Source organism: Rutidosis leptorrhynchoides, chromosome 6, assembly GCF_046630445.1.
Source record: "Rutidosis leptorrhynchoides isolate AG116_Rl617_1_P2 chromosome 6, CSIRO_AGI_Rlap_v1, whole genome shotgun sequence".
NCBI lineage: Eukaryota > Viridiplantae > Streptophyta > Magnoliopsida > Asterales > Asteraceae > Rutidosis > Rutidosis leptorrhynchoides.
The window spans coordinates 167682360-167754448 of NC_092338.1; positions in this window are offsets into that span (position 1 = coordinate 167682360).

Genomic DNA, 72089 nt, shown 5'->3' on the forward strand with positions numbered 1-72089 from the left:
AAAGCATGTCATCTTCCAGTAGAAATTGAACACAAAGCATTTTGGGCTTTGAAGACATGTAATCTTGATTTACATGAAGCTGGACGTCTACGGTTAAGTCAACTAAACGAATTAGAAGAATTGAGACATGAAGCATACGAAAATTCGTTAATCTATAAGGAAAGAACGAAGAAATGACACGATAAAAGAATCAGAAGTTCAAAAGAATTTAAAGAAGGAGATAGAGTTCTTCTTTTTAATTCACGATTCAAGCTATTTCCTGGAAAATTGAAATCAAGATGGTCTGAACCATTTATAGTCAAAAGAGTTTTCCCGTACGGAACAGTAGAATTAATAAATTCAAATAGGATTGAATTTAAAGTTAATGGTCACAGAGTTAAACATTACGTACATGATCCGATGGAAGTTGACAACGAAGTTAATCACAATTTCAACACCACAACTAACTAAGTGTGGGGAAAATCAAGTCTTTAAAGGATAACATGTATTTCTGTTAGAGTTAGATATTCTGTTTTTGTGTAGTTCTCGAGAATGGAATCTGAATGGTCTTTCCCTAGCAGACCCTAAAGAACTAGTCTTCTCCCCCCATTCTGAATTTTTATTTTTAGGTTTTACAAGACGAAGACTTCCTGTGAACTAAACCATGGTCTAATGCTACACGCTTTGATCACTAAACGTAATAATGACACCCTTCCAAGTGAATTGGTATCATTAATCAGAGGTAAATTGGACGGAGTAAGAAAAGAATCCAGGAACGAAAATAATAAGTTACAGTTTGGTAAAGGAAAATCAAAATCCGCAGCGAAAAGAAGAGCACGACACCTTGAAAGATGTCACAAATGCGGAAAATGGTCACACGAAGGTAAATGTTCAAATAATCAAACATAATCAAATACTGAGTTCGTTACTTTATGTAGAGAAGGACCGTTCATTTGTTTCGAAGAAAAAACATTGAATGCTCGAGGTTACGCCTATGTAGCTATGGAAAACCAATTAGTCCGACTATCTTATGAGTGGGCTAAAGCAGGTCACTGAGAATTCTATCTCACAGGTAAGTATGTACAGTTTTTATTTTTATTGCTTTTAACCTTTTGATATTAAACGCTAAATTGTTTGCTATAAAGTATTAAATTGATACTCAATAAAATTAGGTTTTGCGACCGAAATTATTGATATCATACAAAAATTTATTACATCACTGCGAAATTTACCGTTTATTCTTAAGGTATAAATATCTTTAATCGATCAAACCAAAATATTTCAAAAATTCGTCATGAGTTAAACTAGGTTATGGAACCGAAATTACTTTACCGAAAAGAGGGGCGTATATTTTTGATAATATTTGATTGATTAAAGTGGGATAAAAGACCAAAAAGATTTTTAATTTTTACTTTGTTTTTAAAATTAATATATTAATATTAAATTATTATTGTAAACTTTTTAAAATCAATATATTTAAGTTTATAAATATTTAAAAAATTAATATTTTTAATATAAGTTTGTATGTATAAAAATAAAAATATAATAAAAGTTTGGTGTGAATTTTCAATTTTCGTATTATAAATTTTTAATTTTATGCATTTTAAATTTAAGTTTGGTGTGAATTTAAAAACAAAAATTTACTTTATTTCGTTAAGTTAAAAATATGATTTTTAAAATTCGTCGTAAGTTGAAGACTAGGTCATTGAACCGAAATTGCTTTACCCAAGGGAGGGACGAGAACTTTTATTATCGTTATTTTTAGCCTTATTGAATTAAAGTATGCCAAAAATATTTAAAAAACCCAAAATCCTTTGTTTTTAAAACTGCGCTTAAAATTGACAAATTTTAAAATTTTGTCGAGGGACGGACTAGGACATCGTTCCGAAACGCCCTCATCCTAAAAAGAAACAAATTTTTAAAATTTAATTTAATTATATGTTTTAAAAAGTGTAAGGTTTTATATATAAAAAAAAAAGCCAAAATACACTGTACCCGAACCCCATGCGATCGCATGGGATTTGGCCTTCCAGTCCATGCGATCGCATGGAGCTGGAAAACAGGCCAGGATCAAATATCAGTCGAGTTCTTCTGTCTCCTCACAAACACACACACATATACACACGAACTCTCTCAAATCCTCACCAAATTTCACCATTTTTTCACCGTAATTCGTCAAATTTCTTGCTCTAATCATGCCTAGGTTCGGATTCTTCAACAAAAAGGTAAAAATTACACCCCTAAACTCATAAATTTTCTAGTTTTTGTGATAATTACCAGTATTTTACCTAATTTGATTTTGTTAATTTCTAGTGTAATTAGTGTTAAATTGTTAGTATTTTATGCATGTATAACCTAGATTGATGCTATTTAACATGATTTGAAGCCAAAAACTTCAAAATTTTTAGAAATCTCGGGTTTGTGTTCTTGAGTAATTTGGGGCTTTTTGATATAAACAGGTTATGGCCGATTTTTGTCATGAATTATTGCTAAATTAAGTAGTGTAACATGTTTAGGTAGTTAAATGATCCAAACTTCGATCCTAAACATGATTTTTGAGAATTAAAGTGAACTTTTTAGGTATAAAATTCATGAACTTGATTAATTGGATATAATTGCCATTTGAGACTTGTTTAATTGTTAGTAATGGATATTTTAACATGTTATTTGAGTTGAATGCTTATGAACTTTATATATATTTTCATATATGCTTATTTGAAAAAGTGTAGAATTGTTAAAATTGTGAAAATGTGTATAAGTTTAATTTTGATTGAACATGTTAATTTAATTGTTTCAAGTTGTCATTTTGCTAACACTAATGCATATTTGGATGCACAAATTTTGTATTTAATGTGTTTTGCAGAAAACCGATACTGCTGGTGCTTCATCATCATCTAGACAACCACAACAAGAACCTGAACCAGAATATGAGCAGCAATACGAGCCAGAACCCGAACAAGAACCACAACAGGAACAACAACATCAACCTGATCAACATGTACCTTATTATGATCCGCTACAATTTGTTGATGCCTTCACAGTATTTTCGATACATCCGCCAGTAGAATACCCAACGATTCCTGAACATACATTGCATCCTAATATGAGATTCGATAGAAGCTGGAGAGATTACCGGCATATCAAAGTAATAAATTCAAATTAGTAACGAAAGATGTAGAGGTGCCTAGGGTAATTGATTAGAATCCATTGGAAACGGTACATCTAGCTGACCGTGTTAGACTGCTACTGATTCAAAGGTATGGTAGTTCTTCTTTTACCAATTGGGAACGTCTATTCACCATTCGTAGGCCTGTATATAAGGAATGGTGTGTCAAACTTATGAGTACTATAGCATTAAATGCAGATGTAGATAGGTTAGATGATAGAAGTTTTCTTAGATTTATAATTGGCCGTAGGATGTACAGGTTGTCCATGCTGGACATGGCCAGGGCTTTGCAGATATATACGCCTACTGAATTACTACTACCCGATTGTATTAATTTGATATATCGTGGTGAAAGGGTAGATAGGAATTTTGATGCGAACGCCGTCTGTAGGCGTATGTCAGATTATAATATTTTTGGGCGGGCAGGAACACATACCTACTTACATATTAACAGAGCCGAGCTTCGTATAATTCATAGATTTTTAGCTAACTCGATTACACAGAGAGGTCACAACAAGGAAAAATTGACCTTACATGATTTATTTTACCTAAAGTGTATTCGAGACCCAAGAGGCTTTGTTAATATCCCTTACTGTGTTGGTTTTTATTTATCTAAAATGGTGGAAAGAATACAGGAAGGGGGGATAATTGGAGGAGGTATTTTTGTTACTCTCATTGGAGAGTATTTAGGTGTAGATAGGGACCAAGGGGGTCCACTTTTGGTATGTAGTGAACAGGTTGAGCCTTTAGAATTGAGGGTTTATGCGGATGCCAAGGTATTAAAGAGTAGACACAATCAGGCAGTACCCTATGAAGGTAATCATCCTCAGGTAGAGAGAGGTTCAGACGAGGAAATGAAGGAAGCGGATGACATTAGGGATGCCATTCGGGAGGCTATGACTGATGTCTATCAGCGTGTAGATGAGGTAGATATGACAAACGCGGAGAGATTTTGTTGGATGGAGCAGTGGCAAGCCCGAAATGATTACGAGCATTTCAGGCAACGACAGCATGATAGATGGGACTATCATCAGCGTCAGATTATGAGCCGGCTGTCACCTCAGGATCACTACGTTCCGACCCGACCCGCTTACTATCCTCCACACCAGCCCGAGATGAGACCACCATATACTCTCTATGACCCTAACCAGGCCTACCAGTACACCTATCACCAACCATGGAACCCGGACGGTGACATGAACTGGAACCCCTATCCAGATTGATATAGTTCCGTTGGTGATTTCTATGATTTTTATCTTTTTATGATTTTTATTTATGTTTAAACATATGATATTGTGATACATTAATGTATTGTTTAATATTTTTATTATTTTGTACTAATATTTCATATTTGATTTGAAAGTGGGATTTTAAGTCCCATTTCAAATTACCATGCATGTTTATATTTGTATGTATGTATATTGTCAATTGTACACAACAGGGTAAAACAACGCATTTTCAAAGACTGGCATTAAGTTCAGCAAAAGCTACTAATTTTGACGACAAAACGAAAAACAAATGTGATGTAACAACAAGACGGAATGAACAAATAATGTGCACCATTTATCATTCAACAAACAAACGCTAATATGTTTGGAAACTTTGGTAAAATTTAATCATTTTTCTACGCTAATCACCCTCAATAATTTAAATTGTTACTGATTTCTTGCAAATGAGGGCATTGCAAGATCTTAAGTGTGGGAAGGGGTTAAATTCTTTCGGATTTTTAAAATTTTTGACTTATACACTTGGTTACCATTAAAAATACCATTAGAAATACTAGTAACACAATAGTTGTATTAGAATCTAGTGCTCTCTGATAATAAAGAACAGCCCTAGTCTTATATACTGACTACCCAATTCTAGTAAAATTTTTCAAAATTTTCAATTAAATGAATTTAAAATCATGTTTATACATATTTATGAACGATAAAACTAGGTGTTAACACCGAAATTATTGTTACCTCGGAAAGAACATAAATTGAGAAACAACCAAAAATGTTAGAATTCATTTAAAATGGAATAGAGGACAATAAAAAGGAAAATAAAAGCCAAGTGTAGGAAAAATTTACCAAGTTATTTTGAACATATATCACATATTTTTGTACAAATAACTGAAGATACTTTTGTTTTGGACAATTTTATCAGTTTTACCCTATTTACTATAATATATTTGGAAGAAAGATGGATCTACACGATGAATCAATTCCATCATTAAAAGGAAGTAAAGTCTTCCGAAAAAGAAACGCGCTTCTTGATTTAGCTCATGAAGTTGTCGTCCAGACCAGCTGTAGGTTGACGAAAAATCTAGAAAAGTCATATCTAAAATCAGCAGGAAATCCACGGACCTCAGCATCAAAAAGGAACGCCAAGTGGTCAGACTTATCCTAACCATGAGAGGATCTGTCTCGTAAAATGGGGAGGGCGCCTTGCAAATTAGCTTGATAAGACTAATGAATCAGACCCGCAGAAAAGGATAATCTCCTTAAAGATTAAAAATCAGCTTTTAAGACTGATATTACTCAATCCTTGAGATTGACCTTAAAGATTGAGAATTACAAACTCATGGAATTCAATGATATCTAAACTCGAGCTTGAACGAGAAAATATTTTGATCAAAATTAAAACCGATTTGTTTTCTGAAAACCTATTTTCAATGCGTTCATTACCATTGAACGTAAAATCCTAGGAATTCACCTGAAATTCATTAGGTCACCTGAACCAAATCGGGTGTCAACCGTAAGAACGGTGGTTGCATAGCATGGTCAAAGATAGGACCTTGTGCCAGACCAAAAAATTATAAGGGTGAGCTTTACTATTGCTCCTACAAAGGATAGTAATTGCATCCGACATATTATAGACCATAATTAAAAGCATGTCAGGGGACATTGCCTTAACAGTTGCTTGTTCAACGCTTTCCTTTACAACCGGACGGTAGTTTACCGAAAGGTAATATATGGAGCAAGTATACTGGACGTGTGGCTTTCCCAATACAAGGTTAGCAAGTGGGTGACACAAAACCGCAAGTTTTGAGCTAAAATTTTCAAATATGAAACCCACCAAACCCACAAAAATATTTTGCAAACACCGGTGAAGGGTTATTCCGGAAAACTTATCTAGGGTAAAAGCTAGATCGTATTTTCAAAAGATCAAATGTTTCCATAAAGATCCAATTTCCTTAAGGATCTAAATTTTTATAGTCATGTGGGACTGTAAACCACATCGTTACTACCATTGTTCATACCGCCGTATAGAAATCACTGATGTACAAAGTGTGAAGAATAAAGAAGTGATTCTAGTATTTTTATTTCGAGACTATATTGCTTGAGGACAAGCAACGCTCAAGTGTGGGAATATTTGATAATGCTAAAAACGAACATATATTTCATAGCATTATCCCTCAATAAAGACAAGCTTTTAGTTGCAACTGTTCTATTTACAAGTGATATTCGTTTAAATAATATAAGGTGAAGACAAAAGACAGATTCGACGAATTGAAGACGCAAACTACCAAAAAGCTCAAAAGTACAAAGTACAATCAAAGTGATTCCAATTATTGATGAGAAACGTCTCAAAATTACAAGAGTACAAGACGCGAAACGCAAAATACAAGATATTAAAATTGTACGCAAGGACGTTCGAAAATCCGGAACCGGAACCAGAGTCATCTCTCAACGCTCGACGCAACGGACTAAAAATTACAAATCAGCTATGCACATAAATATAATATAATATTTAAATAATTCTTATAATTATTTATATATTATATTTATTTATTAAAACGTCGACAAGCTTGTGAACAAAAACATTTGAGTTGGTACCTATCTCCATGCGATCGCATGGCCTGGAGGCACAAAAGCCATGCAATCGCATGGCACACTTTTTCAGCTCAGGTCCTATAAATTTCGCAATTTGGTGATGATTTTACACATCTTTTTCCTTTCATCTATCAACGTATATATATTTATATTTATATTATAATTTTAATTTTAATTTTAATTCTAATAATAAGGGTATGTTAGCGAATGTTGTAAGGGTATAAGTCGAAATTATGTCCGTGTAACGCTACACTATTTTAAATCACTGTAAGTTATGGTTAATGTTATTTTTAAATTAATGTCTCGTAGCTAAGTTATTATTATGCTTATTTAATGCTGAAGTAATTGTGATGTTGGGCTAAATATTAAAATTGGATAATTCGGCTTTGTACCATAATTGGGGTTTGGACAAAAGAACGAAACTTGTGGAAATTAAACTATGGGCTATTAATGAGCTTTATATTAACTAAATGATACCTCGTTAATTTAATATATAGACTTATAATTTGACGTATTTATATATAACCACATACGCTTGACTGGGCACGGTGGGCGGGATATCTATAAATACAAATAATTGTTCATTTTACCGGACACGAAACTGGATTAATAGTTAATAGACTTGTTGAAACAGGGGTGGATTACATTCAAGGATAATTGGTGTAATTGTTAAAAAGTAGTAAAACCTTGGTTTACATGCAGTCGATAACCTGGTGTATTCATTAAACAAAGTATTAAGACCTTGTTACAATTCGAATCCCCAATTAGTTGGAATATTTGACTTCGGGAATAAGAATAATTTGACGAAGACTTTCGTACTTTATGATTATGACTGATGGACTATTATGGACAAATCCGTATGGACATATCGAATAATCCAGGACAAAGGACAATTAACCCATGAGAATAAACTAAAATCAACACGTCAAACATCATGATTACGGAAGTTTAAATAAGCATAATTTATATATTTCATATTTAATTGCACTTTTAATTATCGCACTTTTATTTATTGTCATTATATTTAATTGCACTTTTAATTATCGTACTCTTTAATTATCGTACTTTTTATTTATCGTATTTTTATCGCAATTTCATTATCGTTATTTACTTTACGCTTTAAATTAAGTTATATTTATTTTTAATATTTTACATTAGGTTTTAACTGCGACTAAAGTTTTAAAATCGACAAACCGGTCATTAAACGGTAAAAACCCCCCTTTTATAATAATAATATTACATATTTATATTTTTGTAATTTTGCAATTATAAGTTAAAACTAATATAGCGTTGAACTAGTTTAAGTCTCCCTGTGGAATGAACCGGACTTACTAAAAACTTCACTACTGTACGATTAGGTACAGTGCCTATAAGTATTGTAGCAAGGTTTAGGTATATCCACTCTATAAATAAATAAATCACTTGTGTAAAATTGTATCGTATTTAATAGTATTTTGTTGTAAAAATACTACTATTTCATATACACCTCGCATAACATCAACGGCCCATTTTGTATAACTCCACCCATTAAATTAAAAGCCCAACAGAAAAATAAAAGCTTCGGCCCATCTTTGCAATTAACGGCCCAACAAGATTTGAATTCGTGGCTCGATTCAAATTAAATAGAATACGGAGTCGTTCAAAAAAAATGTTGGATTTGGAATCCAATACATGTCCCCATCCTTACCCCACGTCACATTCAATTATTTATATCATAACTGAAATATACCAGCTGGAAAGAAAGAAAATGCAACTTTATCATCTATCATCATCAATAATTCATGCTCACCATCATCTTTGTATCTTCGCATGACCCAAAACAGAAAAGAAAATATGTAGCAGTAGAAGTTGCTGACTTTGATAGAAACCTGATATAATTGCAGCTGTAGCAGCGGGGATTATGGCGGTTGGGAGTAGTGGTTTATGGTGGTAGTTAAAATAGAAGATAAACATAGCAGGAAGTGAGGGCGTGTGGTGGTTCGTTGGTTAGAACAGAAATAAAAGTGATAACGGCTGTAATGGTAAGGAGAACATCACCAATAGCAGTAAAAATAATCAATGATGGTGGCGGTTTGGGTGGCGTTCGATAGGAACAGTCAACAAAAAAAATTCATACGTGTAGGTGTGGTCTCCGATGGTTGTAGGGCGGTGGTTATGGTGTTTGTAGCTGTGGTTTTCAACAAAAAAGAAACAAATAGCAGCAGCATTAAATTTCGATGACTATTGTTATGGTTGCACCCGGTGATGCAATGAAGATGGTGGTTGAAAGTGATCACGGTGGTTGTGTTGATTGTTAAAACTAGACAGGTTCATGTTTATTGCGGTTTTGAGATGCCGAACTAACCAGAAAAATAGTAGTAAGTGTAGTAGTTACCATCGATGGTATTGATGGTGGATTACGGTGGTTTGGATGGTAGAGGAGTGGTATTCGGCTGCCTAACAGCAGCAAATAATGGCGGTGGTTATTTAGGGTCGATGGTGATGTTAGATTATGATGATTTAATAGTTATGTTGATCGGAATAGTGAAACAGCAATGTAACAGCTATTAGTAGTAGATTATGGTGTTGGTTCTCTGTTGATATCAACCTAGTAATAGCAGAGAGTAGAGACGAGTTACCGGTTGATAGTAATAAAATTTATGGTGAGGTTATCGGTCATGGTGGTGTTGACTTGGTTTGAGATTCTAACAAGTTGCAGGTAGTAGCACTTAAATTTAGACCGATGATGATAATGTTGTGAGAAGGTTAGTGGATATAGCAAAGAAAGATATATTTAGTTGAAAAGTGGTTAGTAATATTCCACTAGTATTAATTAAAATAGACATAATAAAAACGTGTTAAACTAAAAAGCCGCCATCATTTATCTGTCAAAATGTTTTCCTCTCTGGATTTCGTGCCATGTCGTTAATTAGTGGCGAATAAAAATATTCAGAAAAATCCCAAAATTTTACATTAATTATCTTTATTTATTTCAGTTATTATGATAATAAAATCGGTCTATAATTTATAAAACTCTTTTTCGGATCACCGTTTATTTTAAAATCACATAAGTTCCATTTTCACTTGTTTACTATTAATCGAATGACAATTGAGCGTTACCGTCGTTTACTAAATAACTTGGAAACCCTATTTATATATTCTGTATACTTTATTTATATATATAGATAATATTTATTATATATAATTATTATTTTATATAACTAATTCTAACAATTACAATATATAATATTTCATGTTATTATATACAAATTTATATATGCATATTTATTTACAAGTAATCGTATCGTGATTCGTCGGGAATAGTCAAATGTTAAAATGAATTCATGAAAACAGTTCAAAAATTTTGAGACTCAACATTACAGACTTTGCTTATCGTGTCGAATTCATATAAAGATTAAGTTTATATTTGATCAGAAATTTCCGGGTCGTCACAGGTTTGACTAACGCACCAGCTGTGTTCATGGACCTCATGAACCGAGTGTGTGTGCCATATCTTGACAAGTTTGTCATTGTCTTCATCGATGACATACTTATTTAGTCAAAGAATGATCAAGAGCACGAAGAACATTTGAGAAAAGTGCTAGAGTTGTTGAGGAAAGAAAAACTGTACGCTAAGTTTTCAAAAGTGCATTTTGGTTGGAAGAAGTTCAATTCCTCGGTCACTTAGTAAACAAAGAAGGTATTCAGGTTGATCCGACAAAGATTGAAATCGTTGAAAACTGGGAAACCCCGAAAACTCCGAAGCATATACGCCAATTTTTAGGATTGGCTGGTTACTACAGAAGATTCATTCAAGATTTTTCCAAAATAGCAAAACCCTTGACTGCATTAATGCATAAAGGGAAGAAATTTGAATGGAAGGATGAACAAGAGAAAGCGTTTCAATTGTTAAAGAAAAAGCTAACTACGGCACCTATATTGTCATTGCCTGAAGGGAATGATGATTTTGTGATATATTGTGACGCCTCAAAGCAAGGTCTCGGTTGTGTATTAATGCAACGAATGAAGGTAATTGCTTATGCGTCCAGACAATTGAAGATTCACAAGCAAAATTATACGACTCACGATTTGGAATTAGGCGCTGTTGTTTTTGCATTAAATACTTGGAGGCACTACTTATATGGGGTCAAAAGTATCATGTATACCGACCACAAAAGTCTCCAACATATATTTGATCAGAAACAACTGAACATGAGGCAGCGTAGGTGTATTGAGTTGTTAAATGATTACGACTTTGAGATTCGTTACCACCCGGGGAAGGCAAATGTGGTAGCTGACGCCTTAAGCAGAAAGGACAGGGAACCTATTCGAGTAAAAGCTATGAATATAATTATTCATACTAACCTTACTACTCAAATAAAGGAGGCGCAACAGGTAGTTTTAAAAGAGGGAAATTTGAAGAATGAAATACCCAAAGGATCGGAGAAACATCTTAATATTCGGGAAGACGGAACCCGATATAGGGCTGAAAGAATTTTGGTACCAAAGTTTGGAGATGTAAGAGAAATGGTACTTAGGGAGGCACATAAAACCAGATATTCAATACATCTCGGAGCGGGGAAGATGTACAAAGATCTCAAGAAACACTTTTGGTGGCCAGGTATGAAAGCCGATATTGCTAAATACATAGGAGAATGTTTGACGTGTTCTAAGGTCAAAGCTAAAAATCAGAAACCATCAGGTCTACTTCAACAACCTGAAATCCCGGAATGAAAATGGGAAAACATTACCATGGATTTCATTACTAAATTGCCAAGGACTGCAAGTGGTTATGATACTATTTGGGTAATAATCGATCGTCTCACAAAGTCAGCACACTTTCTGCCAATGAGAGAAGATGACAAGATAGAGAAGTTAGCATGACTATACTTGAAGGAAGTCGTCTCCAGACATGGAATACCAGTCTCTATTATCTCTGATAGGGATGGCAAATTCGTTTCAAGATTTTGGCAGACGTTACAACAAGCATTGGGAACTCGTCTAGACATGAGTACTGCCTATCATCCACAAACTAATGGGCATAGTGAAAGGACAATACAGACCCTTAAAGACATGCTACGAGCATGTGTTATTAATTTTGGAAACAATTGGGATCGACAACTACCGTTAGCAGAATTTTTCTACAACAACAGTTACCACTCGAGTATCGAGATGGCACCGTTTGAGGCACTTTATGGTAGAAAGTGCAGGTCACCAATTTGTTGGAACGAGGTGGGGGATAGATAGATTACGGGTCCAGAAATTATCCAAGAGACTACCGAGAAAATCATCCAAATTCAACAACGGTTGAAAACCGCTCAGAATCGGCAAAAGAACTACGCATATAGTAAAAGAAAAGATATAGAATTTGAAATTGGCGACATGGTCATGCTTAAGGTCTCACCTTGGAAAGGTGTATATCGTTTTGGGAAACGGGGAAAACTAAACCCGAGATACATTGGGCCATTCAAGATTATTGATCGTGTCGGACCGGTAGCTTATCGACTTGAATTACCTCAGCAATTAGCCGGCGTACATAATACCTTTCACGTCTCGAATATGAAGAAATGCTTAGCCAAAGAAGATCTCACTATTCTTGTAGACGAAATCCAAATCAATGAAAAACTTCAATTCATTGAAGAACCCGTCAAAATAATGGATCGTGAAGTTAAACGTCTTAAGCAAAATAAAATACCAATCGTTAAGGTTCGATGGAATGCTCGTAGAGGACTCGAGTTCACCTGGGAGTGTGAAGATCAGATGAAGCTAAAATACCCGTACCTATTTTCAGAAGATGCGTCAACACCTCCAACCGCTTAAAATTCCGGGACGAAATTTATTTAACGGGTAGGTACTGTAGTGACCCGAACTTTTCCATGTTTATATTAATTGAAAACTATATGATTAAATGTTTCCAACATGTTAAGTAATCAAACTTGTTAAGACTTGATTAATTGAAATGAGTTTCATGTAGACAATTAACCAGCCAAGTTTACCGGTGATTCACGAACGTTAAAAACTTGTAAAAACTACATGATGATATATATATGGATATATATATATAGTTAACATGAGATTATGATAATTAAGTATCTCACTAAGTATATTAACAATGAGTTATATACATAAAAATGAGACTATTGAATTAAGAAACTCGAAACGATATATAACGATTATCGTTATAACAACGTCTTACTAAATACATATGAATCATACTAAGATATTGATACACTATGTTTAACATGATAAAATGATAATTAAATATATCATTAAGTGTATTAACAATGAACTACATATGTAAAACAAGTCTACTAACTTAAGAGAGTTTCGAAACGAGTTATATATGTAACGATTATCGTTGTAACAATGTTTTAATATATATATATATATATATATATATATATATATATATATATATATCATATTAAGATATATTCATACATCATGTTATCATGATAAATAACAATTTAACATCTCATTTGATATAATAACAATGGATTAATTACATTTAACAAGATCGTTAACTTAAAGGTTTCAAAACAACAATTACATGTAACAACTAACGATGACTTAACGACTCAGTTAAAATGTATATACATGTAGTGTTTTAAGATGTATTAATACAATTTTGGAAGACTTCAAGACACATATCAAAACACTCATACTTATCAAAGTTGGTCACAATTACATTCTCATTCGTTTTCATCAACAATTCTACTCGCATTCATCCGTATTCGTACTCGTACAATACCCAGCTTCTAGATGTATTTACTATTGGTATATACACTTCAATGATCAGCTCTTAGCATCCTTAATGAGTCACCTAAATATGTGAGAACCATCATTTAACATCTAGTATGAAATATCTAACAAAACAACAAACTAATGGAGCCTATATTGACTCTCCATTTCACGTGAAAGAACACACACAAACACACTTTCATTTTCAACTTTCATGCATCAAATTGATCTCTCTCTTGTTCTCTCATTATGTTCTAAGTGTTCTTCATCATTTTCTTCATAATCTAACTCAATCTAGCTCAGTCTAGTTAACCTAGATCAACTTACAAAACAACTACTCAAGAACACATCAAGAACACTTTCAAGTTTACTAGTTTACTTCCAAGCTTTCTAATCCATTCCAAGTAATCATCCAAGATCAAGAAACCTTTGTTATTTACAGTAGGTTATCTCTCTAATTCAAGGTAATACTCATATTCAAACTTTGATTCAATTTCTACAACTATAACTATCTTAATTCGAGTAGAAATCTTACTTGAACTTGTTTTCGTGTCATGATTCTACTTCAAGAACTTTCAAGCCATCAAAGATCCTTTGAAGCTAGATCATTTTTTGTCATTTACAGTAGGTTTACCTACTATACTTGAGGTAGTAATGATGTTCATAACATCGTTCAATTCATACATATATAATTATCTTATTCGAAGATTTAAACTTGTAATCACTAGAACGTAGTTTAGTTAATTCTAAACTTATTCGCAAACAAAGTTAATCCTTCTAACTTAACTTTTAAAATCAACTAAACACATGTTCTACATCTATATGATATGCTAACTTAATGATTTAAAACCTGGAAACACAAAGAACACCGTAAAACCGGACATACGCCGTCATAGTAAAACTGGGGGCTGTTTTGGGTTGGATAATTAAAAACTATGATAAACTTTGATTTAAAAGTTGTTCTTCTGGGAAAATGATATTTCATATGAACATGAAACTATATCCAAAAAATCATGGTTAAACTCAAAGTGGAAGTATGTTTTTTCAAAATGGTCATCTAGACGTCGTTCTTTCGACTGAAATGACTACCTCTTACAAAATCAACTTGTAACCTATAAATCCGACTATAAACCATCACTTTTTCTGTTTAGATTATTAATCTTTCGTTCGATATGAAACCATAGCAATTGGATTCACTCAAAACGGATTTAAAACGAAGAAATTATGGGTAAAACAAGATCGGATAATTTTGCTTATTTTAGCTACGTGAAACTTTGTAACAAATCTATACTAACCATAACTTAACTAACTTATATTGTATTATAGATGTATTCTAAAATATATTATGTAATCTTGATAGACCATAGACACGTATACAATGTTTTGACATATCATATCGACGTCATCTATATATATTATTTAGAATAACCATAGACACTCTATATGCGGTAATGCTCGAGTTAGCTATACAGGGTTGAGGTTGATTCCAAAATAATATATATACTTTGAGTTGTGATCGAGTCTGAGACTTGTATACACTGGGTCGTGGATTGATTAAAGAAAATATATTCATTTATATACTACGAACTGTGGACTACTAATTGTGGACTACTAACGTTGGACTGTTAACTTAACAAATTTAAATCGTTAAAACGTAGTAAAATATGTTGTGAATATATTTCAATCATACTTTGATATATATATATATATATATATATATATATATATATATATATATATATATATATATATATATATATATATATATATATATATATATATATATATATATGTTTTAGGTTAGTGAATCGACCCGTGGCCAAGTCTTATTTTCCGATGTGATAACCCGTCCTAATCCATCTAGACGAAGTCATCAACATCTGGTCCCATAACGAGGTACTCACCTAAATATGCCATGTACGACTCCATATAATATCTTTAAAATGAGCAAATGCACAGCGGAAGACTTTTTTCATACCTGAGAATAAACATGCTTAAAAGTGTCAACCAAAAGGTTGGTGAGTTCATAGGTTTATCATCACAATCATTTCAATTTATTAATAGACCACAAGATTTCCGTTTATAAATATATGTACACTCGCAAGTGTATAAAAGTATTCTATAAGTTGTAGGCACCCGGTAACAAGCCTTAACGTTCATGTTTTACCCTCTGAAGTATACCAAATCAGGTGTGTTTAATATAACCTCGAAGTACTAAAGCATCCCATAGTCAGGATGGGGTTTTCAGGCCCAATAGATCTATCTTTAGGATTCGCGCCTACCGTACATAGACAAGTAGTTTAATGTTACCAAGCTAAGGGTATATTTCTGGTTTAAACCCACATAGAATTAGTTTTAGTACTTGTGCCTATTTCGTAAAACATTTATAAAACATCGCATGTATTCTCAGTCCAAAAATATATATAAAAAGGGAGTAATGAAACTCACTATACGATATTTTGTAGTAAAAATATTCATACGACGGAACTGAACAATGCAGAGTTGGCCTCGGATTCACGAACCTATAACATTTATATATATATATATATATTAATACATAATATTGTAATCGAACAACCTTATATATTATTAGTGAATTAATTGTTATTTTAAATTTTGTTTTTCATTAATAATCTAATTAATTACATTTATTAATATTTATTATAAAAATATAGTTATGTTATATGTAGTAAATATAGTTTTGCGTAACTAATAGCTTATTTGATAAAATAAAATTGATAATAATAAATAAAAAGTTTGTTTCATCCTATAATCATAATAATAATAGTTATGAAAATGATATTTTTTATAAAAGTGATGAATACTAATAATAATTATAACTATAAAAATAATGATTTTACTAATACTTATAATACTAATACTTATGATAATAATAATAAAAATAATAATAAAAATAAAAATAATAATAATAATAATGTAATAAGGATAATTCTATTAATAATGATTAATGATAACACTTCATTTATGTCACATCTTAATTATAGTTTGCATTATAATCTTTAATAAATTCTAAACCAAATAATAATAATAATCGTAGTAATAATAATAATGCAATTAATAAAAATAACATAAGTACTACCTTAACGAAAGGAGCTTTAAAAAGAATAAACACCCCAGCCCGGACTCGAACCCGCAACCTCCCGCTAACCCTTCACACCCTTTACCAGTTAGGCTATCATGTTTTTCGGATATAATTCGCATCAAAAATACATTTAAACCCATTTTCCTTTCATAACTTGGCCCAACATGCACACGGCCCAACAGAAGGCCTAGCTGGATCTTGGCCCAACGAAAAAAATGGCAGTCACTATATGTTTTAATGGATTCTAGAGTATCGGCCCAACTAAACACAATTTAAATCCCCACTTTAAAAATCCGATTCTGGTGGAGGTTTATCTAATGGAACGCTAAAAAAAATACAAATATGTGTGGTAAACTGAATACACACGTTTTTCTTGGATGCTTTTCCATAACCACTAGTATCCTTTTATTTCTTTAATCATTTACTCACTTTATTACCTCAACAAAGACTTCGGATCTCATACTTTATATATATCGATCAAAGTGCAGTTTTGATACAGCAACAATAGTTGACTAAAACACCAATAAAAAGTATCATTCATCATAATCATTCCTTCATTATCTCCTTTGGTTACGTTTGATTTATCGAAACAGAAAAAGGTTTATAGCAGCAGTACACTTACGGTTGTGTATAGCAACACAACAACTGCAATTTACAGCTGCTTTGATCAATATAATATGGAGGTTCTAACTGTAAACGGTTGTAGAAAATAGGAGAGAGATAATTAGATAGATGGTGTTAATGCGAGGGAATGGGTGGTTTCGTGTCGAGTTGTGGGAAGGAAAGAAAATATCAATGGTGGTGTCAAGTTAGATAGTGGTTCGTGGGGTAATGATCAGTGGTTTTAAATGAATGGTGGTGGTTTGTAGTAATGGGAGGAACGACATTGGAATGAGAGTGGTGGGTGTTCATGATGGTGATAAAGTGGTGGTAAAGGTGGTAATTAAATGGAGATTGTTCTTGGTGGTTGTGGTGGTTGAGTGTTGTTACACAATGGTGTTGAGGTGGCGGTTTGGGTGGTTCGAAGTGGTGGACATGGTGGCGGTTGACTGTGGTGATGAAGAAACGAGTGATATTGAAAAGGTGGTGAGTTCGCGTGCATCCTTCCATAACAACAGGAAATTAATTGTTTTAAAGTGATATTGGATTCGACAGGTTCCATCAGAAAAGAAGAAACAAAGGAATAAGATAAAAATAAAAAGCAGATAGTGATTTTTATCTAATTCGTACGAAAATTGAGATTTGTAGAATCAATTATAAACAGTTCGATTAAGATGGATACTGGATTTGTTCTATGTTTGTAATATTTGATAGTGGTCGACAGCGGATTCACAAGTAAGAAAAGGAATGACAAATACAAGAGAAAGATACAAAAACTTGATTATGATGTTTAACAAAACTTATAGTTCAGTGAACTTAGCTACCAATGATGTATACAAATTGAACAGTTTAAACCTGATTTGGATTCTGTAAAAAATAATAATAATACGTATTTGTATAACTATATATTGAACATATGTATATATATATCTGTATATAGAGAAACATAATAATAAACATTAATATTTATTTTTAATCATAATGAAATTAATAATAATAATAATACTATTAATAACTTTATCTTTACTTGTAATTACTTTTAATATATTAATGTTTCAATTTATATGTATATTTTATTTTTATTTTTTTATTTAAAAAAAAAATATTTAATGATACAAATATTGATATATACATCTATAATGAAGATAATGTTAGTTATATTCAAACTTGTAATTTATTTAATATAAATAAATTATAAATTTTATCATATTTACTAATTATAATAAATTGAATCTTTAATATCTATTACCTATAACATAACATTATTTATGTATAGAATATATATATATATATATATATATATATATATATATATATATATATATATATATATATATATATATATATATATATATATATATATATATATATATACATATTTATTTACAATTAATTGTTCGTGAATCGTCGAGAGCAGTCGAAGGTCAAATGAATATATTAAACATAGTTCAAAGTTTTTAAGATTCCTACATTACAGACTTTGCTTATCGTGTCGAGATCATATGAAGATTAAGTTTAAATTTGGTTGGAAATTTCCGGGTCGTAACAGTACCTTCCCATTAAAGAAATTTCGTCTCGAAATTTGAGTGAGGTCGTCATGGTTAACCATAAAAATGTTTTTATAACGAATATAAGTTGGTAAATAGAGTTTTATCATTCTTGATTAATATAGATAAAAAAAATTTCGATTATGTGAAACGTACGAGTGAAGCTGTCACAAAAGAGTGAAATGAGGAATTTAATATTCGTCTTACTTTTGACGTAGTCTCGTTTGAATTTAGAAAAATAAGGTGTGTCTTAGATTTTGACGTTGTCTTGGTTGAATTCCGGAATTCAAGGGATTTAAAAGAAAATCTTGGATATTTATAAGATCTGATTCTTCGGAATTTATGGGAATTAGGATCTTTCTAATTAAATGCGGAGATCTGTTTTGATTTCTTTATCAGATATTTCACTATAAATTAACTTCTTCCATTCCATTACTTTTACCATTGTTATACTCAATTTCCAAATTCAAAAGATGGTGAAAATGCTTAATCCAGTTCTGATCCTTGTCCTTATCCTTACTATCACAACAATCATTCTCCTTTTCCAACTTCCACCGGAGGAATCTGTTTTCTTCTACTTCGCCCTTGAGGTTATAGTGTTTTTAATTCTTCCGTGTCTTTATGTTGCGATAAACATTGACATACACGGTTTGTAATTTCAGTGTTGTTATCGGGCTTTATATTCTCCCTTATATTTTAGAGTTTCATACTTTTGTTTTCTCTTCCCGACTTTAAGTCAAGCGAATAATGGTCCAGAATTTATAGATATAGAGTTTTGAATGATTATAATGTTCTAAGCAGGATTCAACGTGATAGCACGAATTGAATTTTCAAATTTATCAACATCACAGAAAATAGAACCACCAAGAATACATTTTCTTGATATGTTCATAAGTTAAATAGAATGAAAGAGTTATGTAACATGGCACATTATGACGTTATGTTCTGTGAATCATCACGTTCCATTAGAAACTCAGCATGACTTACTGTAATATAATCACGTTGGCCGGGCGTCATTATATTATACTAACCCATGCTTCAATTCCCAACATTTCTCCACAATTCATTCATAACTTATACTTAGATTTTATAGAAGTTTCCAATATAATGGAATACAGAAAACACGAAGAGGTGGATAATTTCGGACAAGAATGTTTATGAAAATATCCTCAGAAATATCGAAGATATTTATGATGATATTTTGGAATTTCTAAGTTCGAAGGTTGATGAAGAAAAATTTTCGCAAGATTTTACCATGACTTAGGAGCAAGATATTCTCTAAAGATTTCATCGGATCCAGAATTATCTAGATTCTTTGTATATAGGGTTTGATCCTTGTATTTGTCCTTGGTCTTCTTCATGGTTAGCTCAAACCGTTTTTGAGTACCAAACTTTCTATCGAGCGTTCCCAACACTCCTTTCTTTATCATCAAACTTTTGGCCGTTTAGACCATCTACCATTTTTCTGTTTCCTCTGCATTTAATGCGGTCATATCTGAGTCGTCGGTTATTAATCCGAGGTGGTTTCAAGAGAATTGTGTTTTTAGATGATTAAACGCTTATGGTAATCGTCAAGATACGAAAAATTGTTTAGGATGAAATCAAGTGGCAAACTTATATATCAAAGTTATAATAAGGCTAATCCGAATGAAAGTCGAAGTTGATTTGCTAGAGCTGTGATAAAATTGGCTAATTTTGGAAAGGTATTGTAAAGTTATTTTCGATAATAACACGCCAATGGATTTGGCACAGTTTTGATTTCAAAGTATGGCTTTGAAAGATGTAGGAATCTAAAAGTGATGTCTTCTGTTAAATCTTGACTTGGATTTTGATCGGTCAAAATCCGAATATGAAATTAAATTTGAATGAAAATGGTTATTCTTTGGTGAACAGATATGTATATCTGTGGTTGTAAGTAGGATAGTAAATGACCGTTAAATCATATTGAAAGAATGTACAGTATAACTTATTAATGTGAAATCTAAATATTCCTCGGGTATTACCTACCCATTAAAATATTTTCACCATTATCAATTTGTACAAGAGAATTTTATAATTACAATCTTTATGAAAACATATATACATATATATTTTCTTTAGATGTAATCATAGATTTAATGGGTTAATATGATATTAAACTCATATGATTTTTGGGTTGAGCTAGAATAAGTAATCTCTAAAACTACTAGGAACCACATATTCTTCGCAGAATATTAATGAAGTTATGGATCAATACTCCATTGTTTGTTGTTGTTGGTAGTGGTGATGGTACTGTTGGTGTCGCTGATGGTGGTACAGTTTATGCTGCTGGTGCTGCTGCTAGTGTTTGTAACCTTCGCACCATATTCTCCAAAGCCACCACTCGAGCGCGAAGCTCGTTGACTTCTTCTATTACTCCGGGGTGACTGTCGGTTTGGACGAGTGGATAGATAAGATCTAGAATTTGGTATAGTATATGATCGTGACGAGATACTTGGGAAATGAGAGAGAAAATGGTGTTTCGGACAGGTTCTCCGGTAAGTGCTTCAAGTTCTTCACATAGAGGTGAATTCGGTGGGTGGAAGGGATCACTTTCTTCTTGCCTCCAATGATTAAGTAGGCTACGAACCCACCCCCAATTCATCCAGAATTGGTGATGACTAATTGGTTGATCCATTCCGGTTACACTGTCTTCGGAGCTTGAGTCGAAATCCATATCGGAATAGCTGTCGGAATCTAAGGAATTTGAACTAGTTGCGAGTTCCGTCTTGTACGGTTAGATAAAGGATTTTGGATATGAAATGATTTTCAGATATCAGATGATATTCTAATCATATAGAATACCTAAATATAGTACGGAAAATCCCATAGATTACGGAGAAAATCAAGGAAACGTGTCAGATAAGGTTTAATGTGATGGGATATGAATTTGTCTGTACGCCGTCTATTCAATAATTTCAATAAGACGTGTCGAGACTGACAATGATAGATAGATATTTTTCGACAGGAAATGATAAGCAAAACTTTTTAACATGCAGACCAGGTTCAAGTCTAGACTTATTAATGTATCTTATCAACTACTAGGTTTAAGTCCAGACTTGTTAATGCATCCTAACAACTATATGTTAGACACACTAATGCAAGACCTGGTTCGCTACGACCACCGCTCTGATACCAACTGTGATAACCCGTCCTAATCCATCTGGACGAAGTCATCAACATCTAGTCCCATAATGAGGTACTGACCTAAATATGCCATGTACGACTCCATATAATATCTTTAAAATGAGCAAATGCACAGCGGAAGACTTCTTTCATACCTGAGAATAAACATGCTTAAAAGTGTCAACCAAAAGGTTAGTGAGTTCATAGATTTATCATCACAATCATTTCAATTTATTAATAGACCACAAGATTTCCGTTTATAAATATATGTACACTCGCAAGTATATAAAAGTATTCTATAAGTTGTAGGCACCCGGTAACAAGCCTTAACGTTCATGTTTTACCCTCTGAAGTACACCAAATCAGGTGTGTTTAATATAACCTCGAAGTACTAAAGTATCCCATAGTCAGGATGGGGTTTGTCAGGCCCAATAGATCTATCTTTAGGATTCGCGTCTACCCTATATAGACAAGTAGTTTAATGTTACCAAGCTAAGGGTATATTTCTGGTTTAAACCCACATAGAATTAGTTTTAGTACTTGTGCCTATTTCGTAAAACATTTATAAAACAGCGCATGTATTCTCAGCCCAAAAATATATATAAAAAGGGAGTAATGAAACTCACTATACGATATTTTGTAGTAAAAATATTCATACGACGGAACTGAACAATGCAGAGTTGTCCTCGGATTCACGAACCTATAACATTTATATGTATATATATATATATATATATATATATATATATATATATTAATACATAATATTGTAATCGAACAACCTTATATATTATTAGTGAATTAATTGTTATTTTAAATTTTGTTTTTCATTAATAATCTAATTAATTACATTTATTAATATTTATTATAAAAATATAGTTATGTTATATGTAGTAAATATAGTTTTGTGTAACTAATAGCTTATTTGATAAAATAAAATTGATAATAATAAATAAAAAGTTTGTTTCATCCTATAATCATAATAATAATAGTTTTGAAAAGGATATTTTTTTATAAAAGTGATGAATACTAATAATAATTATAACTATAAAAATAATGATTTTACTAATACTAATAATACTAATACTTATGATAATAATAATAAAAATAATAATAATAATAATGTAATAATGATAATTTTATTAATAATGATTAATGATAACACTTCATTTATGTCACATCTTAATTATAGTTTGCATTATAATCTTTAATAAATTCTAAACCAAATAATAATAATAATCGTAGTAATAATAATAATGCAATTAATAAAAATAACATAAGTACTACCTTAACGAAAGGAGCTTTAAAAAGAATAAACACCCCAGCCCGGACTCGAACCCGCAACCTCCCGCTAACCCTTCACACCCTTTACCAGTTAGGCTATCATGTTTTTCGGATATAATTCGCATCAAAAATACATTTAAACCCGTTTTCCTTTCATAACTTGGCCCAACATGCACACGGCCCAACAGAAGGCCTAGCTGGATCTTGGCCCAATGAAAAAAATGGCAGTCACTATATGTTTTAATGGATTCTAGAGTATCGGCCCAACTAAACACAATTTAAATCCCCACTTTAAAAATCCAATTCTGGTGGAGGTTTATCTAATGGAACGCCAAAAAAAATACAAATATGTGTGGTAAACTGAATACACACGTTTTTCTTGGATGCGTTTCCATAACCACTAGTATCCTTTTATTTCTTTAATCATTTACTCACTTTATTACCTCAACAAAGACTTCGGCTCTCATACTTTATATATATCGATCGAAGTGCAGTTTTGATACAGCAACAATAGTTGAATAAAACACCAACAAAAAGTATCGTTCATCATAATCATTCCTTCATTATCTCCTTTGGTTACGTTTGGTTTATCAAAACAGAAAAAGGTTTATAGCAGCAGTACACTTACGGTTGTGTATAGCAACACAACAACTGCAATTTACAGCTGCTTTGATCAATACAATATGGAGGTTCTAACTGTAAACGGTTGTAGAAAATAGGAGAGAGATAATTAGATAGATGGTGTTAATGCAAGGGAATGGGTGGTTTCGTGTCGAGTTGTGGGAAGGAAAGAAAATATCAATGGTAGTGTCAAGTTAGATAGTGGTTCGTGGGGTAATGATCGGTGGTTTTAAATGAATGGTGGCGGTTTGTAGTCATGGGAGGAACGACAATGGAATGAGAGTGGTGGGTGTTCATGATGGTGATAAAGTGGTGGTGAAGGTGGTAATTAAATGGAGATTGTTCTTAGTGGTTGTGGTGGTTGAGTGTTGTTACACAATGGTGTTGAGGTGGCGGTTTGGGTGGTTCGAAGTGGTGGACATGGTGGCGGTTGACTGTGGTGATGAAGAAACGAGTGATATTGAAAAGGTGGTGAGTTCGCTTGCATCCTTCCATAACAACAAGAAATTAATTGTTTTAAAGTGATATTGGATTCGACAGGTTCCATCAGAAAAGAAGAAACAAAGGAATAAGATAAAAATAAAAAGCAGATAGTGATTTTTATCTAATTCGTATGAAAATTGAGATTTGTAGAATCAATTATAAACAGTTCGATTGAGATGGATACTGGATTTGTTCTATGTTTGTAATATTTGATAGTGGTCGACAGCGGATTCACAAGTAAGAAAAGGATTGACAAATACAAGAGAAAGATACAAAAACTTGATTATGATGTTTAAAAAAACTTATAATTCAGTGAACTTAGCTACCAATGATGTATACAAATTGAACAGTTTAAACCTGATTTGAATTCTGTAAAAAATAATAATAATACGTATTTGTATAACTATATATTGAACATGTGTATATATATATCTGTATATAGAGAAACATAATAATAAACATTAATATTTATTTTTAATCATAATGAAATTAATAATAATAATACTATTAATAACTATATCTTTACTTGTAATTACTTTTAATATATTAATATTTCAATTTATATGTATATTTTTTTATTTAAAAAAAATAATTTTAATGATACAAATATTGATATATACATCTATAATGAAGATAATATTAATTATATTCAAACTTGTAATTTATTTAATATAATATAAATTATAAATTTTATCATATTTACAAATTATAATAAATTGAATCTTTAATATCTATTACCTATAACATAACATTATTTATGTATTGAATTTATATATATATATATATATATATATATATATATATATATATATATATATATATATATATATATATATATATATATATATACAATTAATTGTTCGTGAATCGTCGATAGCAGTCGAAGGTCAAATGAATATATTAAACATAGTTCAAAGTTTTTAAGATTCCTACATTACAGATTTTGCTTATCGTGTCGAGTTCATATGAAGATTAAGTTTAAATTTGGTCGGAAATTTCCGGGTCGTCACATCCGACGAAGTGAAAATATGTGTGATGACCCGGGAATTTCTGACTAAATTTAAACTTAATCTTTATATGATTTCGACACGATAAACAAAGTCTGTAATATTGAGTCTCAAAAATTTTGAACTATTTCATATGTTCAGTTGACCCTCGACCATTCCCGACGATTCACGAACCAATAAATATTAAATTGAAATATAATTATATATAAATAATTATACATGTAAATAATTATATATTATAAATTAAATATAATAATAAACCATCATATGATTTAGTTTATTATGAAAGAAAATTTAATTTTATTTAAGACTGTTTATTTAAAATTAGAGTGTAGATTGAAATTACATAATTTGTTGATGTTAACAAAGTATTTAATGTTATACTCAGAGATTATTTATACAATATATATATAATTAATACATATATTTACTTGATATTTAAAACATAATCGTATATATAATAATTGAATTGTATATATATAAATATATGTATGATTTCTATACATAATTATTGATCGTGTGTATATTATAATATATTAAAATGTATAAATACTAAATACTCAAAATATGTTATTATATAATATATTATATAGTTAATTAATAAAATGTAATATTAATAAATTAAATTTAATTACAAGTTAAAATATAGTTGTTATAGTAATATTATTATTACTTTCATTATTATTATTAGAGTATATTTAATATTAATATCAGTGATATTATTATGATACGAAATTTGATACAATTGATTTGTTATATAATTATTAATATTATAATTATAATTAGTAGAAAAATAATGAATTTAGTTACTATTATGATTAAAAAGTAATTTAATGGTAATTTAAATAATATTAGTTATTGTTGTTATCATTTTCACCACTTTTATTGTTTTTATCATTAATTTTATTATTACTAGTGTTATTTTGATATTTTTATTATTGTTAATATTATTTGTATTTAAATTATTATCAATATAATTATAATTATTAATTAATAACAATAATTATAAAAAAAGATCATACGTACAAGTTGGATTCAATTTGGTTTCCCATAGCTATCAAAACTATTCTGATTTTTGTTCTTTGTCCCAACAATCGAATCCAATTTCAACATACCACCAAATTCTGTTGAAAGTCATAATCTATTAAATTCTTTTATTATTATTTTTCTTCTTTCCTCTGTACCTTGATTGAATCTGGTCGACTGCTGCCTTCCATAAATTAAATAATCAATCACTTGTTAATAACATTTTCCATCAACTTTCCACCATCTCTAAGAATTACACAGGTATTCTGTATTTAATTGGCGAATTAAACTGAGTTTTTTTATATAACACGATACCTCTGTTGCATAATTTTTTTTTACTCAAAACCCAATTTAAAACCAATTTTCAAAATCTATAAATGTGAAGTTATTAGGAATTATCCACCTAAACTTCCTGCAAAGTTTCACGATTCAATTCTTGTTATTCACTTTGAATTCGTAAGTCAAAGTTTCGTTTTCTAAAAAGTCAACTAATGTTCTTCAAAAAAATTCGTGTTATATGTTATGTTTCCAGTTAAATTGATAATTTAGAAAGTTTTAAAGAGTGATTTGGAACACATTTTGTGTTGAAAGTTTTATCTGAAACATCCTCTATTGTTCAATCATTTTTTTTTCTCCTTGATGATACAGCGTCGACTGCTGGTATCAGGTTTATTTATTTTTTATTTTTTTATTAATCAAGAAACCAAATAAATATTTTACTGATTATTTATAAGTCTTATACAATATTAAATTCATTATATTCGATAATTATATTTTTTTATTTGATTTGTTGAAGGAAGAAGATGATGAAGATCATTAAATATATTTGGCTTATATATATTTGGAGGGGTTTAATTTCAGAAAAATGGAAGTGGAACATTGGTTAAGGAGTGTTATCTGTGAACAAGGGGTTGCGGGTTCAAACCCGGGATAGTGCAGTTTATATTCTTTTTGAAACTTATCCTTGTATTGAGGTAGTTTTCTAATTTTATTATTATTATTATTATTATTATTATTATTATTATTATTATTATTATTATTATTATTATTATTATTATTATTATTATTATTATTATTATTATTATTATTATTATTATTATTATTATTATTATTATTATTATTATTATTATTATTATTATTATTATTATTACTAATTAGTATTAGTATTGTTACCATGATTATTGTTATGGTTATTGCTATTATTATTTGTATCATTATTAAGTATTAGCGTTATTATTGGTATTATTATTATTATTATTATTGTATCACCATTGTTATTGTTAATTATTATGATTATGATTAAGTTTATGAGTATGTTAATTATTGCTAATGTTAACATTAATATTATGAATTTTATTATCATTATTATTAAGACTGGTATTAACGTTAAGCATTAGTTGTATTCTTACATTTTCTTTATGAATATAGGAATTAGTATTAAAGCCATTATTATTATATAATTAATAATAACATAACTATCATTATTACTATCATTATTATTATCAATAATATTATCAGTATCATTATTGTTAAAAGTTATCATTATCAATGGTGTTATTAGTAAGATTACTGTTATTATTAGTATTACCATTAGTATAAGTATTATCATTTAAAAATTATTAGTATTATCATTAAGTTAACAAACAAAATGATATTATAAAATAAATATAGATATATAAATATACATATATACATTTAATACAAATCTTAACTATATAAATATGGTTTTTACTTAAAATATATATACAATGACATATATAAATTATTAATATAAAAATGATATCACTAATAAATTATATATATTTGTTTGGTTACAAATATGTGTGTTAACAAATATACAAGTGATGAACTTTATTATTTTATGATAAACTTATAAATTGTTAAATATAACAATTACATCACTAATAATAATATATAGATTTATTCAATTACGGTTATATATTTTAATATATATACGAATGATATAGGTTCGTGAATCCGAGGTCAACCCTACTCTTGTTAAATGACGTCATATGTATTTTTACTACAAAATACATTAGGTGAGTTTCATTTGCCTTTTTACCCTTTATATTTTTGGGCTGAGAATACATGCGCTGCTTTTATAAATGTTTTACGAAATAGACACAAGTAATTGAAACTACATTATATGGTTGAATGATCGAAATCGAATATGCCCCTTTTTATTAAGTCTGGTAATCTAAGAATTAGGGAACAGACACCCTAATTGACGCGAACTCTAAAGATAGATCTATCAGGCCCAACAAGCCCCATCCAAAGTACCGGATGCTTTAGTACTTCGAAATTTATATCATGTCCGAAGGAGGATCCCGGAATGATGGGGATATTCTTATATGCATATTGTGAATGTCGGTTACTAGGTGTTCAATCCATATGAATGATATTTTTGTCTCTATGCATGGGATGTATGTTTATGAGAAATGGAAATATGAAATCTTGTGGTCTATTAAAATTATGAAATAATTATTTATGTTAAACTAATGAACTCACCAACCTTTTGGTTGACACTTTAAAGCATGTTTATTCTCAGGTACGAAAGAAATCTTCCGCTGTGCACTTGCTCATCTTAGAGATATTACTTGGAGTCATTCATGACATATTTCAAAAGACGTTGCATTCGAGTTGTTGAGTTCATCAAGATTATTATTAAGTCAATTATAGTTAGATATATTATGAAATGGTGTGCATGCCGTCAACTTTCGATGTAATGAAAGATTGTCTTTTCAAAAACGAATGCAATGTTTGTAAAATGTATCATATAGAGGTCAAGTACGTCGCGATGTAATCAACTGTTGTGAATCGTTATTAATCAATATGGACTTCGTCCGGATGGATTAGGACGGGTCTTCACAGTTGGTATCAGAGCGGTGGTCGTAGCGAACCAGGTCTGCATTAGTGTGTCTAACTGATAAGTAGTTAGGATGCTTTAGTGAGTCTGGACTTCGACCGTGTCTGCATGTCAAAAGTTTTACTTATCATTTCTAGTCGAAAATCATCTACTTATTATCCTTAGGAAATTACCTGCTTATCATTCCTAGTCTAGACACATCTTACTGCATTGATTGCATAAATAGTGTATAGACAAAACTTATATCTTAGCGTATCCGCTAATTCATATCTTAACATATCTATTACTGTAAACTCTGCCTGACATACTCCGTATATTCCTCCATAACTTATGGGATTTTTAGTATTATATATGCATATGTAAATTATGTATTGCAGGGTACTAATCTACATCCTATAATCTATCTCTTATCGAAAATCCTTCATCTGATCGTACGAGATGAATCCCTCAACCAGTTCGAGTCTCTCAGATTCCGATAGCTATTCCGATAGTTATTCGAACAGCTATTCTGATATAGATGTCCACTCGAAATCCGAAAGCAGTATAACTGGAATGGATCAACAAAATTAGTCATCACCAATTCGGGATGAATTGGCAATGGGTTCGTAGCCGACTAAACCAACAGAGACAAGAAGAAAGTGATCTTTTCCATTCCACCAACCGAATTTACCTCTTGGCGATGAACCTGAAATACTTACCGGCGAACCTGTTTGTAATACTATTTTCTCTCTCGTTTCCTGAATATCTCGCCAAGATTATATTCTATCCACAATTCTATATCTTATTCATCCACTCGTTCCGACCGACAATCATTCTGGAATAATGGAAGAAGTCAACAAATTTCGCGCTCTAAAAATAAATTTGGAGAATATGGCGCAAAACGTACCAGCTTCAGTAACATCACCAGCACCAACATCAATACCAGTACCACCAACAACTCAAGTTCACATCATACACCTCAACACCTAATTATGTACCTCGAGCATAATCATCAATCTGCGAATCGTTCTACATCATTTATCTTCGTTCGACATGACGATTATGTAATCTTCAATGTTTTAGAGATTATATATTCTAGTTCTAACGGTAAATCAAATGAGATTAATATTATATTAACTCATTAAATCTATGATTATATCTGAAGAAAATATATATGTATATATATTTTCATAAAGATTGTAATTAAAAATTCTTTTGTACAAACTGTTAGTGATGAAAATATTTTAACGGGTAGGTAATACCCGAGGGATATTTAGATTTCACATTAATAAGTTACACTGTATATTCTTCGAATCTGATTCAACAGTCATTTACTATCCCACTTGCAACACAGCTATACGAATCCGTCCATCACAGAATAACCATTTTCATTCAATTTCATATTTGGATTTTGACCTATCAGAATCTGACAAGTGGCATAATGAAGAAAACATTGGACAAAATAAAATTTGTTAGAAAAAAACAAATTAATTATAAAGAATTTTGTTAAGAATCCACACTTACTGTTCCTAGCTAACTGTTTCTAACTAACTGATTACATTTATTTATCGCAAATTATCTATCGCATTTTAATTCTCGCAATTTTATTTATTGTCATTTAATTTCTGTTATTTACTTTACGCACTTTAAATATCGGGTCACGATACGTATTAATTAATTAGAATATTATATATTAAACTATTTATGAATTATTTAATTACTAACTATGGACTATCAATATTGGATAATTAAAATGAATTAAAACATTGATTATAACATATGAAACTAAACAACTCTTCAAGTTTGCCACTTGATTTCATCTTAAACCTCATTCGTATCTTGACGATTACAATCTGCGTTCAAACCTTTCATAATTCTTGAAAACATCTCAATCGAGAGGATGAACCAACCGCACTTCATCTACGGAAGAAAAGATTGATATATATAGTTATGCTCCTAAAAAACTCTCTGAAACTCAGTAAACGTTTAACACATAGTTGTGCTAATTCCTTAATGTTATTATTACCCAAAATAACATTTCCACTCTTTTTCAAATTAGCCAATTTTGTCACAGCTCCAGCAAGACAACTTCGACTTTTCATTCAAAACAACCTTATTATAACCTTGATATATATGCATGCTCATTTATTGTTACCAGAGAACCTTTTATATTCCACCATATTACCAGTAGACGTACCAGCAACCTCGTTGCTTTTTGGCTTAAATCTCCCTAATAAATCATTATATTTATTCATTGAAACCCTATCATATACTCATCTGCATCTTGTAACGAGAACTGTCATACCAATTACCGGGAATCAGCAATCAGTACTTTGAAAACTCACAGCATATCTACATCAACAGTTATATGTATGACATTTATCTCTTAGAATTATGATCTTTCATTCTAAAATTCTGAAAAGCATTCAATCTACAAATCAATACTCTGAATGTTAAAAAAGTTGATTGAAGCAGCAGAAACCATAGACAACTGTAAACGACCTTAATCATCGGAAGTTTGATGATAAAGAATAGTATGTTGGAAAAGCTCATAAAAGTTAGAACTGGAAAACGGATTGAGCTAACCATAAAGGAAACCAAGGAGAAATACAAGTAACATACTCTAAATTCATAGAACCCAGATAAATCTAGATCCGTTGAAATCTTTAGAGAATATCTTGCTCTGAAGTCATGTTAAAATATTGCGGAAAATCTTTCTCCATCAACCATCAAACTTAGAAATTCCAAAATATCATCATCAATATCTTCGATATTTCTGAGGATATTTTCATAAATATTCTCGTCCGAAATTACATACCTCTTCGTGCTTCCTGTATATCATTATAATGGAAACATTCAATAGAAAATTTAGTACCGAAAAGCAGATTATGCGAAACTATGAAGAAAGCCGTGGACATATCACAAAGAATAAGTTTGACTTCAAAGAATCCGAATGATTCAATGCCTACTGAAGTCTTTAGCGAATATCTTGCTCCTTACCCTAAACCCTTGCGGACAATAGTCTCTGTCATCCTCTGATCTTAGATATTCAAAGATATTATCTTATCTTTCATTGTAAATATCCTCCATATTTCTAAAGATATTTTTATAACTATTTGTATCTGAAATCATTATTATCTTCGTGCTATCAGTGATACATCATACAGAAACTATTAGTTTCTATATTCTGTAAACTTTCGAGATTAAAATATGAATGTTATTGAAGTAATGTTGGGAATTGATGCATGAGTTAGTATAATATAATGACACTTGATCAACGTGATTATATTACAGTAAGTCATGCTGAGTTCTAATGGGACATGACGATTCACAGATCATAACGTCATCATGTGCCATGTTACATAACTCTTTCATTCTGCTTAACTTCTGAATATATCAAGAAAGTATATTCTTGGTAGTTCTATCCTCAGTGATTCTGGTAATTTGACAAATCAAATCGTGCTACTACCTTTCCTTTCTACCTTGTATATTATGAAATTTTGAAACTCCATACCTATGAAGTCTGGACAATTACTTGCGAAAAGAAACAAAAGCAAGAAGCTCCAAAGTAGAAAGGGAGTATAAATCGCAGCAAATAAGAGAGCGCATTAACGGTGTATGACAATAATTATAGGAGACAGAAGCAGGGACATTGAAATATAAGGGAAGTTATAAAATTCAATAACAACGCAGAAGTTACAAACCATGGATATTAATACGAATAGAAATATAAAGACACGGTATAATTAAGAATAGTATCACCCCAAGGTAATAGTAGAAGTAAACAGATTCTTCTGGTGGAAGATTGAAAAGAAGGATGACAGAAGTGATAATTAGAAAAATATCAAGAATTAGTACTGGAAGAAGCATTTTCACAATCTTTTGGATGTATGAATTAAGAAAGAAAGAATAGGAATGGTGAGAATAATGGAACGGAGGAGTTTAATTTATAAAGGAATTATCAGACAGGGAAATCGAGGCAGATCACCGTATTTAATTATAGAGATCTTAATTCCCTTACTCGCCGAAGAATCAAATCTTTTAGATTTCGAAAATTTTCTTCAAATCCCTTAAATTCCGGAATTCAACCAAAACAACGTTAAAAGTTAAGACGCATCCTGTTTTCTAAATTCAATCGTGACTACGTCAAAAGTTAAGATGCATCTTACTTTCAAAATTCAACCCTGACTCTGTCAAAAGTTACGACGAATCTTTACTTATCCTAATTCAATCTTTTGTGATAGCTTCACTTGTACGCTTCGAGTAATCGAATCGTTTTATCCAAATTATTCAATGATGATAAAACTCTATTTATCAACTAATATTCGTCATGAAAACATTTTTATTGTTAGCCATGACCACCTCACTCAAATTTCGGGACGAAATTTCTTTAACAGGTAGGTACTGTGATGACCCGGGAATTTCTGACTAAATTTAAACTTAATCTTTATATGATTTCGACACGATAAACAAAGTCTGTAATATTGAGTCTCAAAAATTTTGAACTATTTCATATGTTCAGTTGACCCTCGACCATTCCCGACGATTCACGAACCAATAAATATTAAATAGAAATATATTTATATATAAATAACTATACATGTAAATAATTATATATTATAAATTAAATATAATAATAAACCATCATATGATTTAGTTTATTATGAAAGAAAATTTAATTTTATTTAAGACTGTTTATTTAAAATTAGAGTGTAGATTGAAATTACATAATTTGTTGATGTTAACAAAGTATTTAATGTTATACTCAGAGATTATTTATACAATATATATAATTAATACATATATTTACTTGATATTTAAAACATAATCGTATATATAATAATTGAATTGTATATATATAAATATATGTATGATTTCTATACATAATTGTTGATCGTGTGTATATTATAATATATTAAAATGTATAAATACTAAATACTCAAAATATGTTATTATATAATATATTATATAGTTAATTAATAAAATGTAATATTAATAAATTAAATTTAATTACAAGTTAAAATATAGTTGTTATAGTAATATTATTATTACTTTCATTATTATTATTAGAATATATTTAATATTAATATCAGTGATATTATTATGATACGAAATTTGATACAATTGATTTGTTATATAATTATTAATATTATAATTATAATTAGTAGAAAAATAATGAATTTAGTTACTATTATGATTAAAAAGTAATTTAATGGTAATTTAAATAATATTAGTTATTGTTGGTATCATTTTCACCACTTTTATTGTTTTTATCATTAATTTTATTATTACTAGTGTTATTTTGATATTTTTATTATTATTAATATTATTTGTATTTAAATTATTATCAATATAATTATAATTATTAATTAATAACAATAATTATAAAAAAGATCATACGTACAAGTTGGATTCAATTTGGTTTCCCATAGCTATCAAAACTATTCTAATTTTTGTTCTTTATCCCAACAATCGAATCCAATTTCCACATACCACCAAATTCTGTTGAAAGTCATAATCTATTAAATTCTTTTATTATTTTTTTTCTTCTTTCCTCTGTACCTTGATTGAATCTGGTCGACTGCTGCCTTCCATAAATTAAATAATCAATCACCTGTTAATAACATTTTCCATCAACTTTCCACCATCTCTAAGAATTACACAGGTATTCTGTATTTAATTGGCGAATTAAACTGAGTTTTTTTTTATATAACACGATACCTCTGTTGCATAATTTTTTTTTACTCAAAACCCAATTTAAAACCAATTTTCAAAATCTATAAATGTGAAGTTATTAGGAATTATCCACCTAAACTTCCTGCAAAGTTTCACGATCCAATTCTTGTTATTCACTTTGAATTCGTAAGTCAAAGTTTCGTTTTCTAAAAAGTCAACTAATGTTCTTCAAACAAATTCATGTTATATGTTATGTTTCCAGTTAAATTGATAATTTAGAAAGTTTTAAAGAGTGATTTGGAACACATTTTGTGTTGAAAGTTTTATCCGAAACATCCTCTATTGTTCAATCATTTTTTTTTCTCCTTGATGATACAGCGTCGACTGCTGGTATCAGGTTTATTTTTTTTTTATTTTTTTTATTAATCAAGAAACCAAATAAATATTTTACTGATTATTTATAAGTCTTATACAATATTAAATTCGTTATATTCGATAATTATATTTTTTTATTCGATTTGTTGAAGGAAGAAGATGATGAAGATCATTAAATATATTTGGGTTATATATATTTGGAGGGGTTTAATTTCAGAAAAACGGAAGTGGAACATTGGTTAAGGAGTGTTATCTGTGAACAAGGGGTTGCGGGTTCAAACTCGGGCTAGTGCAGTTTATATTCTTTTTGAAACTTATCCTTGTATTGAGGTAGTTTTCTAATTTTTATTATTATTATTATTATTATTATTATTATTATTATTATTATTATTATTATTATTATTATTATTATTATTATTATTATTATTATTATTATTATTATTATTATTATTATTATTACTAATTAGTATTAGGATTGTTACCATGATTATTGTTATGGTTATTGCTATTATTATTTGTATCATTATTAAGTATTAGCGTTATTATTAGTATTATTATTATTATTGTATCACCATTGTTATTGTTAATTATTATGATTAAGTTTATGAGTATTTTAATTATTGCTAATGTTAACATTAATATTATGAATTTTATTATCATTATTATTAAGACTGGTATTAACGTTAAGCATTAGTTGTATTCTTACATTTTCTTTATGAATATAGGAATTAGTATTAAAGCCATTATTATTATATAATTATTAATAACATAACTATCATTATTACTATCATTATTATTATCAATAATATTGTCAGTATCATTATTGTTAAAAGTTATCATTATCAATGGTGTTATTAGTAAGATTACTGTTATTATTAGTATTACCATTAGTATAAGTATTACCATTTAAAAATTATTAGTATTATCATTAAGTTAACAAACAAAATGATATTATAAAATAAATATAGATATATAAATATACATATATACATTTAATACAAAACTTAACTATATAAATATGGTTTTTACTTAAAATATATATATAATGACATATATAAATTATTAATATAAAAATGATATCACTAATAAATTATATATATTTGTTTGGTTACAAATATGTGTGTTAACAATTATACAAGTGATGAACTTTATTGTTTTATGATAAACTTATAAATTGTTAAATATAACAATTACATCACTAATAATAATATATAGATTTATTCAATTACGGTTATATATTTTAATATATATACGAATGATATAGGTTCGTGAATCCGAGGTCAACCCTACTCTTGTTAAATGACGTCATATGTATTTTTACTACAAAATACATTAGGTGAGTTTCATTTGCCTTTTTACCCATTATATTTTTGGGCTGAGAATACATGCGCTGCTTTTATAAATGTTTTACGAAATAGACACAAGTAATTGAAACTACATTATATGGTTGAATGATCGAAATCGAATATGCCCCTTTTTATTAAGTATGGTAATCTAAGAATTAGGGAACAGACACCCTAATTGACGCGAACTCTAAAGATAGATCTATCGGGCCCAACAAGCCCCATCCAAAGTACCGGATGCTTTAGTACTTCGAAATTTATATCATGTCCGAAGGAGGATCCCGAAATGGTGGGGATATTCTTATATGCATATTGTGAATGTCGGTTACCAGGTGTTCAATCCTTATGAATGATATTTTTGTCTCTATGCATGAGACGTATGTTTATGAGAAATGGAAATATGAAATCTTGTGGTCTATTAAAATTATGAAATGATTATTTATGTTAAACTGATGAACTCACCAACTTTTTGGTTGACACTTTAAAGCATGTTTATTCTCAGGTACGAAAGAAATCTTCCGCTGTGCATCTGCTCCTCTTAGAGATATTACTTGGAGTCATTCATGACATATTTCAAAAGACGTTGCATTCGAGTTGTTGAGTTCATCAAGATTATTATTAAGTCAGTTATTATTAGATATATTATGAAATGTTGTGCATGCCGTCAACTTTCGTTGTAATGAAAGATTGTCTTTTCAAAAACGAATGCAATGTTTGTAAAATGTATCATATAGAGGTCAAGTACCTCGCGATGTAATCAACTGTTGTGAATCGTTATTAATAGATATGGACTTCGTCCGGATGGATTAGGACGGGTCTTCACAATATGTGAAAGTGAGTTATAGTCCCACTTTTATTATATAATATCTTTTTGGGATGAGAATACATGCAGGTTAAACCTATAACTCACCAACATTTTTGTTGACGTTTTAAGCATGTTTATTCTCAGGTGATTGTTAAGAGCTTTCGCTGTTGCATACTAAATTAAGGACAAGATTTGGAGTCCATGTTTGTATAATATTGTTTAAAAACTGCATTCGGGGATTTAAATCGATGTGTAATATTATGGTAAACCATTATGTAATGGTCATGTGTAAAACGTTATATTTTAGATTATCATTACTTGATAATATACGCTATGCTTTTAAACCTTTATCGATAAAATAAAATAAAGGTTATGGTTTGTTTTTTTTAAATCGAATGCAGTCTTTGAAAAACGTCTCATATAAAGGTCAAAACCTCGCAACGAAACCAATTAATATGAAACGTTTATAATCGATAAGAACGGGACATTTCATACTAGTCCCGACCGGCCCGCGCGTTACGGCGAGGGCTATCGGCCTGCGTAATTTTGACACCCCGTACAAAATTGACGTGTACGGATCATCAACAACAGGATCATTACAAGGTCAAATACTATATGATGTTTTAAAATAAGTTTGCATTCTTAAAAAGGGGTAACGTCTTTACCGACGTCAAATGTTTAACAAACGATAGTGTGCTTCTACGAATAGAAAGCAATAACATAAGTACGAGACTCAAAGGTCATTACAAATTCATTGTTCAAAAGTAACATAGTTCGTGAATGCAAAGTAAAAGTTTCATGCAGAGACATCTCTAAACAAAAGCAGCGGGTGTCTACACAGCAAGTCTAATAGCGAGACTAATACAGCGGAAGTATCAAACATCTAAGCACCTGAGAAATAACATGCTTAAAAGTCAACACGAATGTTGGTGAGCTATAGTTTAATTGTAACAATAATGTAATGTAGGCCACGAGATTTCATATTCAAAACAGTATGAAAAGTATATGCTTAACCGTGGGCACTTGGTAACTAACTTAACGTAAATATCACCCACTAAAAGTACACTTGGAGAGTGCGTAAGTCTACGAAGTATTAAACACCCGTTAAATGCTAGCGCGACTAGCCCGAGTGGGGATGTCAAACCCTATGGATCCATATCTAAGATTTGCGTTCACCGGTTCAAAAACCAATGAGTAAACGTTACCAAGCTAAGGGGAAAGTTTATGCCGTTATATAACCCACACATACAATAAGTTTAAGTACTCGTGCCTAGTAAGTAAAACGTAAAAAGCACATGTATTCTCAGTCTCAAAAATTGTTGAAGTAAAAAGGGATGCTATAACTCACAGTGAAAGTGCGGTCAAAGTCGATACGAGATAAGTAAGCAAGTAAGTTGGTCCGAAAGGTCGTCAACCTAAGTAAAAAGTTACTAAGTCAGTAAATCGTCCCAAAAGGTTTATAAGTAAATAAATTAAGTCTTAAGTATCATCATCATCAACATCATACGTAAAAAGTAAAGTAAGTTTTCAATCAAGGATAGAGATCAAAACAAAGGCTGACTTCGTTCAGCTGCTACGACCTCTATACAAACTGAAATGACACGAAGCCAGTGGCCATGGTTCCGTATGTGAGTCTTCTAACCACTGACAAATTTTTCAGAACCTAACTCGTCTTCGTTTGACTGTGGCGACGGTTTAAGTGCGAGTAGGTCAGAAATTTCAGCACAATGTTACAAGGGCGTAGTGACTTTCGGAAGGCTATAAATCCTAAACCGTACCTCGGATTTAGGCGAGGCCTAAACGAAAAGTCATCTAATCGAACCGAAATATTTGGAAATCAATGTTTCCAGTATCCCAGGTGACTGATCAGATCCAGAAAACAGTAAGCAAGGTGCTCCGGTGGGATTCTTGGTGCTTGATGCTCATCACGGTTCTCAACCTTGATGCTTATAGCTTCAAGTGTACAACTCATTGATGTGTTTGCATCACTTTTGACCAAGGTTCTATCATCAACACACAATAACTATGACTAAGAATTAAAACACAACTCATGTGAGAGTTTGAGCAAGGTGATGAACCAAAGTTGCATCACTTTTCTTAGTTTCAACACAAATACAAGTCTTATAAAGCTATAAACTTTGAATCAAACTAAATAATCAAAACCTTAAGCTAGAGAGCTTAGATCTTAACTAGATATTAAAGATCTTAGACTAAAAAGTCTAGATCTCATGTTCTTGGTGAAACCCTAAGTCAAAACACTTAGACTTTCAACTTTACACAACCATAAGTTATGAAACTTAGATTTTGTAAAGTAAAATGAACATGGATAAATGATCTATTGTTTTAACAAGTTAGATGACCTTAAGTTATGAAACTTAGATCAATCTTACATGTTTGAAAGTCATAAACTAGTAAGCTTATACTTTCTTGTTCTTGAACTTTCAAAGTTAGACTTTGGTTTCAAGATTTATGAGATCAAAGTTTAACAAGTAATATTTAACCATGAAACTCAAACAAATCGAAATCTATAAACATAAATGATAGATTTAAAGTCAAAAATAAACAAGTTCAAGTAAGGATCCTTTATACAAAAAGATATCAAGTTATGAACTTGAATCTTCATGAAATTAACTTTAAGTTCCAATACTTGAACATAATGAAGATCATAAAGTAATTTGATCTTAAAATTTGTTAAACGTTCACGTAGAACCAAAAGCTACAAAGCTTTGATCCTTGTTCTTGCTTCTTTATCATAAAAGAGATCAAAGATTGCAAGATATCATGAGGATTGAAGTTATAAAAACCAAAATCCAAAAATAACAATGATGATGATGATGTTTCGGTTTTGAGAAGAAAAAGAAGAGAAAAAGAATCAAAACCTTCAAGTTTTTTCAAGAAAGATGAGAGAAAAGTATAGAGAAATTTGAGAGAATAAGTGTGTGTGTTTTTGAAATGAGAATGATAGAGTTTAAATGAAATGGTGATGGTGGGTGTGGGGTAGTAGGCCGACGGTCATGGTAGGGTGGGGTGGGGGGACCATTGCTTGCTATTGGATGGTGGTACATGGTGGTGGTTGTACATGTTGGGCGGCATGGAGCAAAAGGCTAAAAAGTGTAAGTATATGGTACCAAGCATGCTTAATCTTGTCTAATTAACTAATTGGGTTTTGTCTTATGCTTAATGGGCTAAATTAGTCCATTAACTAGTTCATTAAGTGAGCCCATCAAGTAAGTAGGGTGGGCCTTGGAAGTCCACTAAGATAAAGTCCATTAGGGTGACTAGTAAGCCTTAGTAAACACTAAGCATAATTAAGGAACCATAAAACCAAGTAATTGTCATTAATAAATAACAATCAAGCTTACGTAGCCATAATTTCCCAATCATGACAAAAGTTTAACGTGTACCAAGTTCGTAGCTCGTTTTAATCCTTAAGTGACACTGACGATCGTAAATGCAATCAAGGATCACGTTAAGTAACCTAGTAATTAAAAACACGTAGCAAGGCATTAACGAAAGTAATTAACGTAATTAATGATCCCAGAAAATAATCTATTACAGTACGCACAAATACGCAGTTTCGTGAAAGAAATAAATACAATTAAAAGTCGAAAAAGTCGGGTCGTTACATTACCCACCTGTTAAAAAAAATTTCGTCCCGAAATTTAAGCTGAGGTAGATGGAGGAGTTGGGAAAAGGTGAGGATACTTCTGCATCATCTGATCCTCTCGCTCCCAAGTAAACTCAGGTCCTCGTTTTGCATTCCATCGGACTCGGACGATCGAAATCTTGTTACGTTTCAAGGTCTTGACCTCACGGTCCATAATTTCAACGGGTTCTTCCACGAAGTGGAGTTTGTCATCAATCGTAAGCTCATCGAGAGGAATGACAAGTTCTGGTTCAGTAAGACATTTCTTCAGATTTGACATGTGAAAAGTAGGATGAACGAAGCTCAATTGTGTCGGAAGATCCAAACGGTAAGCAACGGGTCCAATACGCTCCAAGATTTCAAAAGGACCAATGTATCGCAGATTTAACTTTCCACGCTTTCCGAATAGGATTACACCTTTCCAAGGTGTGACCTTCAGTATAACGCGGTCACCCACGTTGAATTCGAAGTCTTTTCGTTTAAGGTTTGCATAACTCTTTTGACGGTCACGGGCCGTCTTGAGCCTCGCTTGAATTTGAACAATCTTCTCGGTTGTTTCATGGACTAGCTTGGTTTCGGTGATTTGCTTCTCACCTACTTCGGTCCAACAAATAGGAGAACGGCATTTGCGGCCATACAACGCTTTGAAAGGTGCGGCATTAATGCTCGAATGATAACTGTTGTTGTAAGAGAATTCGGCTAGCGATAAATGCTTTTCCCAAGATTTTTCGAAACCGATAACATAAGCACACAACATGTCCTCCAAAGTTTGAATCGTTCATTTGCTTTGCCTGTCAGTTTGCGGGTGATACGCAGTGCTCATGTCGAGAAGAGTCCCCAAGGCTTCTTGCAAAGAACGCCAAAATCTAGAAGCGAAATAGGTATCTCAATCTAAGATAATCGATAAGGGCACACCATGACGATATACAATTTCCTTTACGTATAGCTGAGTGAGTTTTTCCATCGTATCGGTTTCTTTCATGGCTAAAAAGTGTGCAGATTTGGTAAGACAATCAATAATAACCCAGATGGTATCGTATCCGCCTACCGTCTTTGGTAGTTTCGTAATGAAGTCCATCGTTATCCTTTCCCACTTCCATTGTGGGATTTCTGGTTGCTGAAGTAATCCAGATGGCCTTTGATGTTCGGCTTTAACTTTCAAACAAGTCAAACACTTCCCAACATAAGTAGCAACATCCTTCTAAAGATTAGGCCACCAATACTGCTCCTTGAGATCGTGGTACATCTTATAGGCTCCTGGATGAATCGAATATCTTGACTTGTGGGCTTCATCTAGAATGAGGCTTCGTAAATCCCCATAGCTAGGCACCCAGATTCTTTCAGCAAAGTACCGGAGTCCAGTCTCCTTGACCTCAAATCGAGAAACGAGAATGTTCAAACGTTCTTGAGAAATATTCTCCTCCTTGAGAGCCTCATCTTAGGCTACCTGGATCTGGCTATTGAGATTCGAATGGATGGTGATGTTCAAGGCTCGGACACGAAGAGGTACCATTCTTTCCTTTCGGCTCAAAACATCGGCTACAACATTTGCCTAGCCAGGATGGTAACGAAGCTTACAATCGTAGTCGTTCAGCGTCTCAATCCATCATCGCTGCATGTTCAGTTGTTTCTGATCAAAGATGTGTTGGAGGCTTTTATGGTCGGTGAAGATGGTACTCTTTGTTCCATAAAGATAGTGTCTCCATAGTTTTAGTGCAAAGACAACGGCTCCAAGCTCAAGGTCGTGCGTTGTGTAATTTCGCTTGTGAATCTTCAGTTGTCGAGAGGCGTAAGCAATAACCTTCGTTCTTTGCATCAATACGCAACTAAAACCATTTTTCGAGGCATCACAGTACACAACAAAATCATCACTGCCTTCGGGAAGAGATAGGATAGGTGCGGTGGTTAACTTCTGCTTCAAGGTTTGAAATGCTGACTCTTGCTCGGTTGCCCAAATGAACTTCTTCCCTTTGTGAGTCAGTGCGGTTAATGGGCGTGCAATTAGAGAGAAACCTTCAATGAATCTTCGGTAATAACCGGCGAGGCCTAAAAATTGGCGGATATGAGTAGGAGTAGTGGGAGTTTCCCACTTGTTGATAGCTTCGATCTTTGCGGAATCAACATTGATACCCTGATCACTCACAATATGACCCAAAAATTGGACTTCCTTCAACCAAAACTCACACTTGGAGAATTTGGCATAAAGTTGCTCTTGTCTCAAAAGTTCCAACAGTAGTTGAAGATGTTGTTCATGTTCTTCTTCGTTTTTGGAGTAGATGAGGATATCATCTATGAAGACGATAACGAACTTGTCCAGGTATGGTTTGCATACTCGATTCATGAGATCCATGAATACAGCAGGTGCATTGGTTAAATAGAATGGCATCACGAGAAACTCATAATGACCATAACGGGTTCTGAACGCAGTCTTCATCACATCTCTCTCCTTCACCCTCAACTGGTGATAACTGGATCGCAAATCGATCTTAGAGTAAATGCTGGATCCTTGCAGCTGATCGAAAAGATCGTCAATTCTAGGAAGGGGATACCGATTCTTAATCGTCAATTTGTTGAGTTCGCGGTAGTCGATACACATGCAGAAAGATTCGTCCTTCTTCTTCACAAACAAAACAGGAGCACCCCAAGGTGAAGAGCTTGGTTGGATAAATCCACGGTCTAGCAGTTCCTGCAGTTGACTCTGCAACTCTTGCAGTTCGGAAGGTGCAAGTCGATAAGGTGTTTGAGCTACAAGTGCAGCTCCCGGCACTAAATCAATCTGGAATTCCACTGATCGTGGCGGCGGTAATCCAGGTAACTCTTCTGGAAATACGTCGAAAAATTTGTTCACAATTCGTACATCATCAACGCTCTTCTCCTCGGTTTCTAACTTCTTCACATGTTCCAGAATAGCAAAACGCCCTTTCCTCATGACTTTCTGTGCCTTCATGCAACTAATGAGGTTCAACTTCGGACTACATCTATCTCCGTAGATAATCAGAGGCTTACCATCTTCGCGAGGCATCCGAAGGATCTTTTCCCCACAGATAACTTCAGCTCTTGCCTTGGACAACCAGTCCATATCGACAATCACATCAAAGCTTCCCAATTTGATGGGTATTAGATCAATCTCAAAATCCACACCAGCTAGGTTTATTATACCTCCTTGGCCAATTTGGTCAGCCTTCTCAAGCTTCTCATTGGCTACTTCAACCAGAATAATCTCGTCTAAAGGCACTAACGACCAGTCTATCTTAGAACAAAAATGCCTACATACATAACTCCTATCGGCACCGGTATCAAATAATACAGAAGCAAATAGGTTATTGACAATGAATGTACCTTTGACCAAATCAGGATCCTCACGAGCATCCCTGGCGTTCATGTTGAAAACTCTCCCACGTGCTGGTCTGGCATCCTTCTTCTTGTTCGGGCACTCATTCTTGAAGTGGCCTTGTTGACCGCACTCAAAACACTTTCTTGGTCCAGTAGGGTTTGTCTTCACAGCTGGGGTGGTGATCTTGCAGTTGTTGCTAATGTGCCCAGTCCTCTTACACTTTTCACAGTCCACATTTTAGTACCTAGTATGATGCTTGTAGCATCTCTTGCACTGCGGGAGACTACCCTTGTAGTTAGGGTTCGAGCTAGGGGTCGGGTTGGGGTTCCTCCAGTCATTGTTTCCCTTGAAAATCTCATGCCTCTTAGCTGGGTTTTGATCAAAGACCTTTCCTTTGTTGCCTTCCCACTTACGCTTCTCATAACTAGCTCCTGATTCTGATTTCGCTTTCTCTGGTTCCTTGCGGGTGATCTGGTTCATCAAGGTGTGCGCCATGCGCATAGTTTCCGGGACATCTGCTGGTTTGGAAGAGGTAACATTTCCCTGAATGGTTTTGGGGATTCCCCACAAGTACCGTTCCATTCGCTTAAATTCAGGAGTAACCATCGTGGGGCACATCAAGGCTAGTTTCAGGTACCTTCGGTTATAGCCATCAAGGTCGGTTCCCACAACCTTCAGCTCCCAAAACTCAGCTTCTATTTTCTGAATCTCTGTTATGGGGCAGTAATCCTCGATCATAGCCCCTTTGAATTCCTCCCACAGGGTAGCATAAGCCTCGTCAATTCCTTTAGCTTGAGCAAGCGTGTTCCACTAGGTTAAAGCATCGTCCGACATAGTACAGGAGGCGTACTTAGTTTTGTTCACTTCCGAGCAGTTGCTCACATGGAACATAGCTTCCAACTTCTCAAACCACCTTGTCAGACCAACTGGCCCCTCAGTACCACTAAAATTGTGGGGCTTGCAGCTCTGAAATTCCTTATAGGTGCACCCGTCATGATTGTTCGGGTTAGCGGGTGGAGCTTGGGGGTTGGCATTCGCCATAGCTGCAGCTACTCGAGCAGCAATCATTTCCTCAATCTGTGCCGCTGTGGGCGTTTCCCTTGGGACTCTTCCATTTTCCATTGTTCCTCTGAACAAAAGTTTTGACTCAAGTCAAAATTCGGCATTCAATAATATTATAGCATAAGGCACCCAGTATGAAATCAACACCACACACAATTAATTAAGTAAAGCAACCAGATACAGATACCACAAAATCATCATACAGTAGCGTAAATAGAACACCGTGCAAAAATTTAAACAACATTAAGTTCTATTCATTAATAAGAAAGTTGCATACATCCGCATAAGGTTCATACAATACATGAGTAAAATATGAAACTACTAATAGAGTTACATAAGGAAATCTAAGACAATAATCCTACGGTGATGGTAGGTAAATGATGTCCATCAGGTGGGACATCTGTTTGTCGAGCTCAGTTACTCGAGAACGGAGGATATGCACTTCCCTCGTCAGTTCCTCGATGACGGGGGATGCTGGTGGGGCAGGCGGTGCAGATGGTTCTGGTGGTGCAGATGGTGCAGCACCAGAAGTAGATGGTGTGTACCAGGCAACCTTACGCATGAATGGATCAGCAGGATATGGCACAACCCGCTTACGGGCGGTAACCCTAACTAACTGTCCACGTGAGTCCAAGAACGGTCTACCTCCATTAACCCCTGGAATAACGGTACCATCGAAACGATACCGCTTCTTCGACGGGGTAGAGGGCGGCTGCACGGGCGCCTCCTCAGGCTCCTCCAAGAAATCATCCTCGGAATCCTCCTTGGAATCCTCCTCGCTGGAGTCATCGGATGATGAATCGTCTGAATCATTTGAAGGTGGATCTGCCCGGTCGGTGGTCATAAGTCAATATCTGCAAAGTGAGATCGGCACGACACGTCTATCAGCAAGGTGTCTAGCCCAATGTCCATGCTCATTACGGAAAGGACCGTCCCCATTTCCCCCAAGAATCACAGTACCACTGGAATGGTGCTGTGGCCCTGGGAGTCTAGGGCTGGGTGGAGCTGGAATCTCCACTTGATCCTCATCTCAGTCTGAGACGTCCATAAGGTCAAGCACGAGTCCACTGGAAGGTGAATCACCAGAGTCGTCGGAGGGTAGCGATGACAGGATCTGTGAGTCAGCAACAATGGTAGGCGAGATAGCAGATGTATCTGAGTCGCTCTCCAAGTCAATGATAATGGGCTAGATATCCGACATCTAAGCAAGGAAAAATAACTTTTTTCATGTCAATAAGTTCTACCTAATCCGTCTGGACGAAGTCCATATTGATTACAAATGATTCACAATAGTTGATTACATCGCGAGGTACTTGACCTCTATATGATACATTTTACAAACATTGCATTCGTTTTTTGAAAAGACAATCTTTCATTACTTCGAAAGTTGACGGCAGGCATACCAATTCATAATATATCTAACTATAATTGACTTAATAATAATCTTGATAAACGCAATGACTTGAATGCAACATCTTTTGAAATATGTCTTGAATGACTCCAAGTAATATCTCTAAGATGAGCAAATACACAGCGGAAGATTTATTTCATACCTGAGAATAAACATGCTTTAAAGTGTCAACCAAAAGGTTGGTGAGTTCATTAGTTTAACATAAATAATCATTTCCATCATTTTAATAGACCACAAGAATTTCATTTCCAGTTCTCATAAATAAATGTCCCATGCATAGAGACAAAAATCATTCATATGGATTGAACACCTGGTAACCGACATTAACAAGATGCATATAATAATATCCCCTATCATTCCGGTAAATCCTTCGGACATGATAAAAAAACAACATCGAAGTACTAAAGCATCCGGTACTTTGGATGGGGTTCGTTTGACCCAATAGATCTATCTTTAGGATTCGCGTCAATTAGTAGATCGATTTACTAGTTCTTAGGTTACCAAGCAAAAAGGGGCATATTCGGCTTTGATCATTCAACCATATAATGCAGTTTCGATTACTTGTGTCTATTTCGATTACTCAGCCAAAAAATATAAATTACAAAAGCATTTAAAAAGGGAGTAATGAAACTCACCCTACTGTATTTTGTAGTAAAAATACATATAACGATATTGAAAAATGCAGGGTTGGCCTCGGATTCACGAACCTATATCATTTGTATATATATTAAAACATATACCTGTAGTCGAATAAATATATATATTATTATTAGTGATGTAATTGTTATTTTTAATAATTTATATGATTCATTATTTATCTTTATATCTTTATCTTATATATATAGTAATATTAATATAATTAAGTTATGTGTATTAAATATATCTTTTATATGAAGATCATTTGTTTAAGAAATTAATAATTATAATAATACTAGTGTTAGTAATAATATTGATACTATATAATGATAAAAGTGATAATAATAATAATAATGTTAAAGAAAATTATGATATTAATAATGATAATAATACTTAGTTTTATAAAGATAATTATGATAACAATAGTTATAAGACTTTTAATAATTCCATTAAAACATACTTTAATTAAGATTTTAATCATTTCCATAATAATATTTATATCTAAAATTTCTATATTTATTAACTTATCGATATTATCGATATTATTAAAATGTGTATAATCATATTTATAATAATCATAACCTTCGTGTTTAATTTATAACTAATGTCGATAGTTTCTTTTAACATTAATTTGTAATCATAATTATAATTTTTACATGTTTTCATATAATTATAACCAATTTCGTTAATCTTTAATGTAACATTTTTTTTATATATAATTGTGATATTAACATGTTTAATAACCTTAAATTCATAATAATAAGACTAACAATAATAACACAATTATAATAATGCTAATAATATCAATAATATTAGAAATTATAATACTAATAAATTTTTAAGTGATAATGCTAGTAATAATAATGATAATATCATAAATTATTTTAATAATCATTTTTTTGATAATAATATTTAACATAATAAAAATAATACTAATTTATGATAATAATAATAATGATTATAATAGTAATAATACTAATAACAATAACAATAATAATAATAAGGAAATTAACAATAATAATAATATTAATAAAAACTACCTTAGAGAACCCTTTTTTAAAAAAAAAATGGCCCAAGTCAGTCTAGAACCCGCGACCTCCCGGACACCCGCTCACTCCCTTAACCGTCTGGGCTATTGCCCGTTTCTGATTTAATACCAAATGCAAAGTTATATATCCCGTATTTATTTAACTCACCTTCTTCATCTTTAACCAAAATTAAATCGCCCAGTAATAGAATCAAAATACATCAGGTATCAAAATGGTTTAGGATTTACTATGAATTAGATTATCAACCCTATTGTGTTTTTAAATTAATCAAAACGCGAAAGAAAAAAAATAAAAAAAAAATTACAGCGACTGTGCTGTTAACGTTTTTAAATAAAAATAAATTTTGATTTTTACATTTGAGAACGTTTTAGTTAATTGTTATAACATGAAAAAGATTGAAAAACTCTTTTAGAAACTATATAGATTATCAATTGAACTTTAATCAAAACAGAAGATTCGAATTTGATTGTTGAACATTGTTTGACTTTTTTTTATCTAAAACTTTGACTTCAAAATTCTCACTCGATATCAGAAATTGAGACTTATAACTTTGCAGATAGTTTGAGTGGAAGATTTCAAACACATCTGCATTATTACTTTTTGAAATATTTTTCGAAATCGTACCATTGTATATTGAGTTCTTGAGCAGAGACTAGCGACTAACTTTTTTTTATATATTTTCTGTTTAATTCGCGTATTACAGCTAATGATATATATAATGGGATTGAGTATATGATAAAGCTACTAAATCTAATCATATATGGGATTGAGATGGACTGGTAACAAACATCAGACAATATGGACACCATTTTCTCTAATCAGACAAATAAAAAAAAATAATAATATAAAGGATGATCCTTTTATAACAGGTTTGGTTTGTATTGAGATTCTGATATTGACTGGTAGAAAGCAAATTTCAAAAGGAAATCGATAGAGATATCTAACAGAATGATTCTTCATCAGATTTTATAATTAATAAATAATAATAATATTAATATTAATAATTAATAATAATGGTATTAATAATAATAATAATAATAATACATATCTTTGATAATAATAATAATAAACTGATAATAATAATATTATTACTGAAATTTGTATATGTATATGTATTTATATATATATATATATATATATCTTTATTTGTATAGCTATATATATATTTGTATATTAAATATATAAAGAAACCTAATAATAATAAAATTAATAATCTTGATAATGATAACATAATATCTAATAGTAGTACTAGTAATAATAAAGATAATGAGTTACATGTTTCAATTTTTATATCTATATAATGATATTAGTAATACTGATATTAATTTTAATATTTATTTTAAATATAATAATCAAAGTAATAATAATAATAATATTAATATAATAACTATACATTAACTTGTAAATTTTAATATTACATTTTGTTGATTATGTAATATTATATAATTTATGTCATCTAATAACTTGTATTAAATATTAAATTTCTATACATTTAAATATATATTACAATATACTTACAATAATAATTATGTACATCAATCATACATATTTATATTTATATATATTAATATTAATTATTCAAATATTCATATTAGTGTGTATAATGAAATTATTGTTAATAATATTAACACAACAGTTATATTCAAACTTGTAATTTAATATATTACAATTTATAAATTTTATCCTAGTTACTAATTATATAATATATTATATAATAACTTATATCAAGTATTTAATATTTATAATTTACAATCCATATGATATTATTTATGTTTAGAATTCATATATATATAAATATATATGTATATATATATATATATATATATATATATATATATATATAATATATATATATATATATATATATATATATATATATATATATACACATTAATAGAAACTTATTTATTATGTACTTTATTTTCACATTATTATTTCCAATTGATTGAAGTGCATTTTATTAGTAAAACATATATCTATATATATATATATACTTGTATTTATATTTATCTCTATATATTTATTTACAACTAAATGTTCGTGAATCGTCGGGAATAGTCAAAGGTCAAATGTATACATGAACACAGTTCAAAGGTTTTGAGACTTCAACATTACAGACTTTGCTTATCGTGTCGAAACCATATAAGATTTAAGTTTAAATTTGGTCAGAAATTCCCGGGTCATCACAGTACCTATCCGTTAAAGAAATTTTGTCCCGAAATTTGAGTGAGGTCGTCATGGTTAATCATAAAATTTTTTTCATGACGAATATGAGTTGATAAATAGAGTTTTATCATTATTGAGTAATATAGATAAAACGATTTGGTTACTTGAAGCGTATGTGTGAAGTTGTCACAAAATAGTGAACTGAGAAAAATAACGATTCGTCTTGACTTTTGACATAGTCACAGTTTAATTTCGGAATTTAAGGGATTTAAAGAAAATCTTGGAAATCTATAAGATCTGATTCTTCGAGATTTATGGAAAATAAGATCTCTATAATTACATGCGATCATCTGTCTCGATTACTCTGTCTGGTATTTTCACTATAAATGAACTTCTTCCGTTCCATTATTTTCACACTCCAATACTTTCTTTCTCGATCCATACTTCTAAAGATTATAAAAATGCTTAATCCTGTACTGATCCTTATCCTCATTCTAACTATCGCAACAATCATCCTTCTATTCCAACTCCCTCCGGAGGAATCTGTTTACTTCTACTTTGCTCTTGGGATTGTTGTATTTATAGTTCTTCCGTGTCTTTATATTGCTATACGCATTGATATACATGGTTTGTAATTTATGTCTTGTTATTGAGCTTTATATTTTCTCTTATATTTTGGAGCTCTTTTGCCTTTTTATTCTCTTCCCGACCTCTAGTAAAGCGAGTAATGTTCTAGAATTCTTAAGTATGGAGTTTCGAATGAACTTAATGTTCTAAACAAGAAAGAACGTAATAGCACGATTTAATTTGTCAAATTACCAGAATTACTGAGAATGGAACTATCAAGAATATATTTTCTTGATATGTTCAGAAGTTAATCAGAATGAAAGAGTTATGTAACATGATACATGATGACGTTATAATCTGTGAATCATGATGTTACATTTAGAAACTCAGCATGACTTACTGTAATATAATCACGTTGATCAAGTGTCATTATATTATACTAACTCATGCATCAATTTCTTTACATTTCTCCAGAATTTATTCATAAATTAAACTTAGATTTTACAGAAGTTTCCAATATAATGAAACACAGGAAGCACGAAGAGGTATATAATTTCGGACGAGAATATTTATGAAAATATCCTCAGAAATATTGAAGATATTGATGATGATATTTTAGAATTTCTAAGTTCGATGGTTGATGGAGAAAGATTTTCCTCAAGATTTTAACATGACTTCGGAACAATATATTCTCTAAAGATTTCAATGGATCCAGAATTATCTGGATTCTTTGAATATAAGGTATGGTCCTTGTATTTATCCTTGGTCTCCTTCATGGTTAGCTCAATCCGTTTTTCAGTTCCAACTTTTCTGAGCTTTTCCAACATACTATTCTTTATCATTAAACTTCTGACGATTAAGGTCGTTTACGGTTGTCTACAGCTTCTACTGTTTCATTCAGCTTTTTCAACATTCAGAGTATTGGTTTGTAGACTGAGCGCTTTTCAGAATTTCAGAATAAAAGATCATAATTCTTAAGAGATAAATGTTATACATTTAACTGTTGATGTAGATATGCTATGAGTCTTCAAAGTACCGATTGCTGATTCCCGGTAATTGGTATGACAGTTCTCGTTACAAGATGCGGATGAGCATATGATAGGGTTTCAATAAATAAATATAATGATTTATCAGAGAGATTTAAGTCAAGAAGCAACGAGGTTGCTGGTACGTCTGCTGGTAATATGGTGGAATATAAAAGGTTCCCCGGTAATAATAAAAGAGCACACATATATATATCAAGGTGTTAATAAGGTTGTTTCGAATGAAAAGTTGAAGTTGACTTGCTGGAGCTGTGACAAAATTTGCTACTTTGAAAGGAATTACCAAGTTATTTTGGGTGATAATAACACTAAATGAATTAGCACAGATACGTGTTAAACGTTTACTCAGGTTCCGAGTATTTTCAGGTGCATAATTATATGTATCAATCTTTTCTTCCGTAGATGAAGTGCGGTTGGTTCATCCTCTCAATTGAGGTGTTTTCAAGAATTATGAAAGGTTCGAACGCAGATTAGAATTGTCAAGATACAAATGGCGTTTAAGATGAAATCGAGTGGCAAACTTGAAGAATCGTTTAGTTTCATATGTTATAATCAATATTTTAATTCATTTTAATTGTCCAAAGTGGGTAGTCCACAGTTAGCAGTCCACATTTACTAATTCAATAATTCATATATGGTTTATAATATTCGAATTAATTAATACGTATCGTGACCCGTGTACATGTCTCAGACCCGATCACAACTCAAAGTATATATATTATTATAGAATCAACCTCAACCCTGTATAGCGAACTCTAACATTACAGCATATAGAGTGTCTATGGTGATTCCAAATAATATATATATATATATATATATATATATATATATATATATATATATATATATATATATATATATATATATATATGCGTCGATATGATATGTCAAAACCTTGTATACGTGTCCCGATATTTAAATGCGTAAACAACAGTATTTAAATGATGATAAATAAAGTGCGTAAAATAAATAACAGAAATTAAATGACGATAAATAAAATTGCGAGAATTAAAATTGCGATAAAATAAATTGCGAAAATTAAATTGCGATAAATAAATTGCGATAATTAAAATGTAATACGGAATTAACAGTTAGCTAGGAACAGTTAGCTAGGAATAGTTTGCTAGGAACAATTAGCGTGGATTCTTAACAAAATTTCTCATAATTAATTTGTTTGTTTCTAACAAATTTTATTTTGTCCAATGTTTTCTTCATTATGCCACTTGTTGGATTCTAATAAATCAAAATCCAAATATGAAATTGAATGAATATGGTTATTCTGTGGTGGACGGATTTGTATATAGGTGGATGTAAGTAGGATAGTAAACGACTGTTGAATCAGCTTCGAAGAATGTACATTGTAACTTATTAATGTGAAATCTGAATATTCCTCGGGTATTACCTACCCGTTAAAATATTTTCACAATTAACACTTTGTACGAAAGAATTTTTAATTACAATCTTTATGAAAACATATATACATATATATTTTCTTTAGATATAATCATGGATTCATTGAGTTAATATGATATTAAACTCATTTGGTTTATTGTTAGAACTAGAATACATAATCTACAAAACATTTAGAGATTACTTAATCGCCATGAAGAACGAAGATAATCGATGTAGAACGATACGTAGAACGATACGTAGAACAATGATTATACTCGAGGTACAGAATGAAATGTTGAGGCATGGATTGTTGTTGGTACTGGTGCTGTTATTGATGGTACTGTTGGTGCCGGTGATGTTGCTGAAGCTGGTACATTTTGCACCATATTCTTAAAATTTATTTTTCGAGCGCAAAGTTTGTTGACTTCTTCTATTATTCCGGGGTGATTGTCGGTTGGAACGAGCGAATGAATAAGGTTTAGAATTTTAGATAGAATATAATCTTGGCGAGATATTCGGGAAATGATAGAGAAAATAGTATTAAAAACAGGTTCGCCGGTAGGTATTTCAGGTTCATCGCCAAGAGGTAAATTCGGTTGGTGGAATGGAAAGGATCGCTTTCTTCTTGTCTCTGTTGGTTTAGTCGACTACGAACCCATCGCCAATTCATCCCGAATTGGTGATGACTGATTTTGTTGATCCATTCCAGTTATACTGCTTTCGCAGTTCGAGTGGAAATCCATATCGGAATAGCTGTCAGAATAACTATCAGAATAGCTATCGGAATCTGAGGGACTCGAACTGGTTGAGGGATTCATCTCGTACGATCAGATGAAGGATTTTTGATAAGAATTAGATTATAGGATGTAGATTAGTACCCTGCAATACATAATTTATATATGCATATATAATACTAAAATCCCATAAGTTACGGAGGAATCTACGGAAGTTGTCAGGAAAATTCTACAGTAACAGATATGCTAAGATATGAATTAGCAGATACGCTAAGATACGAATTTTGTCTATACACTATTCATGCAATCATTGCAGTAAGATGTGTCTAGACTAAGAATGATAAGCAGATAATTTTCTAAGGATGATAAACAGATGATTTCCTACAAAAATGATAAGCAAAACTTTTGAGATGCAGAGACGGTCGAAGTCCAGACTTACTAATGCATCCTAACGACTATCAGTTAGTCACACTAATGCAAGACCTGGTTCACTAAGACCACCGCTCTGATACCAACTCTAACGACCCGTCCTAATCCGTCTGGACGAAGTCCATATTAATTACAAACGATTCACAATAGTTGATTACATCGCGAGGTACTTGACCTCTATATGATACATTTTACAAACATTGCATTCGTTTTTTGAAAAGACAATTACTTCGAAAGTTGACGGCAAGCATACCAATTCATAATATATCTAACTATAATTGACTTAATAATAATCTTGATGAACGCAATGACTCGAATGCAATGACTTTTGAAATATGTCATGAATGACTCCAAGTAATATCTCTAAGATGAACAAATACACAGCGGAAGATTTCTTTCATACCTGAGAATAAACATGCTTTAAAGTGTCAACCAAAAGGTTGGTGAGTTCATTAATTTAACATAAATAATTATTTCCATCATTTTAATAGACCACAAGAATTTCATTTCCAGTTCTCATAAATAAACGTCCCATGCATAGAGACAAAAATCATTCATATGGATTGAACACCTGGTAACCGACATTAACAAGATGCATATAAGAATATCCCCTATCATTCCAGGAAATCCTTCGGACATGATAAAAAAACAACATCGAAGTACTAAAGCATTCGGTACTTTGGATGGGGTTACTAATTCTTAGGTTACCAAGCAAAAAGGGGCGTATTCGGCTTCGATCATTCAACCATATAATGCAATTTCGATTACTTGTGTCTATTTCGTAAAACATTTATAAAAATTGCGCATGTATTCTCAGCCTAAAAATATAAATTGCAAATGCATTTAAAAAGGGAGTAATGAAACTCACCCTACTGTATTTTGTAGTAAAAATACATATAACGATATTGAACAATGCAGGGTTGGCCTCGAATTCACGAATCTATATCATTTGTATATATATTAAAACATATACTTGTAGTCGAACAAATATATATATTATTATTAGTGATGTAATTGTTATTTTTAATAATTTATATGTTTCATTATTTATCTTTATATCTTTATCTTATATATATAGTAATATTAATATAATTAAGTTATGTGTATTAAATATATCTTTTATATGAAGATCATTTGTTTAAGAAATTAATAATTATAATAATACTAGTGTTAGTAATAATATTGATACTATATAATGATAAAAGTGATGATAATAATAATAATGTAAAAGAAAATTATGATATTAATAATGATAATAATACTTAGTTTTATAAAGCTAATTATGATAACAATAGTTATAAGACTTTTAATAATTCCATTAAAACATACTTTAATTAAGATTTTAATCATTTCCATAATAATATTTATATCTAAAATTTCTATATTTATTAACTTATCGATATTATCGATATTATTAAAACGTGTATAATCATATTTATAATAATCATAACCTTCGCGTTTAATTTATAACTAATTTCAATAGTTTCTTTTAACATTAATTTGTAATCATAATTATAATTTTTACATGTTTTCATATAATTATAACCAATTTCGTTAATCTTTAATGTAACATTTTTTTTTTATATAATTGTGATATTAACATGTTTAATAACCTTAAATTCATAATAATAAGACTAACAATAATAACACAATTATAATAATTCTAATAATATCAATAATATTAGAAATGATAATACTAATAAATTTTTAAGTGATAATACTAGTAATAATAATGATAATATCATAAATTATTTTAATAATCATTTTGTTGATAATAATATTTAACATAATAACAATAATACTAATTTATGATAATAATAATAATGATTATAATAGTAATAATACTAATAACAATAACAATAATAATAATAATAACGAATTAACAATAATAATAATAATATTAATAAAAACTACCTTAGAGAACCCTTTTTAAAAAAAAAATGGCCCAAGTCAGTCTAGAACCCGCGACCTCCCGGACACCCGCTCACTCCCTTAACTGTCTGGGCTATTGCCCATTTCTGATTTAATACCAAATGCAAAGTTATATATCCCGTATTTATTTAACTCATCTTCTTCATCATTAACCAAAATTAAATCGCCCAGTAATAGAATCAAAATACATCAGGTATCAAAATGGTTTAGGATTTACTATGAATTATATAATCAACCCTATTGTGTTTTTAAATTAATCAAAATGCGAACGAAAAAAAAATTACAGCGACTGTGCTGTTCACGTTTTTAAATAAAAATAAATTTTGATTTTTACATTTGAGAACGTTTTAGTTAATTGTTATAACATGAAAAAGATTGAAAAACTCTTTTAGAAACTATATAGATTATCAATTGAACTTAAATCAAAACAGAAGATTCAAATTTGATTGTTGAACATTGTTTGACTTTTTTTTATCAAAAACTTTGACTTCGAAATTCCCACTCGATATCAGAAATTGAGACTTATAACTTTGCAGATAGTTTGAGTGGAAGATTTCAAACACATCTTCATTATTACTTTTTGAAATAGTTTTCAAAATCTTACCATTGTATATTGAGTTCTTGAGCAGAGACTAGCGACTAACTTTTTTTTATATATTTTCTGTTTAATTCGCGTATTACAGCTAATGATATATATAATGGGATTGAGTATATGATAAAGCAACTAAATCTAATCATATATGGGATTGAGATGGACTGGTAACAAACATCAGATAATATGGACACCATTTTCTCTAATCAGACAAATAAAAAAAATAATAATAATATAAAGGACGATCCTTTTATAATAGGTTTGGTTTGTATTGAGATTCTGATATTGACTGGTAGAAAGAAAATTTCAAAAGGAAATCGATAGAGATATCTAACAGAATGATTCTTTCATCAGATTTTATAATTAATAAATAATAATATTAATATTAATAATTAATAATAATGGTATTATTAATAATAATAATAATACATATCTTTGATAATAATAATAATAAACTGATAATAATAATATTATTACTGAAATTTGTATATGTATATGTATTTATATATATATATATCTTTATTTGTATAACTATATATATATATTTGTATATTAAATATATAAATAAACCTAATAATAATAAAATTAATAATCATGATAATGATAACATAATATCTAATAGTAGTACTAGTAATAATAAAGATAATGAGTTATATGTTTCAATTTTTATATCTATATAATGATATTAGTAATACTGATATTAATTTTAATATTTATTTTAAATATAATAATCAATGTAATAATAATAATAATAATATTAATATAATAACTATACATTAACTTGTAAATTTTAATATTACATTTTGTTGATTATGTAATATTATATAATTTATATCATCTAATAACTTGTATTGAATATTAAATTTCTATACATTTAAATATATATTACAATATACTTACAATAATAATTATGTACATCAATCATACATATTTATATTTATATATATTAATATCAATTATTCAAATATTCATATTAGTGTGTATAATGAAATTATTGTTCATAATATTAACACAACAGTTATATTCAAACTTGTAATTTAATATATTACAATTTATAAATTTTATCCTAGTTACTAATTATATAATATATTATATAATAACTTATATCAAGTATTTAATATTTATAATTTACAATCCATATGATATTATTTATGTTTAGAATTCATATATATATATATATATATATATATATATATATATATATATATATATATATATATATATATATATATATATACATATACATTAATAGCAACTTATTTATTATGTACTTTATTTTCACATTATTATTTCCAATTGATTGAAGTGCATTTTATTAGTAAAACATATATCTATATATATACTTGTATTTATATTTATCTCTATATATTTATTTACAACCAAATGTTCGTGAATCGTCGGGAATAGTCAAAGGTCAAATGTATACATGAACATAGTTCAAAGACTTTGAGACTTCAACATTACAGACTTTGCTTATCGTGTCGAAACCATATAAGATTTAAGTTTAAATTTGGTCGAAAATTCCTGGGTCATCACATAAGTCATATAGCAAGCACGTATTAGGCAAAGTAACTACGGCAGCCTAAATCGTCTATAGCAGTACATAGCATGGCTATATAGCAAAATCCTACAAAAGTATCATGCAATCGAAAGCAGATAATAGCATGTAGTAGCGAGAATAAGCAGTAGCATATAGCAAGTACACATAGCAGTAAAAGTAAGCAATAGCATGCAGTAAGTTTCGCAGAAACAGTTAAACAAGCAAGTTGTAGATTAGTCCTATCAGTGAATCCTACTTGGCTCGGTCAAGACTCACTAATGCAACCTAATTCCCTACAACCAATGCTCTGATACCAAATGTGACGCCCCGTACAAAATTGACGTGTACGGATCATCAACTACAGGATCATTACAAGGTTAACACTATATGCTGTTTTAAAATATTTGCATTCATAAAAAGGGGTAACGTCTTTACCAACGCCAAATGTTTAACAAACGATAGTGTGCTTCTACGAATAGAAAGCAATAACATAAGTACGAGACTCAAAGGTCATTACAAATTCATTCTTCAAAAGTAACATAGTTCGTGAATGCAAAGTAAAAGTTTCATGCAGAGACATCTCTAAACAAAAGCAGCGGGTGTCTACACAGCAAGTCTAACAGCGAAACTAATATAGCGGAAGCATCAAACGTCTAAGCACCTGAGAAATAACATGCTTAAAAGTCAACACGAACTTTGGTGAGCTATAGATTAATTGTAACAATAATGTAATGTAGGCCACGAGATTTCATATTCAAAATAGTTTGAAAAGTATATGCTTAACCGTGGGCACTTGGTAACTAACTTAACGTAAATATCACCCCCTAAAAGTACACTTGGCGAGTGCGTAAGTCTATGAAGTATTAAACACCCGTTAAATGCTAGCGCGACTAGCCCGAGTGGGGATGTCAAACCCTATGGATCCATATCTAAGATTCGCATTCACCGGTTCAAAAACCAATGACTAAACGTTACCGAGCTAAGGGGAAAGTTTATGCCGTTATATAACCCACACATACAATAAGTTTAAGTACTCGTTCCTAGTAAGTAAAATGTAAAAAGTACATGTATTCTCAGTCCCAAAAATTGTTGAAGTAAAAAGGGATGCTATAACTCACAGTGAAAGTGCGGTCAAAGTCGATACGAGATAAGTAAGCAAGTAAGTAGGTTCGATAGGTTTTCAACCTAAATCAAAGGTTACTAAGTCAGTAAATCGTCCCAAAAGGTTTATAAGTAAATAAATTAAGTCTTAAGTATCATCATCATCAACATCATACGTAAAAAGTAAAGTAAGTTTTCAATCAAGGATAGAGATCGAAACAAAGGCTGATTCGTTCAGCTGCTACGACCTCTATACAAACTGAAATGACACGAGGCCAGTGGCCATGGTTCTGTATGTGAGTCCTCTAACCGCTGACCAATTTTAAGAACCTAACTCTTCTTTGTTTGACCGTGGAGACGGTTTAAGTACGAGTAGGTCAGAAATTTTAGCACAACGTTACAAGGGTGTAGTGACTTTCGGAAGGCTATAAATCCTAAACCGTACATCGAATTTAGGCAAGGCCTAAACGAAAAGTCATTTACTCGAACCGAACTATCAGGAAATAAACTTTTCCAGCATCCCATGTGACTGATCAGATCCAGAAAACAGTAAGCAAGGTGCTCTGGTGGGATTCTTGGTGCTTGATGCTCATCACGGTTCTCATCCTTGATGCTTATAGCTTTAAGTGTACAACTCGTTAATGTGTTTGCATCACTTTTGACCAAGGTTCTACGATCAACACACAATATTCATGACTAAGAATTAAAACACAACTCATGTGAGAGTTTGAGCAAGGTGATGAACCAAAGTTGCATCACTTTTCTTAGTTTCAACACAAATACAAGTCTTATAAAGCTATAAACTTTGAATCAAACTAAATAATCAAAACCTTAAGCTAGAGAGCTTAGATATTAACTAGATATTAAATATCTTAGACTAAAAAGTCTAGATCTCATGTTCTTGGTGAAACCCTAAGTCGAAACACTTAGACTTTCAAATTTACACAACCATAAGTTATGAAACTTAGATTTTGTAATGTAAAATGAACATGAATAAATGATCTATTATTTTAACAAGTTAGATGACCTTAAGTTATGAAACTTAGATCAATCTTACATGTGTGAAAGTCATAAACTAGTAAGCTTATACTTTCTTGTTTTTGAACTTTCAAAGTTAGACTTTGTTTCAAGATTTATGAGATCAAAGTTTAACAAGTAATCTTTGGCCATGAAACTCAAACAAATCAAAATCTATAAACATAAATGATAGATTTAAAGTCAAAAATAAACAAGTTCAAGTAAGGATCCTTTATACAAAAAGATATCAAGTTATGAACTTGAATCTTCATGAAATGAACTTTAAGTTCCAATACTTGAACATAATGAAGATCATAAAGTAATTTGATCTTAAAATTTGTTAAAAGTTCATGTAGAACCATAAGCTACAAAGCTTTGATCCTTGTTCTTGCTTCTTTATCATAAAAGAGATCAAAGATTGCAAGATATCATGAGGATTGAAGTTATAAAAACCAAAATCCAAAAATAACAATGATGATGATGATGATGTTTCGGTTTTGAGAAGAAAAAGAAGAGAAAAAGAATCAAAACCTTCAAGTTTCTTCAAGAAAGATGAGAGAAAAGTAGAGAGAAATTTGAGAGAATAAGTGTGTGTGTTTTTGAAATGAGAATGAGAGAGTTTAAATGAAATGGTGATGGTGGGTGTGGCCTAGTAGGCCGACGGTCATGGTGGGGTGGGGTGGGGGGACCATTGCTTGCTATTGGATGGTGGTACATGGTGGTGTTTGTACATGTTGGGTGGCATGGAGCAAAAGGCTAAAAAGTGTAAGTATATGGTACCAAGCATGCTTAATCTCGTCTAATTAACTAATTGGGTTTTGTCTTATGCTTAATGGGCTAAATTAGTCCATTAACTAGTCCATTAAGTAAGCCCATCAAGTAAGTAGGGTGGTGTAAGTATATGGTACCAAGCATGCTTAATCTCGTCTAATTAACTAATTGGGTTTTATCTTATGCTTAATGGGCTAAATTAGTCCATTAACTAGTCCATTAAGTAAGCCCATCAAGTAAGTAGGGTGGGCCTTGGAAGTCCACTAAGATAAAGTCCATTAGGGTGACTAGTAAGCCTTAGTAAACACTAAGCATAATTAATGAACCATAAAACCAAGTAATTGTCATTAATAAATAACAATCAAGTTTACGTAGCCATAATATCCCAATCATGACAAAAGTTTAACGTGTACCAAGTTCGTAGCTCGTTTTAATCCTTAAGTGACACTAACTGTCGTAAATGCAATCAAGGATCACGTTAAGTAACCTATTACTTAAACAAGTAGCAAGGCATTAACGAAAGTAATTAACATAATTAATGATCCCAGAAAATAATCTATCACAGTACGTACAAATACACAGTTTCGTGAAAAAAAATAAATACAATTAAAAGTCAAAAAAGTCGGGTCGTTACAGTATTCATATTTAACGTAGCGTTGTGTATGTACAGAGGGTAACACGACTCATGTTTTAAGCGTCGTTTTAAATGTCGTTGTGTTAAGCATTTTTTAAAAAGTATCCGTTTCGAACATAGTTAGTTTTGTTTTGTTCAATAAATTTTTTCGAGTGTAACGGTGATGCCGGGAAAATTTTTTAACTCCCGGCGAACAGAAAGATACAAGTTGTCATTGTGTTTAGCGTTTTTTTAAAAAGTGTCCGTTTTGGACGTGGTTAGTTTCGTTTTGTTCATAAAATTATTTCGAGTCTAACGCTGCCGTCGGAAAATTTTAACTCATGGTGAGCGGGAAGATACGGATTGTCGTTGTGTTTAGCTTTTTTTAGAAGTGTCCGTTTCGCGTATAGTTAGTCCCGTTGGGTTCGTAAGATTTTTTCGAGTTGAACGGTGGTCCCTGAAAAATGTAACTCACACCGAGCGAGAAGATATGGCCCGTTATAAATTCAGGTGGAATTATTTTCTTTTATTTTAATAAAATTATATAGTTACACTTTTTACCCCTAAAAAAGTATAAACTTGAGGGGTCGTTGTGTAAATATGGTCAAAGTTGAGCGACCGTTTGTAATATGAACACAAACTCGAAACGACAATACGATATAACTGAAACGACGACGTTTCCCACCACTTTTAGTATATAAGGGTTAATTTTCTTTTCTTTTTATTCTTTTTAATATTAATCTCCAATTTTTTAAAGCCGTCATAATATACCCTTTTACTATTTTTTTATTTTCTCATTTCTATATTTTCTTTGCTTTTTACACTTTTACATACTAATCTCCAATTTTTTAAAGTTGTTATAATATACCCCTTAATCTTTTTTTATTTTTAATTCAGTCCTTCACTTCTATCCTTTTATTTTTAAATTCATTTTTTAATCTACTCTAATCTCTCTTATTTTTTATTGAATCTCTAATTTTTTAAAGTTGTCATAATATACGCCCTTAATATTTTCTATTTTCTCATTTATATACTTTCTTTCCTTTTTACTATTTTACATACTACTCTCCAATTGTTTTTTTAAAGTTGTCATAATACACTCTTTAATATTTTTTTATTTTTAATTTAGTATTTCACTCCTATTCTTTTATTTTTAAATTAGTTTTTTAATCTAATCTAATCTCTCTTATTTTTTATTGACCAATTTTTAATAATTTATTTACTTATTTTTTTCTTTTTAATTTCTTTACAAATTATTAGTCCTACTCTCTGAAACAACCCAACCCGTATTTAACACGAGTAATATTTGTTTTTATTTAATATAACCCAAAAACGCGCCATTCAATAAATCGGAAGATGTAAACCATTACATAATCCCATTTAAACTTACAATGTTTTAATATTTACAAAAGGCACGAAGGCCATTAATTAAATGTATTAAAAGTTCGACCCATTTAAAATGATAGTTTTAATCCAAACTACACCCGAGCATGGTTTGGGGCTAAACTACCCAAAACGCTAGGCCGACTTCAAAAGCTTCAACACAAAATCCAACATGGGGAACTAGTATCCAACAACCCCCTTCCCTCTATCCGCACATGCATATAAAAAGATAAACAACGAGAGGGGTAAGCTAACGCTTAGTGAATGCAATAATTATACATGTGCATATATAACCTACTTACTTGCAATTACTTACACAATACCGCATACAAGCTAGTAATTCAACAACCATGCAAAAAACATGCATAAACTACTATCCACAATTCACAATAAGCTAGCAACGTCAATAGCATAAGGTTCACAATTTAATATGCTAAATACAATTTTGCACAACCATGGTTAACCAATCGTACAAGGGAACGGTACTCGCTAGAGACCATCGGAGTTCATAACATCCATTAGTGTACATACGACGCGTAATCACTAATCCCTCGGGTGATGTCTTAAACACCGCGACTAACTCACCCCCAAGACAATGTGGTGTCTTGAACACCGCGACAATTCCACATGTCAATCAAACCAATGAGTGGTGTCTTGAACACCGCGACAATTCCACTCCCATGACAATGTGGTGTCTTGAACACCGCGATAATTCCACATGTCAATCAAACCAATGAGTGGTGTCTTGAACACCGCGACAATTCCACTCGTTACATAGAATATGGTGTCTTAACACCGCGACAATTCCACATTCCACGCTACACAAATAAATACATTATATACGTACACGCATAATTATTCCACTCACCTTAACACGTCGTTGGTGATTAAACACTTCCGTATGCTTCAAAGCAAAGTACCTAATACATTAAGTACACATTCAATACACAACTTGTGGAACTAACCACAATACTTACCTTTGAGCATTTAATGACCCAAATGCATTAAATGACTCACATCCACCAAAGCCGCCCATTAATGGCAATGACTCGTCATAAATCACTAAAAGCTAGTGATTAGAGTCTACTATTACCAACTAACCCAATTTATGGGTAATTCATACCCATTTCACCCAACTAGGTCAACAATTACCCATTTGACCCATTTTGATACTTAGACGTACAATTTTAGTCAAACTTGACCTATTTACAAATATTTCATCATTTACAAGTGTAATAGTGACTAACAATACCATTTAACACTTACAACCTCAATCCATATGACCAAAACCCTAGACTAACACCTTTTGGGTTTTCTAGCATCATATTAACCGAAATCCACCCATTAAGTCCCCAAATGGGTCTTACACGACTTAAATGGCCAAACCCTAGCCATAAATTAACTAAAAATCAAAATACGGAGTTAAGACTTACCAACACTATCCACTCGAAGCCAGGAACGAGGAGAGCAACTTTACTTCTTGCTCCAAAGATCAAATCTTAAGTCTTCACCCTCAAATCTCACTTTGAATTCAATTGGGTTTGATGTTTTGAGAGGAGATAGTGAAAGAAAAGAGAAAAGAAACGAATTAAATGAGATAGGTGGTTGAGACTTAAAGTCTCAATCAGATCTACACGCGAAAGGACGAAATTACCCTTGAACCACACCTTTTAAAATCTGAATTCGGAACCAGTTGCACAGGAATGTTGCGGCGGGACCCACTTCCCCGCGGTGCGACAATGCAAAAAAAATTTCGGCTTGAAGAACATGCCTCCTGAATTTGGTTTATGTTAAATGTCGCGGCGCGGCACCCTTCACCGCGGCTCGGTAATGGCCTGCACCTGACCATTTCAAGTACGTTAAACCAATTATCGATTTATACGACTAGTACACCCCGTTCACGCTTCCTATATACGTCTAAACTTCGTCTTTAAGCCTCACATGACTTGACACCAGACAAAACCCATGCATATACTTATACATGCATACATTCCAAATATATATATATATATATATATATATATATATATATATATATATATATATATATATATATACATTACACATCGATTAACACTTATTTCATTTTATCACATAACGAACGAGTTATAAGCGTACTAACAATTAAATATGTACCTTTAGACATGTATGGGAAAACGGGATGTTACAACTCTCCCCCACTTGAATCGGAGCGCGTCCTCGCGATCCAAGCCGCGTGACAAGTCGGAAGATAAACCAAAACGAACTCTTCGGATTCCCACGTAAACTCGGAACCCTTTCGGTGACACCATTGGACTTTGAAAGTCCTCACCTCTTTGTTACGCAACAATTTAACCTTTTCATCAAGAATAGCTATCGGTTCTTCAACGTACTCTAGCTTGTTGTTCAAGGTAATCTCATCTAACGGCACCCAAGTCGAGTCATCCGCAAGACACTTACGGAGATGGAAAACATGAAACGTGTTATGGATTCCCGCAAGCTCTTCGGGTAACTCTAGTCTATAAGCAACCTCACCAACACGTGCCAAAACCTTGAAAGGACCAATAAACCGAGGAGCTAACTTTCCCCGTTTTCAAAACCGGATAACACCTTTCCATGGTGAAACTTTAAGCATCACCATGTCACCTTCTTGAAACTCAATCGTTTGCCTTCCTTTATTGGCATAAGATTTTTTTCTATCTTGTGCCGCTTTAAGTCGAGCCCGAATCATCTCAATCTTGCTATTCATCTCTGAAACCAAATCGGTACTCCTGATTTCTCGTTGACCCACTTCACCCCAACAAATAGGAGTTCGAAACCTACGCCCATAAAGCATCTCATAAGGTGGCATTCCAATACTAGTGTGGTAACTGTTATTTTACGAGAATTCCACCAATGGTAAATGCTCATCCCAACTACCACCGAAATCAATAACATATGCCCTTAACATATCCTCTAACGTTTGATTCATACGCTTGATTTGACCGTCCGTTTGAGGATGATACGCCATGCTCATTTTCAATTGAGTACCCATATCTTCATGAAACTTATTCCAAAACCGAGATGTGAAACGAGTATCTCGATCCGAAACAATAGATATAGGAACCCCATGTCTCGATATCACCTCCTTGATAAATAACTTGGACAAAGTCTTCGACGATATCATTTCCCGAATGGGAAGAAATAAGGCACTCTTCATCAATCGATCAACTATCACCCAAATCGTATCATATTAGGTTCTCACCGTCTTTGGTAACTTTGAGATGAAGTCCATGGTAATGTGCTCCCATTTCCATTTCGGGACTTCCAATGGTTGTAACTTACCATACGGCTTTTGGTGTTCGGCTTTAACTTGCAAACACGTGACGCACTATTCAACATACTTAACAACATCACGTTTCATACCGGGCCACCAATACTCTTTCTTCAAGTCATAGTACATGTTTGTTGCACCCGGATAAATGGAATACTTTGACTTATGTGCTTCATCAAGTAGCACTTGTCGGTAGCCACCCATCTTAGGCACCCACACTCTTTCTTGAAAATATAACAAACCATGCGGGCCTAAAGTAATAGACTCCGTTTGCCTCACAATTCGTTCTTCATGTTTGTTGTTAACAAAAGCTTCAATTTGAATCTCACCAAGCTTTACAAGAAAATCGTTAGTAATAATCATGCGTAACGATCCTACTTGTATCGTCGGATGTTGACTCTTTCTACTTAACGCATCCGCGACCACGTTCACCTTACCCGGATGATAAAGTATCTCACAATCATAATCTTTTACCACATCCATCCACTTACGTTGACGATAATTCAAATCTCGTTGATTAAAGAGATGTTTCAAACTCTTGTGATCCGAATAAATCGTACACTTGACACCATACATGATACGACCCGTCCTAATCCATAAGGACGAATACAATAACATATGATCACATTGTGAGGTTCTGACCTCTATATGATACATTTTACAAACATTGCATTCGTTTTTAAAAGACAAACTTCCATTACATCAAAAGTTGACAGATATGCATATCCTTTCATAATATATTTAAGCTATGAATGACTTAATATTAATCTTGATGAACTCAATGACTCGAATGCAACGTATTTTGAAATATGTCATGAATGACTCCAAGTAATATCTCTAAAATGAGCAAATGCATAGCGAAAGATTTCTTTCATTATTGAGAATAAACATGCTTGTAACAACCCAAACCATACCGCGTATAAAACCCCGTTAAATTTCATGACAAAAAAAAATTTTTGCTGTTGGCTGAGTTGCGCGGCGCGCCAACGGGTTGCGCGGCGCGCAGAACCTGTCTGGCAGCCCGCTGTCCGGTTTTCCTTGAAATGTGAAAATGTTTGACCCGTTCCCGACGTTTTTAGCCAAAACGCTTTTAACCATGAATTCATACATATAAAACTAACACGTTTAATTAATAAAATTAAGTTTACGAGGCGGGTCCCACATCGACCCATTTTACCACCTTAAGTACCAAAATACCATTTTCGACTTTAAGACTTTAATACAACACAAAGCCGAGCATGGCGATCGGGGATACGCTACCCAATCCTAAACGATCCAAAAGCAAGTCTCTAAAGCAAGCTATGAAAGTCTTCTAGTCCTCGCACTTACCCGAGCCACCGTCCGCATGAAATCTATAAAAAGAGTCAACAACGAGAGGGTAAGCTAATGCTTAGTGAATGATAATATACTACATACATATATATGTATAAAATGAATACGCCATGCAAAACAAATACCGCATACCGAAGCATCCAAGTATAAAGCATCTACACTAAGCATACCGTACGATCTAAGCAACGAGCTAAAGATACAACACAAACATGAGTCCACCAACGACAAAGTGAACATCGCCAAATAGCTACACCCGGAGGGTTAGCTACAACACAACAACACATTAATATATAAACAATAATAATAATGCACAAGGTTAACCCCTTAACCTCAATCACACGAACATTGGCCGAACTACCCGAGCCTTGTGAATTCGCACAACCCGAAATTCACTTCTCAACCATAAGATGACCGAACAACCCGAGTCATCGTGAATCCACACTACCCGAGATTCACTACCTCAAATAAGGTGACCGAACAACCCGAGTCACCATGAATCCGAACTACCCGAGATTCATTTCACAATACTAAAACCCACGGTCACGGGATTATAAAATCCACCACACAACCATATCAACCCTTCGCCATTTAGGGTTATAACAACCAAATCACAACCAAGTGTGATAACGTGCACACAAAATGTGCATCTCGCCAAAGATGGTCAACCAAAACGCACAACGTGCCGATTGGACTTATACACAAGTCCATCAAAACCACCTATATGTGAAGTGAGCTCTATAACCGAGAATCACTTCACCCGACCCGCACCCATCCTACACATACATATGCATATAGGATATTATCACTCACCTTGAAGTCTTGAAGAAAGCTTCCAAGTAAACCGCAACTCGCCAATGGAAAATACCTATTCCATTATCACAATACCACAACACAATTAGATTGGATTCACAAATTAACCCAATTCGTCACTTAGTGCCATTTCGACCCAAATGCACTTCCAAGCACAAACCGTACCCAAACCAACCAATAATCACTAACACAAGTGAGAATGGTCATAATATGCCAATTAAACCCGAACTCAAGTGTTAAACACGTGTCATACCCATTTTGACACTTAAACCCTAATTTTGACCCATAAAGGCCAAAATCTCATCCTTTACAAGTTTTGACACCAAAACACATTTAACTCGGTTCTATACTTCAACTTAATCCATTTTAAGTTTATAAACCTCATTAAATCGCCAATCGGGTCATAGTCACCACCAAACCCTAATTTGACCCAAAGTCAAAGTTAGTCAACCAAACAACCTCCAATGGGTTCCAATACTTCCATAATCGCTAACTAAAGTGATTAAACTAAATTTCAAGTTCTAAACATGGCCAATTTGTTCGCCAACTCAAAATCCACCAACAATTAACAACAAACCCGATTACTAGTTTCACTAAACCCATTTCATCACATAAAAGGGTTTTACAACTAATTAACTCAAAACCCTAACTTGAATATCAAATTAAATAATTGAAATTCGGAGTTTGAGCTTACCAATACTATCACCGTGTAGCCGAGAACGAAAGGAACAACTTTAAAACCCGAGACTTTGATCGATTCGAGCTTCTTCTTCCCCAAAACCTCAAATCTCTCTCTAGACCTCTCTCTCTCTCTAAGAATGGATGAGGATGATGAAAGGATGTGAAATGATCCAAAGTTGGATCTAAACCAACTGATAATGCCCACAAATCCGGCCCCATGTGAAATTACCCAAATACCCTTCATTTAAAATAAATAAAACAAGATAGGTTCTGTCAGCGCGTTTGCGCGGCGCGCGGCCGCTTTGCGCGACGCGCAGATTGACAGATTCAGCTCTTTTCCAATTTTAATATATATAAATATTCAACGAAGCCCGATCTCATATGCCTTTAATAAACAAGTATACAAAATAAATATTCGGGTCTTACAACTCTCCCCCACTTAAACTCGATCACGTCCTCGTGATCCTCATCACTTGACCAAACGGACTCCACTTTACGGTCCTCAACATAAGTCCAATCCGACTTTCCTAAGCAATTTTTCCCAACGAATCGCCTTCCACAACTAAATCGTCACCCGCGATTTATCAAATCCACAATCCGAGCACTAACACCATGCTCACTCCCTAACACTGGGAAAAAAAAAAACCCAACCAATCTCATACCGAGATATTAATTCCTTAGTGTACTATTACCGAGTACAACGCTAAAAGCAACCAAGTCTCAACCTAAAGTCAACAATCCGAAACGATGAAACCGAACCAAACGAATCCTTACGGATATCACCTAATCATTAAACATCCTTGTAGTGCGCTATACGACCAATACGCAACTACCGTAACAATACAATCCAACGGTTAGAAACCGATAGCGCCCAAAACGGCTATGGGAACGCAAATCCCAAGGGGTACGAAATCATCTATCGTCACACCCGTAACAAACATGTGAGCGAAATACGGCTATCGCACCACTAATCATACCACATGGTCCTCACGACCCCACCATCGACGCATAAAACGACCGATAGTTCCCACAACATGGTCCTCACGACCCCACCATTGGTGTATCAAACAACCAATAGATTACAACTCAACATGGCCGAAACAACCCGAGCCAAAACACATATGGAGGATGGTCGAAACAACCCGAACCTTAGTGAATTCGCACAACCCGAAATCCACCAACCCAATCCATATATCTCACAACGACATGACCGCAAAACCCGAGTCATCGTGAATACGCGCAAACCGATATTCGCTACTACCGCCACATAGTATAACCGAGGATGGCCGTACAACCCGAACCTTAGTGAATTCGAACTACCCGACATTCACTACCTCAAACTATGAGCCCAACCAACAGGGACATTCGTACTACCCGAAATATTGTGAATACGAACAACCCGATATTCACGTCCCACAACACAACCCTCTTGATGAAGTCAGCGGACCCCGAAGGTCATGCTCCACCAATCTCAATATCGGACGAAGTCAGCGGACCCGAAGATCATGCTTCACCGATCTCAATACCGGATGAAGTCAGCGGACCCGAAGATCATGCTTCACCGATCTCAACACCGGATGAAGTCAGCGGACCCGAAGATCATGCTTCACCGATCTCAACACCACGCTCATGACGAAGTCAGCGGACCCTAAAGATCATGCTCCATCAATCACGTACTCCCATGATGAAGTCAGCGGACCCTAAAGATCATGCTCCATCACGCAACCATACTATAATGAAGTCAGCGGACCCCGAAAGTCATGCTTCATTAATCATCAATACCACGATGAAGTCAGCGGACCCCGAAGGTCATGCTTCATCAACTACATACCATAATCGAGCAAGAACCACCTATATCAAACATAGGTACCGAACAAGAATTCTCCAAAAGAGAACCCGACACACACCTTCCTTAACCGAAGGATTTCACCTTGCTCACCAAACACGTCCATTATCTCTCAACGAGATTTACCACATTACCGCCTCGGTGGGATTCCAATCCAAACCATAAGTA